The sequence below is a fragment of the Triturus cristatus genome, chromosome 3_2, assembly GCF_964204655.1.
Source record: "Triturus cristatus chromosome 3_2, aTriCri1.1, whole genome shotgun sequence".
Lineage (NCBI taxonomy): Eukaryota > Metazoa > Chordata > Amphibia > Caudata > Salamandridae > Triturus > Triturus cristatus.
The window spans coordinates 271,489,176-271,561,264 of NC_140584.1; positions in this window are offsets into that span (position 1 = coordinate 271,489,176).

Consider the following 72,089-nt stretch of genomic DNA (forward strand, 5'->3'; position numbering starts at 1 on the left):
GAAGATTTCTGTACCCACAGATTAGTGAATTCCATTTTGTAGCAAGTAAATAGTACTACTGGGGTACTACATTACATACCCCAAAATGCAATATGTGAAACAGTCCCTTAAATATTAATTAGAATTAAGACTCATAAAATATGTATAGATTTCATGTTAAAATCAGAATATCAGTGTTTTTTATTTCCTTTAAAACAATTAAAGTTGATTTATTATGCTCGTTTTAATATTGTATGCATAATTATGAGCGTGTTGTTTCTTCATAAGCTATTTCATCCTGTTTTCTGCTGCCGGACTGGATTATTTTTCTGAATCCATCAACGCCTTGAGCAGACACAGGAAATGAATAGAACTGAAGTACTAGGCACATGTACATTGTTTGAATGCAAATACTTGGATGCATATTCCAACACTCAGCCATGCTGTGATATAAATTGTACGTTTTATGTAATATATACCTAATAAATGAGGGTTATTGCTCTAAAAATTTAACTTTGTCTTTTTGTCAATCAACACTCCAAAATCCACATAGAATTAAAAGACGTGCTGCATGTGTACAGGCACAACTTTCAAGAAAGCGGTGCCGACTGTACAACATGGCATTTCTATCATTCTATTGAAATACTCAAATGCATTTTAAAAGAACTGTTTGCTCAGCTGTAACACATACATGACCTTAGCAATGCATTAAATGTACAATTTAAGTGAAACATATGCAGTCATAATTTTTATTTCAAAAATAGATCGTTATCATGCTATATTTAATACAATAACTAATGGTGTGTACTCTTTGCGCCCCTCGTGCCCTCGTCACCAGCAGACTCAACTACGACAACGCACTCTTCGCCGGAATAAACAAAAACCTCACCCACAAGCTACAAAACATCCAGAAGCAACTCATTACTGTAATTCATACTTTATTAGACTTACAGCCTTTATCGCCAAACCTTTTATAAAAACTTCTCTCTCCCATAACCATTTGTGTATTAATACTACACCGGCCATACAAAATTGGGTCTACATGGCCCAGTAAACCATATATCAAGGAGCCACTCCCCGCACCAGCTCTTAATACCCCCAGCCACACCCCCGCATCACCTCACTCATGACTTCTAGAAGGATCTTCCCGCATCAGGTGCATACGCGCCATACAGCGATGCGATGCCCAGGCAGTCCCAATTGGGACATCCGAATAAGCACTTGTGCTGCAGCTGTGCTTCAGTCACAGCCCTCAGCTGCCAGGCCCGTGGGACGCTATCACTAGGCAAGTTCAATGGCTTCCCAAGACGTAGCCTCCAGGCAATGGCCTGGACACCGGAAACAATTTAAGCAAGCAATTTAGCACGTGTTATGCTAAATTTGCCAATTAAATCAATTACAATGACCTATTTAAGGTTATGATCTCGCCCCTCTTCATTCAACATCTGGGAAGAGGAGTGAACACGGTTTTGTAAAATGTACTGTGTGTCTCATGTTTGCAGTGACACGTGTTTCACACCCACATACAATAATCACTATATATGCATGATATGTATGCTATTATTCTTCTGTGACCGGATATCGTTACGACATCATTCTGATGGCAATCTCTATTTTGCATTACAGGTTTAAGAAACATCGCTCAGTTAGAGGTTGACATAGGTCACCCTATATAGTGGTAATATCGGACCAACCTCGGTAAGATAGGAGCGCACAATCTTTTCCGTCCTGATGAATGCCACGGACCCTAAGGGCCACTTTGGCAGAAATATGTTGACGACTATAATCACAGTGGTGATGGGGTACTAACTCCCCCATTCCCCACACACACTTTTAATACCAAGTAATTGCCAAGCGAATGAATATATTTCCGCTTTTACATTGTTTTTTAAATCACCTATTGCATGGGCCCCAGGTGTAGGCCCGCTTTCTACCAAAAGCAGTTTATAGAGAGCGAGGACTGCCAATGATGAAGCATAACACCTGGTGGTGTTTGAGGACAGTCCTACACTTTTTTTGAGATGCCCGGTACTCCACGTAGTACCTTGTAAACTCCCATTCACATCTTTCCAGGGTAGCTTCTTTGTGTGTACACTGATTCAGCAACTGTCAATGGCACCCTTTTTGGCTTATATTTCATGGTCACTGAAGTAAAACATGTCTTGGCAGAACCAATACATCTGGCTACGTCCTATGTGTATGTGCTTCTTTGTTGATTGATAGCATATCATATTATGATATGTTTATGTGTGTGGCTGTGGGGAAAGTTAGTGGGAGGATGAAAGATTGAGACATTGGTTGAGTGGAGAAGTGAGCTAGTAACGGAGTGGCAAGTAACTGGATGAATACATGATGGATGATTGGATGGCTGAGTGAATGGATCAGTGGGTGAGTACATGCATGGCTTTGTGAGTGAGTGCAGGGATCAATAGTGGCAAGTTGTTTCAGTTGTACAGGCTGCAGCACCAGACAGCAATATTAACAATGTAATAAAAATGCTAAGAATTACAAAAATGATGCCAATTTGAGCATTACATACAATCTGGGCACTACTGTTCCACGATTGCCCACAAAATATGTAAAAAAAACTAGTCATCATCGGGCCGTCACTGCCCCTTTCTGTCTCATTCTTTTCCCCAGTCTCTCCCTCACTTGTGTCCCTCCCTTTCTTTGTAGCTTCTCTCTTGTCCTTTCTTTCCCTCTACCTCGCTTTATGACTCTCTCTTTTGATCTCTCAGTGTCTATGCTCCTTTTCTCACTGTAATCTCATTGATAGATCTTTCTGCCCCGTCAATCCGTTTTTGACCCCTCTCTTTTTCTCTGCCTCTCTCAATTGCTTTTCCTTGTGCAAGTCTCTTTTTTCAGTTTTTCATGTTTGCAAGTGCTGCGCCCTTTCAGTCTCCAGCACGTCATTTATGTTTGCTGGGGTGTTGGTCTACATTCTCTGTGACTTCATTTTCGTGTCAATCTTCCTCTTCTTCAATATCAAACTAAATTATAATTTGTAAATGTATTTTATTTGTGTAATTAATATCTTTGAAATACCTTTCTCTCAGACTCCTTCTTTTTCTTGCTCGCCGCCTCTCTACCTTAATATTTTATTCCGTCTGCTTCTCCCACTGTTCTCCATACTCTCTCCCTTCTTCAGTCTTCCTCTTTCACTTTTCTTCAGCTTTTCTCTTTGCCTCGGGTATTCGTATGCATGTGCCCTTACCCCCGCAGAGTGTTGCTATTGAAATACTGTTTGCACCGTCTATGGCGTTCGCAAATTCCATTCTTTGACCAGCCAGTGGGTGGCTGTGCTGGAGCAGAGTTTTCTGTTGAAAATCTATTGGGTTTTTAAGCTCTGGTTTGTCTATTTGTCGATAATTAAAAATATGAATTTGTAATTATTAATTATTTGTTTTGTGTAAATGTTCTGATTAATCAATACGAATTAACAAGAGAAAACTACACGTGGGGATGCATTCATGTTGCTTAATAATAATGTGCATGTTTTATTTAAAAAAATGTTGCTGAGTGCTGTTTGTTTTAAAGCACAAAACGCTTTTGAAATGTCGTGTACTAATGCTTTTCTGTGTTGCAAAGGCTAGATAATTACATACACATAAGGGTATTAGTGGGGTTAACACTGTTTAATCACTATGCTGTGGTAACGTTGTTTTTGTCTCTTTTAATTAAGATGGTACGTTTTGGCCTATTAAAAATGGCTGCCGTTTAAAGCCTGCATTCAAGTAGTCGAACTTTGATGAGAAGGCCTTGCTGAACATGGTCGAGAGTCATCTGACCACAGTCTTCGCCTGGTTTAAAAATTTCCGTGAGGACAGCAGCTTTGGGCGAATGTCCAAGTGTCCTTGGAGGACAAGGGAGCCACAATGAACTTTGTGATTGTAGCGCTGGTTCTGAGGAAATGTGAATGAAAAAGAAACATTTGTAAACCTAGAGTTTCCTTCTTCCGTCTTTTTATTTTTGTGATTTTTCTGAGCGGAGATTTTCCAAATGTAGCGATGCTACATCCTTTCCTGCTTGCTCTGCTCAGCGGCTCAACGGAAATTCAGGACATTTTATGTTGCTATTATTTTGTAATTTTCATTATAAATATACTAGACTAGAGAGGGTTTGTGTTCATTGCATTCGGGATTTTGAGGCCACTTCTTCCCAAACCTGCGTTGGTGAGGATCGATGCTGTAAGGACGGCGACTTGGGAGACTTCTACTGAGAGACCTGTCCTGACCCATTCTGACATTTAGCTAGAATAGGTAATTATGAGAATAATGATTTACTCTGATTGAATTTCTTTGACTAATTTTAGATAAAGTACCATAATTTTAAATACAGTGTTGGTGGTTATTTCTTGTCAATTATTGAGTACTCTATTTTGATTATTATTGTATAGATTGTTTAGATCATGACTCAGGACAGTAACAATTAGGTCTTATCGACCTCAGTGTAGATGCAGGGTGTTTAGGAGTTTTTTCTTCTACAGGTTTAGTGCTGATAGAGTATTCGAGTGTATGTTAGTAAAATGGGCCCAAGTGTATGATGAGTGTATGTGCGTGTAACTGTGAAATTACTCTATCCGTGGAAGTAGGAAGAATTTGTACACCCCGATCTGCAACAGCTGTGTCCATTGACTCTCTGAATGCCATACTGTGAAAGGACAATGACGGTTACTGCTGTACTGGTCTGCCGTGTGCCAGCTTCTGTCAGGAGGGCCTATGTCACATGCCATTCTAAGCAGGATTGCGCCTTACCTTAACATGTGCGATTCCACTCCAGTCACTATAAGGTTGTTCGTTCTGCCTGCAGGCAGCGCACAGCCAATGAACCTAACCAATCCTGCAGCTGCTCTCATGCTGGTTTGAGCATGAGGGAAGCGCCAGGATTGGCGGGAGCAGGCTAATTCAGTGCTCCTTTTGAGACATTTGGGCCTGTGTCTGTAATCTGCCCGGCTGTTTAGAACAGCTTTGATTAGTGCAGTCAGAAGTGCACATGTTGGGCTAGCCATGGCAAGAGACCTGGCAAGTCCAGCATGCGCACTTTAAGCTTTTAGGCAAGCCAAGTCATCCTTGATCGTGCTGTCAATCAGCAGGAATGGCCCCGCCACCTCCCTCACACTTAAGTTGAAACAGCGGGACAGTCTTCAATCATGGTAATGTCATCATGATCTGCATTTTATTAATTACCGTATGCTGCCTGCTGCACTCACAGCAGGTGGGGCAAAGCTCCTCAGCCCAAAAGGAGGAACCGCTGCTGGAAAATGCACCCTATGTACCCAGACATGCCATATTTTTGCTCTCCCCGATCACTGGCACACTTTATGCTGCCATGTACCAGTGCACACAACCATGTGCCATCATGCAAGAGTATCTGCGTTGCTAGGGAGGGAACCCTTTCAGTACATAAACTATCCTTTAAGACACTTTCCACTTTGTATGTGTGCTGTATAATGTAGCATACATGCAAAGTGGGAAAAATAAGAAGAAATTAAAACATTTCTCCTCATTATGCCTGCCTCAAGGAGGTGTACGTTTTTGGCTCAAACCCCTGTCTAACAATGCAGTAGATAGAGATGTGCGTCAAAGTCCATGAGTGGTTGATTGGCAACACGCATGGAAAGCCTTCTTGACGCAAAGTAGCTCAAAGTAGAGCATAGTGCAACTTTGAATTACTTTGGGATACTTTCCAACACAAATCCTGGTTTACGTTGGATAGTAAACACTTTGCTCTGGGATACACAAAGCGTTAGTAAATCTCGGCCTTGGTTTTGTCTGCATAGGCTACGTTATTGTGGAGACACAGTGTGAATTCATCAACATACCAAAACTAAAAGTACCTAATCAATGTTTATGTTATACATGGCTGCTATGTTTTCAAATAGAAATATTCATGTTTTTGAAACCTAATATTTAATCTGTTTCATTATGTATTATGTTACTAATATTTTACAATGTTGTCATATTTCTAATTATATTTTCATAATTTAATGCATTGTATGTTTTAATATTAACAAATTCTTCAATGTCATATTCAAAATGTCTAAAGAAAAACTCATTCTGGGAAAGACAAACATTTCATATCACGGTAAGTACAGATATTTTTGCATAAATCATTCGAAAGCACAGAAAACAAGCACTAGCAAAGGTATAGGTCAGGCAGTGTTGGCCAGCCTTTTGGCTTTGTCAATGCTTGTTTTGTCATGGCTTTTGCAAATCATTATTATTGAGTAAGCTGCGGGGCCACTGTCAATTTGAAAAAAACAATACCTAAAAGCAAAATTATATTTTGCTCTCTGACAACGCACATCTCCTTCGTAGTCCCTAGCACGGAAAGGAACTACTTTGTGTGTGGATATGCTCCTTGTGAAAGCACAGAATGCCACCACTCACAGTGAACTTAGCCAGTGGCTGAAATGGGCTGACCAATTGCTCCATGCTGTATGCTGTGGTGGATGGAAGAAAAATGTGAATGGCACCATAAAAGACCAATGAATGAAGAGCGCCGCAGGCTGAAAGCCCCTATTCGTATTTATATTGTAATTGTAAATTTTGTAAAATCAAAAGGCTTTGACCGACGCCAGCATTTAAAAAACGTGACTTTATTATTAATTAATTAAAAAAATCACAAGCATTTGTATTTTACATGTTATAGCTTTTTTTTGAGAATACTGTAATGGAGGATATGTGTGAAGATAGTCCACAGTTGCTTCCAGTCGAGGTGCAGACCTCAAAGTCTCCAGTAGCATGGGAAATGTTTAGCATCTCCTGGATAGGATGGCATTCCTGTCTGAAGATCCAAGTTCATATGATGACAATAGTTCTTCCCTTTGTTAGAGGTCGCTTTTCCTCTGGGTGGCATCAACTGAACCTAAAGAACAACACCCTCTGTAGTGACAGCTGAGGGGCAGAATATAGGACAGGAGGTTTGTTGTTAGGGGCTGCAATGTGTGACAGTGTTGTGCTCTTCAAGACTCTGTCACCCTGAGATGTTGTAAGGGAAGTGGTGTCAGAAGATGGTGTTTGGCCACAAATTGCAGATGCAAGATCCAGTACTACCCCAGTCAGTGCCTTGAAGCCATCAACAATGGCACACTGCTGCATCCTGAATGTGATGCTCCTTTCTTTAGGCTATTCTGTGTCTGTAGCAGTGTAATAATGTTGTCCCACGTTGCAACACCAAACGCGCCCTATGCCTCCCTCCCAACAGTAGGTCCTTTTCAGCAATTTGAGAAGTACCATATGACTTTCGAGTTGTGGCTCCATGTCTCCCTCGTCTTACTGACAACTATGTTGTGGTTTGCATTGTGCAACAAGGCACCCCAGGCATGGCCACGGTGTGGGGTGACCAGAATTTTAAAGCCAAAAACCGGGCCATTTCCCAAAAATAGAAGAAGGACTTCAATGTTCCTTCAACCCAGCGCACAGAGTGACAGTGCTCCTCAGCAGAGAATGACTGAAGAGGCAATAAGAACATACAAAAAATTCAATTTACAAAGCCAGTAGCATGCCTGTTAATCAAAGTGGTTTTTTTTTATAACAGTTGCTAAATATCCCTGCTTTGCAAAACATAAAAAAACACCTCCCACCGTTTTGAGCCGACCCTCTCTAAAAACCGGGACATGAGCTTAATTTCCTGAAATCTGCCGGGACAGCTGGCGGAAAACCGGGACTGTCCGGGCAAATCCAGGACGCCTGGTCACCCTACCACGTGCCCATGGTGATGGTCATAGCCATTGTTCCCCGTAAGCTGCACGTGCCAGCGCACATGGGTCTTTCCCAAGCGCAACTACACTCTCACAAAGCATGCACATCACTGCTTCACATGAGATTGAGCCCGTTCACCAGCCACAGCCATGAGTGCCATGAAAAGTACGGTCTTTTTCGTGGTGGTGAAGTGCATTGTGGGTTTACATTGCAGGGGAGCAGCAGTAACAATGATTGCTGGTAAGCACTTTTCGTACTACAGCTGTTCGCACTGTAGAATCCGAGCTGCTGTCCACTAGCATTTTAGAACGTGCACTGTACAGATGCCTTGAGTTAGACCAGTCCGAGCTCCATAGTGCAGGCCATGTTTTCTCTCTCCCCCGCCTCCTCCACCAACTAAACATTCATGTATGGAAGAACGGCCTCTGGTCCAAGCTGCTAAAAATAAAGTAATGAAACTGCTGTGTTTTATGATCGGACTGGGGTGGGGTAAATTTTGCCATTTTTGTATTGCTTTTTTTAAATGTTTTCTTTGTTTCAAATTATAACTTATGATGGATTTCTCTGATTTTATATGGCGTTGCTCCGTTGCTGTGTGTATTCAATCAGGGCTGGCTTTAGAACGTTGGTGCAGTCATACCTGGCGCTGACGTGGGGTGCTGTGTTAAAAATAACTTTTTGGGTAAAAAGTAGGTGCTACAGATTTCCTTGGGTGTCCAGCAGTCTTCAGGCAACAATAAATGTGTCAAGATAACTCTGGTGATAAATGCTTCTGCTGGAGAGAGAGCAGTTTTGTCTAGTGTCAGTTTCAGCTCATCCTTAACTAGTGCAAGCATGTGACTGACGCGTTCCATGCAGATCACAGAGCTCAGTGTGAGTTAACAATGAGTAGATCTATAAAAAGTGAAATGCATGTGAGATACTGATCAACACTTTTCCACTGTGTATCCTGTTTGTTCTTTATCACTTATGAAAGCATCTCTAAATACTTCCATTCAGAAAGTGCACTGTACAAAAAAAATATTGTATTTATTTAATAGAGTATAAAGTTTGCCAAGTAAATGTGGAGGTGGGGTGGCATAGACCTATGAGTTGTCGCTATCACTTCTGTCCCATCACCGTCCCTGTCGGGCACTCTAATTTTCCACAGGAGCTATGAAATATGCGGCTGTTGCTTAGGACTCCTAGCATAGACTTCTACTGCTCTACATATGTGGGCTTACTTCTCTTCCTTTTACACACTCTTAGGTAACACGTGAATCACTAGGCTAAACCGGTGCAGGATGGACTTGCACAAGCTCATGCCACAATGCAGCATCACAAGTGTAAGGTATTGCCAGGGCCACTGAAGTCATGCCATTCTGTTTCCACTGCTTCTTATTTTGCATAATTATGGATTTGCCACATAAGCCATCATCTGCCATATACTTTGCAGATTTTAAACAAAAAAAATTCTTTTCTAGCTGGAGCTAAACAAAAGTTACTAAAAACATTGTGTTAGCGTGCATGGAAAGCCCTTCGCGAAGGTTAGCGGGTCATCTTTCAGTCGCATATTTTTGTGTTTGATTGGTAAACTGGTACTAATCATGCGAAATCATTGTTAAAACAGGATTATCATGTGTAAAAGATTATAAAACAATGAAGCAACAAAATGAAAAAATGTGCTGTAGTATGCCACATAATTTGGCTATTCTTACTGCGTAATTTAGTCAACCCTGCGACATAATTTGGTGCTCTCACCCACCGCATAATTCCAGTGGCCCTGTGAATTGTTGTTCAGCATTTGTACAGCACATAATGTGCAATTACTATAATTCCATTAAATATATAGACACTAACAAACGTTCTCTCACACACTCTCTCACTCCCCTTCTCCTACTGTCTTGCTCCACATACACACATTTTCAGGCCATACACTCTGTCGCGCTCTCTTTGTCTCCTCTATGCCCCCCAACCAACCCAACTGATAAACCGTTCAGAACAGACCTCTGTATGAGGAAGCTAAAAATGAGCAAAACAATAAAAAATGCATTAGCAGAGAGGTTAGAAGCAAACAACAGATCAAGTGCCTTTTTTGCTTTTTTAGCTCTGGTATTATCCAAGACCTTTTGATTTTATGAAAGTTATGTGTGTTACATAGTAATAGGGCTTTTCAGTAAGGCGTCCTCCATTAGACTGTTGTTGTGTAATTCACATTTCTCTTCCACCCATTCCAGCGTGTATCATGGGGCAGTGAGTCAGTCCTCTTCAGCCAATAGCTGTCTTCACTGTAAGTTACAACAGGATGCCTTTTCAGAAGGAGTACAGCCACACAGTAAGTAGTTCTTTTTGGAGCTAGGAACTAGTAAGGTGTGTTTTTTGCAGACCAAGAAATAGTTTTGCATTTAACCAGTTTTTAAAATGTTTTTTAGATTGATGGGGGCACACCCGCTTACCCAACAAAACATTTTTGCAAAACCACAGCAGAAAACAAACTGAATTGCCAAAGCCAAAAGGCTTGCGGCTAGCACCAGGCCGCTTTGCTTTGCTAATGATTGATTATTTTTGTAGCACAAAGATCCCTGCTCAACCAAATTGTTCAATCCAATGAAAATACTTTATTTAGCTAAATCTCATTATTACATGAGAGCACCTTCAAACACGTGAGTGCAGAATATGCGCTGTACAGAAACCTTGGTGTTTTTTATTTAATAGTCTATAATATGTCTTGAGCTACAGCACAAATCAAGCCACCAACTAATGTATACATAATAATGGACTTGCTTCTTAGCTCAGTAGCATTCATTGTTATTAGGACAGGGCCAGGAATGTAAGGTGAAAAACTTCTGTGTGTTAAGGAAATACTTTCTCTTGGCTCCTCCACCTCTACTCTGATGTATTCCTTTTCCTGTATTGCTATATTCTGGGGTCAGTGCATTAGAAATTACTGGAATATGGAAGGTGAAGGTAATTGAGTATTTCTTATGTTGCTCTTTTGGTATCCTTCCACATTATTTTGTGGTTTTGTACAGGCCCCACTTGATGCATCTGTCTGTCACCAAAGCAGATATATAAGCTGCTAAATGTACAAAAGAACTACATTTAGGGGCATATTCTCTAGAACGTGTGATAACCATCGCAAAAGTAACTTAACACAACTTCCGACATCGCAGTCTATCTCGGGAAAATTACGCCGTGTCAATGAAGCATTCTCAACACGGCGGTACCATGCGATAGTCACCAGATAACGCATCAACTGACCGCGTTACAATCAACGCCACGCCCCATAAATGGGAAACGCGAATGCAATAAATCCTGTGATGAGGTCAACCGTGGTACAAAAAGCAACAAAAACCAGCAACCGGCCTGCAAATCCCACGCGTCTGGCGGGAAAATGCACCATAAAACCAGAGTAAATAAACGGTGAGATGACAACGTGAAAGCACAACTCCACAGCTGTGACGCAGAATAAATGACCATCGTCCAAATCAGATAGGCATTTCCACACAAACAGCCACAATGCACATCTACGTGCATTCAGTATGTAATCTGCGCCAATGCGGAAACAAACATGGTACACACTGTGAAACCGCATCTCCCCCTCACATTGCAGAGGGACAAACAACACCCCCTGCACACAAACGTGCCATGTCCATGACCAAACAAGAATAAAAAGCACGGACTAATGTAGGGGCAGTGACTCTCCCTTACGTACATGTTACCCATGTGGTGGGACCTGAGTCACAGGGTGCATCCCTACATCATGGCGGCACATATCAGAGCACAAACAAATCCCTGTTGTCACCTGTAGGTCACAAATGACAGCCAAAATGGAATGATTTGGGAGACATGTGAAACGCCGAAGAGTGGGATACCGTAACAACTGTGACACACAGAACTGGCAGTTTGAATACGTGACACCATAAACAGCCTCACTGCACAGAGGTGACATACCCACCATCCATCAACTAATCCCTCAATTGACAGCACAACATGTTGCACCCACACTTGTCTGAGAGAAGTGCCCATACAGATGAGTTACATGCACGCAGGGAAGGTGCATCGGAATGTTTTAATTAGCACATGCAGTGCCTGTGGTAGTCAACGTACTGTGCCATTACTGAGAAGGACCCACACAATTTGACATCAACCAGAGAAGACATTGTCAATGATGTAGTCCCTATAGGCTATTCCTGCTGTGGGCTGCAGTGGGGTGTGGTCCAGCTGCCTCATCTTCATCATCATCTTCCGGTGCATCTGGCACTCGTATCCATGGGGCTTTGCTGCGTACACATATGTTGTGCAACACGCAACATGCAACGATCATCTTGCACACGAGCTCTGGGCTGTACAGAAGCTTACAGGAGCTTACCACCTGTGACGTCCAGGCACCTGAAACGTTACTTCAACATGCCAAATGTGCGCTCCAAGATGCCCCTGGTGTGTTTGTGGGCCAAATCGTACTGACTCTGGACCTCCGGCTTGTGTACATGGCTAGCCCAGGTTACCACAGTAAGTTGTGCTGTCGTGTCTGGTAGGGGCGCATGTTGTTTGGCATGTTCTATGTGAGTTTGGGACGTGTGCATTGCGAGTTGCATGATTGTGGAGTTGAGGTGTGTGGTGTGTTCATTTGGTACTTACCAATGAGCAGAGCATTTCCGTAGGTGCCATCCTGGAAGCGCTGGTTGATGATAGACTGTCGGAAGATGTATGAATCATGCACACTGCCTGGGTAGTTGGCGACGTCATTAGTGAAGAGTCCCAGGTGGTCCACTATTGCCTGCACATTGATGGAATGCGTGTGCTTCCTGTTGTGGTAATTGTGTGCAGTGTTGGCAGGGGGCTCAAGTAGGACATGTGTGCAGTCGATTGCCCCAACACGTGCGGGAATGCATCTATGGCATAGAAGCCTTGCTTGGTCTCCAGCTGTTCCTGCACAGTGTGGGGAAATATAGGTACTGGGGTACCAAGCTGATGATGGCATCCAGGACAGGTGTGAGAAACTTTGATAGGGCTGGCTGTGAGACCCCTCCGACTCTGGCAGTTGTTGGTTGGAAGGTACCAGAGGCCAACAGGTGCAGCACAGCCAGAGGTGGGATGTTGGTTATCCGCTGTGCTGGTACCATCAACCTGTGGGCAATAATGTTCAGGATGCGGAGGATGGATGTACTTTTGAGCCTGTAGTGGGCAATGACATTCTCTGGTGTTAGGTCTGTGAGGCTAGTGCGTTTTCTGAAGGTCCGCGGTCTGTGTCTGTGCTGCCTCTGTGGTGGTCGGGGGGCCAGGGGGGATCCGGGGGGTGGTGACGGGCCAGGGGGTGGTGGCGGTGGGTGTTGTGGCCCTGTTGGAGCTCCGAGCTGCATGATCAGTAGCTCCATGGCATCTGTTGTTCTTCTGGTGTGGCTGTGGGCTGGGCTCCCTTTTCTGGTGCCGGCTGCCGTCTGACTTTACACCAGGTCAGAGCAGGTGTTAATTTCCTGCTGCTAACGCGCCTTATCGCATGTTTTGTGGTTGTATCGCCTGTCTGGCTAGTCTTTGAGAATCTTGCGAAGTGGTGTTGTCGCAGCTTTTTGCTCTGGAACGCCTACTCTGCATCTCATTAGCGATAGTTGCGGGGATCATCTGTGGCGATGTTTTTTGTGGCTGCTATCGCAGGTGAACTGGTGCAATGGGCTATTAGCACCAGCTTGTGAATGGGGCGATATATTTATCGCGACTTTGGCTGAGATAAAGTGCCGTTAACTAGTCGATTGCTCCTTGAGAATATGCCCCTCAATATTTCCTTTCTCAAGTTTGCTTAGTGCTATTGCCATATACCATCCTCTGTTCTTGAATGTCCAACTAATAGCATGATTTGTATTGTGCTGTGCGACTTGTCAACCATGTTCCCACATTTCAATCATTCAGTCATCAAGTACAGACTGTGAACAAGGATACAGTCTCATGAACTCTATCAAGCCTAACTCAAGAATGAGACTGGAGGAGAATCACTTGTTTATCCTGATGAGGACACAGGTCTTCCTCTTAAATGGCAAAGTGGATCTTGAGAGAGTTTATCAGCACTGGAAGAATGGCAAGGACCAGCGAGAGAAGCCAATGTGTCACACATCGAGCGATGGCACTTGCCTTGTCTGAACCACCCTTTCCCAAAGTCTATGTTTGGCCTGGATGGGCACATTTCACGTTCATCCTCTTAGCAGGGACATTAATCATTAGGTCATGCATCAAACTGTATCTTTGTTACATAATTGTCAACTTGCTAAATGTATATACTCTTGTATAGTCTTCCAACATTCCCCCACCAAATGAGCATTACTCCAATCACGAATATTCAGTAAAATCTTATAATGGTGCTCCAAAATAAGTTCTGTCTTTTTCTTAATCCGGGGCATAGGTGCAACAAGAATAAACAATTAAAGGCATGATGGCCTGTCTCCACATTGCAAAACTGTCCCAAGACCCTGTTAATCAGAGCTATATGATATAGCATTAGAGCTATGTGCCTAAATGCGCTTGTTTTCGATCTCATTGTAAACAAAGGTTTTGAGTGGTGATTGTCACAGAATTATATACTCGCTTGCTGCAATCACATGCTTGGTGCGCATACCCTTGGCTGCAGCACACAGAGATATTGCACTGCCGCACACAGAGGAAAACAATAAGAGGGTGCATTGGTCATAGCACAAGGAGGTGGCATTGTCCCAATGGGGGTGGTTGGAGCTGAAGATAGGAATTACTGGATTCTCTAGGGTTGAAGGCACCTGTGAAAGTGACTGGGGGAAGCCAGAAGTACATGATGGTCATGATTTTTCATCATGCCTGGGTGATGCAATAGGAGGGCTACTTCTCACAATGAAGGCATGTAAGGTTCCTTGTGTAGAAGGTGTGGACAGTGGTGTGGACTTGGTACCCTATTGCTTTGGTGTTTCTCTTACAATGACAAATGCATTGTACAATGGGGATTGTAAAGTAATTTCATTGTCATAACAGCCATTATTTTATATATATATAAAATAATAATAATAAATAATAATAAAACATTTATAAAGTGCACCGGGTTTCCCTGTGATGTCATCAGTGATGTCACTGCAAAACTGTTGAAAACCTCCCACTTGACCTATATTTCTTACCTGTAGGGCAAAAAAGCTCCAATGGGTTATGAACATTCAATCAGAGACATGATGCATGCAACAATAGCTACTTTATCAAAAATATATATAGGTTTTTTTATTTTATTTGTTTAACATGATTTATATCATTTTTTGTATCAAACAGGTAAAAAAATCATACATTGTGTTAATCTTTTTTTTTGTTTTTTACAGGTATGTAGTGCAATTCATAGGCATATTTGCACACAACTAATATTGTCTACGTCCAACCCCTACTAGTCCACCACACACTCGTAATATCATCTCTCATCCACTCTCATGCTCACTCATGCCATTCACACTGACATCCCACTGAAAAGCACATACACATAATGGTCATTCAGGGGAAAAAGATATTTGAATCTCCATGACCGTGTTTTGGGTTGGGTACACGCAAAAATAGGTTGGCGCACGTTTCGGTAGTATTAACCCAATTGCGACCACCTTCTTCAGGACCCTCAAAATTTGTAAGTGATGAGCGAGTAGTTGGAGTACAAAAACTACATGAGGCGGAACATCATGTAGAGTCACTGTGCAGTAAATCACAAGGACTAAGGCAGCATCAATATAGATGACGGTCTCTCTTCTAAACATGATGTATGAATTTGTCTTTAACGCTAAACAGATTGTTAGGATATACCAAGCATTGGCAACAGCGTTAAAAGTGCCTTTTAGGGGTGACTTGACAAAACAGCCTTGAAATACTAGATTAACTCTATTTCACACAGCATGCTCTCTAAATGTATGCAGTAGAAGCTGCACGGATCACTTTCTCCCCATTATACAGGGAAGTCAGGTATGAAGCTGTGTGTTCAAGTGCTTTTGTGAAGCCTGTCCAAGTAACATATCAGTACTTTTGGAACTGAATCTTGACCCAGCTGTGACAAAATGTGTACAGAGGTATGATAGACTGTACAGTTTTTAAGTTAGGGTCAACAGCTGCACCACACGTGTCAGACCAAACATTGAAGTACAGACATACCTAATACATGGTAGCAGTCAGACATTCAAATCTGACACAGTACACTTACAGTTTAAGAATACACCTCACTATATACAATCTACTTGCAGTATACTGTTGCAGAGACTTATATGGACTAGGATAAAGGTTAATACATCTAGCAAAATGTTTTAAAGCTCATTTTTTTCTATCAGGTTCATTAGACAGGCAGACATTAAAATGCAAGGCCTAACCCAAAATGGAAGGCCAATTCCTGTCATGCCACTGGGAGTGTCAGCATCTTTCTAGAGACCTCAATGAGTGTGTCAGTGCCTTTTTAAGGGCAAGTTGACACATGTAAAGAAAGCTATAGATACTAGATTACCTTTGTTTCACACCACATGCTCTTTAAATGTGTGTAGTAGGAGCTGCATGCATCACTTGCTGTTCAATATACACAGCAGCCATGTATAAAGCTGAGCGTTCAAGTGCTTCCATGACTCCTGCCAAGCTAAGAGAGCTGTACTTCTGAAACTGAATGCTGAAGTAGCTCTGACAAGATTTGTACAAGGGTATGAAAGACTGTACAGTTTTTAAGTTAGGGTAATCAGCTACACCACATGCCTGCCCCTTTTTAAAAAAATTTTACTTAAAAAATGGGAGGGGGCTGCGCCGCCCCCTCTCCCAGGCTGATTTCGTCCCCAGAGACACCATCTCCCGGGCCAGGCCTTTATATATATATTTTAAAGGAGAAGGGCCGCCCAAGGCCGATTTCGGTTCCCGGGGGCCCCCATCCCCTGGGGCCTGTCCATTTTTTTAAAAAACATGAGTGGGGATGAGTGGCCCCCCTCTTGGGCCAAATTTGGCCCTGGGACCCCATCCCCTGGGCAGGGTCTCCCTTCAGGGTGCCCTGGAGCCACCCAGAGCACCCACTTTCTGCACTAGGGGCCGCAGGGGGAGCCTGAGGCCACCGCGGTCCCTGCCATCTCCCCGCCTCCTTCAGGAGCCGGCATTGCTTTAATACAGAGGTAACTGCTAATATGCAGTTCCCTCTGTATCAAAGCACTTGTGCTTGTTTTCAACAAGCGAGACCATTTTGTATGCTCTCGCTGGTTGAAAACGAGAACAGTTTGCTATGGTTTGCCGGCAGCGGTGAAGCTGGGGGTCCCCAGGGCCATCTAGGGATCCTGGATGGGGAGCAATGCCCCCTCCTTTGATAACATTTGCCCCAGGGAGGTGGGAGTCCCCGGAGCAGGGGGGTCCGCGAGACCTCCCCACATAAATGTAATTAGCCCTAGGGAGTTGGTTGTCCCCGGGGTCAAGGCCCCGGGGGTTATTATAAAGCAAGCGCAGGAGCCCGCACTTGTTTTTGAAAAAAGAAAATGCTGTGAATTTGCAGCATTTGTTTTTTAATGGTTATGTGCCATGACGGGGCCCCAGGGGGACCCCCAAGACCATGGCTTGGAGGGTCAGGGTATTCCTACCCTGTCCCTTTTTCTTTATTTTCACTTTTCTTTTTGGGACTCGGCTTCAAGCCAAGTCCCAAGACGGCTGCCAACACTTCCTGGTTGAAGTGTTGGCAGCCAAACAGAGCAGTGCATTTCCCTGCACGAGCTCTCTTTGTTTACGAAGATTCAGTGGCCAGAGATATCACTATGATTTTAAAGTAAAATGTCTCAAAAGCTACTGAACAGATTTACACCAAATAGACAAAAGGCACTTCCTGGAACCAACATCTACTTCCCACCCAAATTCGGCCAATGAAGTTCATTCAGCGGTTCGGGCTGTAGCTGTGGCTAAAGGTTCCAAGGGAATTAACATTGCAAACGCAGCCTTATTTTGTGCACCAAATTCTCGGTCCCCACTGCACAGATCACCCCCAAACTTTGCATAGCGATAGTACCCACCGTGTCACTTTTATGGGGAAATTTCATGCAAATTGGTCAAATGACGCCAGAGTTATATCCAAGTCAAAAAATGCTTTTCCTATGCAAGCTAGGCCCTAACTTTAACTACCTACTGGTGAATATATATATATTGTGGAAAACCCACTAATTTCTTCTTCACAAGGAATGTTTAAATAGTATTTGGTTGTGTTTTAAATAGTATTTAATTTTCAGATGTTGTTGATGATATAGCTCCTATCGTAGATATTGGGGTCAGCCTTAACTTCAAATGTGAATTATGACCGATATACCATATTATTGGTGTAATACATTATTATGCAACTGAACTTCCTGTGGATACTACATATGCAACAAGAGTAATGGAGTAAACCTAAAATCAGTCTCTATATCTACATGCTGGTGCTGTTGTTGATGGCTTGGGTTCATGAATCTTAGAGATGGGTGTGGGAATTACAATCAATAATATGACTAGTATGTGTAGTATTTTGTTGAATTGTGCCTGTTTTTATAGAATATATTTAGATTTTAGAAAGACATTAATTTTACATCATCATTTAATGAGCACAGATTTTCATTGCAGAGTAGCTGACAGTATGTCACAGTGATATGTCCATCACACCATTATGGAAGTTAACTCTAGCTATGGAGGACGGTATTCTGCCACACCAATGATGACAGACATGGTGACTGACATACAACTGCTTACAGAGGAAGGATCCCCACCGACGGAGGAGGGAAAGACAACAGACAATCCTCTATATGCTTTGGCCACAGACCTGAGAGACAAAACACCATAGGCCACATGTATTAAACGTTGACGCAACTCAATGCAGCAAGGGAAGTTACTGCATTATGAGATGTCAAAGGGAGAGAGCAGAAATGCATCATATCTATTAATATATGGCACACTTCTACTCTCTCATAGCGCTGGAGCACTTCTGGCTGCCTAGAGCAAATGCAGGCACTTTTGTGCTACAACACAAGGAGGCTTGTGTTGTGGTCAGAATAGTTTTTGTGCAGGAAGGGTTCCTTCCTCCTCAAAAAATATTCTTAGAGACGTATTCCTCTTTGAATGTGTGCTGCAGAAAGCAGCTCACAAAGAGGAAGTAACACGGAGACATAAAGATATTTCTCCTCGTTACTCCAGCCTCTGCTGGACGCAATATTTTGGCACAAACCCCTTGTTAACTGACTTTAGTAGATATGGGTTTGCATCATAATCCATGGGAGGGTGTGTGGGAACGCCCATGCACGACCCATGTAATGCCTCCCCAATGCAAAATAATGCAAGGCAGCACTATGCACACGGATTGTGCATCAGGGCTACACCACAAAAGAGACACAATCCTGACACAAAATCGTAGTAATTCTGGGTCTTGATGCAGAGAATGGTGATGCACCAATCTGACTACAACATTCTGCCATGGCGGCGTAACAGTGGACCATCCGGCAAACTCTAAATAAGGTCCTCAGAACTCAGTAGCTGAAAAGATTTTCATTGAAACTGCAATCTACACATACAAAGAAACTCTTATTTTGTGTGAAGGAGAAATACTGCCAAGATACAGTTCTGTACTGAAATATTTATTAGTGAACATGGCTGGTTAGAAAATGGGTTTGTTCTTAAATTATTGGGGAAAATGGCACAAAAGGATAAAAACATCCAGGACAATTTTAAAAACATGGAATTTGATATTTTTATATCTTGTACATATGAATGTATGCCTATGTTTTTACATGCTCTGTTTCAGCTTTAAGCTTGTAAAATGTATGAAACACAACTTTGCGGAACGCTGATTATATTTATATTTCAAATTAATCTTATTTCTTAAAAAAAGGTTGCTGATGATAATGAAATGCCCTACTAACCTTTAAGCGACATTGCCTGTTGGGGAAACTCACAATGTCTCTAAAGACCAGCTCACTTCTGAATCAAGCTGGCCCCATAAAGCCCGGCTCAGCTAGAAAGAATAATATAAATGTGAGACAATTTTCAATAAAAATGAATACCCATATCTAAAGAGCGGATCTTGTTTAGCGAAAGCCAGTTACATGACAATATGTTGATTGCTGTCGCCCGAGAGAGTTTAGCTTGGCGACATTCGGTGGCAGCACAGAGGCTTGAGCAGCAAGAAATGATTGGTAGCCGTGTAAATCCACACCGTGCTGGAGCTGTCCATCAAATGCTCTCACACAATCCGCGCCCAGCGTCAGCTCCGCGGCCAGGGATTAAGAGCTGCTGGTTTTCTCCAGACCCAGAAGCAGGATTTGTCTCTGCCGCTCGCACTGTGTCGAATTATCCGCCTGGCCTCATCTCTTGATCCGGGATGTTCAGAGAAGCAAGGCTCCTCTTCAAGCCCCTGGAAATGGAATCTCACGCAGGAGCTACTGCGAGATCTTACAAGCTGTCAACTTTTTTATCTGCCGTAAAATATGAAGATGGAAAATGAGATGGGTGAAGAGCGTGAAATATTGACCCCCCTCACCCAAATCACATCTCTGCAAGCTGATCTTCAAGCAGCTTCAGAAATGTGTACTTTCTCGTTGCCTGTATTGTGCCCTTCAACATTAGGGCATGCCGGAGGGGCTGGGGATTCTGCCTCACATAAGGAAATTATATTTGGGTGCTGTTCTGAGCAAGGCTGCGAGCAGCCCTCTGGTCCGCCTACAGTTGGAGGTGAAATGGCGTTTCAGAACCGTGGACAGGGACCGGAATACCGCAGCCGATAGGGTGGCTCCCTAGGAAGATCACCGCCCTTACTATACGCCCCGAGCTTCACTGAAGCACCACACCGCTAGTCTCAAGGTTAATGACCGTGGAGATGGAAACTAGGATAAGGTCTGGTCTCGCATAGGGCGGTGGGGTCATGTTGTCTGGTGAAGTCAACAGAGGTTTCCCAATAACCGAGAATATTCTGGATAATGCTGGAAGTTTTTACACTTTGGGGAGAAAACCTAAGCTCCATGCATATTCCCTGAAACTATACCTTTAGCAAGTGGCGCCGAGAGTTCGCAGGAATGCTTCTATGTACCCTTGGAGGAGACAAGTAATGAGGAGGCTCTGAAGTCTGCAATTGCCAACTGGTCAAAAAGAAGCAATCAAGAGTTGTTCATATTGGTGATGGAGGGGGGCCAGAGAGAACCCACAACGAGCGGTGCAACTACCCGCCTAGAAAGTTGGGGGCATATTTACAAGGGCTTTATCTCCGCTTTTTTGGCTTTTAAAGCCAAAAAAAGCGGAGATAAAACTATCGCCCTACTAACAAGGGGGTGCTAACATGCATTAGCGCATGTTAGCACCCTTTTACCCAACGCCTCCCTTTGCATCTCTAATGAGATGCAAAGTGGGCGTCACTGGGCAGGACAATCTTGCAAATATCACTGATGTTCACATCGCGATATTTACAAGGCTGCCCCAGCATTTTAGAACACGTTAGGTTTTGGAGAAAAACGCAGTTTTCTCCAAAAACCAACGTCTGCTAAAATGCCGACTTACTTACCCCTAACATTGGGGTGGATTGTGCTGATACGACCCTGTGGGTCGTATCAGCAAGGTTATCGCTGTTTTGCAGGGAACATCGCTGGAAAACCAGCGATGTTCCCTGCAAAATGGCGATAACCTCGCTATCTCTAGAATTTTTATCGCCATGGAGAAACGCATTGTTAATAACGCACTACCAGGGCGATAAATTCCAGAGAAAGCCTGCGATAGCTAAATTATCGCTAAGCACAGCCAGCGATAATTATCGCTGGCCGTTGATAATATGCCCCTTGATTCCTTTGCTTCGGTGGATCTCGGAAGAGCGAGGCCTCAGGATAGCGTAGCGCACATTAACATGCCTTTACAGTTACCGGTGGACTCCTGCACACTGTGATGACTGCACGTTTATCGGTGGCTCAACACTGCTGCACCATATGACACTGTGATGACTGCACATTTATCAGTGGTTCAACATAGCTGCACCATATGACACTGTGATGACTGCACATTTATCGGTGGCTCAACACTGCTGCACCATATGACACTGTGATGACTGCACATTTATCGGTGGCTAAACACTGCTGCACCATATAAAATAGAATTGTTTGAAATCACTGTATGGCTAGGGGTGGTTTGGAGCAGTCGATCTTGAAATTCACCTATATCATTTCGGCAGCTAGGAAATATCTCATCAGCCGACGATCCACTTTGAAAGGCAATGGTGACCCCACATTTCCTCAGTAAACAGTTCTGACCCTATAGTCAAAGATCAAAGGTCACTGATATATTGGGGGCTGAATCTAGAGATCTGTTGTTCCTAGCACATAACAAAACCATACATAACATACTACTGGCTAATTTGCTTGGCAATCCTTGTGTTACCCTCAGAATCCAAGTTGACTTATTTGCCCATAAAAACTCATATGCATTGTTTGGTCTCGCCTTTGAGACAAAACACCCTAGCCACCAAAGCTTCTACAAGTGTGTTCCAGCGCGGGAACGGAGAGAGAAAAAGAAGAAGGAAATCATATAACTATCCTCCCTGCGTCGCAGACCCAACTTCACACTAGCTAATTCACACATGCAGTCATTGGTGGGGCCCATAACACCAACACTCACACGTCTCTGACTCACGAGTCTGCACACAGGAGGGATGATGTTCTCGTGCTGGACATGTGGGGGGGTACCTTATAACCTATAGGGAAGGAAAAGATATTTTACAGAATATACATTATCGTTCGTCACCTATAGATTTCTAATTCCCAAACATCAAGGTACTCCACCCACTGGGTCGACAGACCAATTAGTTGGATTGGTTGATGGTGATTTAGAACCAGCTAAAACACATTTTAAGACTCAGAATCCTTTATTCTCTTTACTGAAAAACTACAAACTCATATATTATGTTAATCAATATTTATCTAAAATGTAATTGTAATTAATATTAGCATTTGTTTCATCAAAAGTTTTAGAATTTTCTAGATCAATTAATTAAAATCGCCGGACATTATATTTACCTATTCTTGCTATCTGAATTTTCTATAATTCACTGGCTCTGCTTAACCGAATTAGCCATTAAATTGTCTAAATAAAGCAGGCCAAAGCTCAAAGTCCGAACGTTCTTTGCTCAGCACGTTACAGTCCCAAAGATCTCAATAGGACCAAAAATCGTGCAATCATCTGTCATCGCCAGCATAGACGCCAGGAAAAAGCCAGAACAAGAAGACAAAGAACAACGCCCCTCCCTATTCTACCACTCTTTTTATAATACATTTCGGGATAATGTGAAACAATTTTAGGCAGAGAAAGTCTGTGATTGGCTGAACGAAAACGTCCGATTTTTGTTCATTATGGTTTCTCATGGATTTTGCTGTTTCACTCCCGGAGATGACATAGTCCTTATGTTACATAGTCTTGGTTTTACTTGTATGATTTGATTGTTCATTTTAAAACGGTTTTTACTATCCATGCATTTGGCAGCCCACCAAGATCCTATCCTTGACCGAGGACATGGTGTACAGGGTTCGTTTGGGAGTTCACGGAGCCATCCGAGTCTGTGCAGTAGGTATCGCGCTCACGAGACGGTGGCCACTTCTGAACTCGATTTTCGACTCCATTTTGTGGTAGGCCCAAATGCTAATTGAAGCGAAACAAACACAAAGGAATAATTAATACAAAGAAATAATGATTCTAATGTTATACCCTCACTAATCCCTTTATGTATTAGTATTTTCCTAGCATATAGCGACATCTAAAGCGATAATATTTACCTTTAGGAACCCATTCAGGAATGCAAACATCACATAAGCAACATAGATCATGCGATATCTATTACCACATGTACTACTATTAATATGCATACATATTTTAATCATTCGAGTTATTTTGCCATGCAAATAGCAATTTCCCACGTGTAATTTGTGTATGCAAAGGTTGGGTTAGGATAACACACCGCACTGTTAGTAAAATTATAATCAGTAAGTTATATGCTTAGTCTTTTCATGCAAAAATAGAGGAGGTATACAAAATTTCGTTCTACCTGCTCCATCAAGTGCATAACAAACCAGACTCAGGGCATTGGAAGCACACTCCAGGGAAGGAAATCACACCCATATTGGGCACTGGGCTCTTCCTGTAAACACGCACGTTGGGTGCATTTCATTGGCGTTCAGTGACTATTTCTGTCCCCTCTAGGAGGATAACACAGTCTGTGAGTTTATGGACTCTGCTTGGTGGATTTATTTCCAGAAAGGTGCCTATTGCAAATGGAACAGTCTCTTGAAAAGTCACGTGTTGCTCAGCGTCAACAAAGCTACTTTTCTGCTCGAGGCTCTTTTTCTCTGTGTTTTTAAGGTACAGTCATTTCACACTTTCCACAGCAGACAATGAACACAATCCCTTGGAGACACTATACTTTTATCTCTTGTTTAGTTTCAAGCCTTGCTCAGGATATGTACCCCTAGCTAGGCCCTACACTCTCAACCTTGGCACAAGGTCAGTGCAGAGGCTCCTGGTTGCCTTGTGCCCAGACACCCCTACTGTACAGCGCTTGCTGTTGCTTTCACCTGCCCCATTGGCGAGGATAAATGTAATAATACACTGCTCACTGGTGCAAGAAGTTATTATAGTTTGGAATGGTGAAGGAAAGGCCAAACTCAGCTTCACAGTTCACTTACAAATCCTAATCATACAGCATACTGTGCGATGAAAGTCAAATTATGCTAAATTGGTGATTTGTATTACTTTTTACGACAATCTGCAGCCACCTAAAAGCGCTGGGGTGTAATAGAAGGAACAGAGTGACAAAGAGAAAGAAAAGGAAGGACAGGATGAAGTCAACTAGAAATTATGTAGCATACACTGTGGCAATATCTTCATATCATGACAATTAAACATACGTGCATATGGATAACATGCGTCAGAAAATATAGACATTTCTTACGGCAGAGAAAATACTCATTCACAAATACTATTCAAAATATTATTCATAAACGGTGCATGGTTTTGTCAATCATGGAAGCACAGGGCAGCACTACATTAATATCAATGTATCTTAAACCTTGGAATAAAATAGCTTGCATCAGCGGAGCACAGATTTACAGCCTCACACTTATCTTAATAAAAGGTGTCCTTTTAATCTTTGCTTTACAGCTCTGTTTTAATACTGTCGCACGGAGCTCGATGCCAGGTTTATTCTGTATTAGAGAATAGGATTTCGCCCTCTTGACGTTTGGAAACAGCCCTGCAGAACAGTGTTGCATCGTGTTATTGTTTCCTGCCTTTGTCAAAAACAAAACATCTCCTCTATTCAATAGCATTGGAATAAAGAGATAATAACACCAAAAATAACATTTTTAAGGACTAAATATAGCGAGCAACAGACGAAAAGTGACCACTTAATTTCAGCAAAGTGTAAAATTTCCATATACAGTGTTAATATTAAATTGTGATTAATTTAAGCTATGATTGCATTGTGAAATACAATATGCACTAGATGTTATGGTATTGTTTTTCGTATAGTGCGTACTATAGCCATGTACTGTCCATGTCTCAAACCCATAGTTATGTAGCATTCACGGTTCCAGTGGCCCTGTGTGTGTGTGACAGTAGAATGCATGCGCCTGAGGGCACTGTGCTCTCCATTGATAAGGTCTCACTTGTGATGGCGCTTGTGCCATTCAGGGCAAACACCGTAACCTATACATACACAATGAGGCTTTAGGCCATGTCTTTCCAGCCATTGAGTTGTAATATTGTCTGTCACATTTTGGATCAACCTACAGCTAGCCTATAAAATGGGCAATGGGTCAGTTTCTTTCAGCCATTGGCTCTACTGCTAATTCTTCACATTTTGGATCTGCCCACAGGAGACCAATTTGTGCTTGGTGTTTGAGACAATGAGATTATTGGCATTCTGCCACTTTACGGTACATCCACTCTGTGAGGGCGAGCATTAATTGGAGTAAGCAGTCCGCCTCGGGAGAAGTTTTCTGCAGTGCCACTTATTTACTATGCAGCACTCACGGCTGGGTAGCTTTCCTCCTTATGTGGCTGCATAGTGCCGCAGGATCCCAGCTGACTTTGGGTTGCTTCAATCTGCTTCTTCAAAACTGCCAGCTACTTTTCAGCTGTGCCCACCAATGGCCCCTTGAGTGGGGCGGGACTGGAAAACAAAATCAGCCCTGGCAAAAAAAAGTCCAAAACAGCCACTCACTACAGGACACCATGTCTAGACTAGGTCATGAGGACTGTGATGGTGAGATGATGGCAGTCAATCCAGCCAGTGGTGTAACAAAACTTGAGGGAGCGCCCCCCGCAAAGTGCATGGAGGGGTCCCCCCCATGCTCTGGACTCTCAGGCTGCCTGTGCATTACTACTCGTTAATGCCCTTTGTGAATACCGAAAGTCGTAAAGGTAGGCTTCTGTGTCAGTTTATCTTTATGAATCAGGCCCTGGACTTTTTAAATTTGACATTGTAATTCAAGCTGCAGTGAGGACAATTAGTTGTCCCCCCTCGCTTCGGGAGAGGCTATGCACTTCATTCTCAAGGAAGATGGCTGCCATCAAGTCCAGCTCGAGGAAAATGGCGATTTTTTTCCCATCTCAGGACAAAGGGTTGGTCAAGAATCTCCAGTTCCTGAGGTCATGCTTACAAATTACGGGACAAAGCCAAAAAAGCGGAGATAAAACCAGCGCCCTATTCACAAGAGGGTGCTAACATGCATAATCGCATGTTAGCACCCTTTTTCCCAACGCCTCCCTTTGCATCTCCAATGAGATACAAAGTGGGCGTTACTGGGCGTACCCCGGATGAACAACCTTGCAAATATCGCTGATTTTTACATCGCGATATTTACAAGGCAGCCCACATGATTTTAGCAGACGTTAGATTTTGGCGAAAATGGGAGTTTTCGCCAAAATCTAACGTCTGCTAAAATCCTGGCTTAGGGGGTGGATTATGCTGATACAACCCTGTGGGTCGTGTCAGCGAGGTTATCGCCCTTTTGCAGGGAACATCGCTGGTTAGCGATGTTCCCTGCAAAAGGGCGATAACCTCGCTATCTCTGGAATTTTTAACGCCCTGGAGAAACGAGTTGTTAATAACGCGCTACTAGGGCGATAAATTCCAGAGATAGCCTGCGATTATATTATTATCGCTAAGCACGGCCAGCGATAATTATCGGTGGCCGTTGATAATATGCCTCCACCTCTTCTGAATGAGTTGGATGTTAATAGCGAATACACGATAGGATGATACCAGAGGACAGAGAGAGAATATTTAACAGGATACAACTATAACACAATCTAGCATGCTCGGTGCTTGTGCTCTGCCTAACTAAGCTAAAAGATGCATCTTTTATACATCAGGTTCAGCAAAGGGCGCATGTTCATACATACACTTCTATTCCTATTTCCACAAGAAGGTATTTCACTTGCATAGACTCCTGTACCATCTGCAAGCGAAGGAGCGCAGAAGGGCTGGGGAAGTAGAGTGAAGAAAAAGCAGTCCAAGGCCTCGTTGCACGCATTAACATTCCTACAGGACAGTGAAGATTAAGCAATGTAGATGTTGCTTTGTGCCTTCTGACGCAGACAGGTCTCATTTAGTACAGCACATCTGAGGACGATCTGCATAAGCACATTCCAGAGCTGATGGAAAAGGAGTACATTGAGCTTCTTTCTGCACATATGACGCAGAATTTAGCAAAGATGAAATTGTGAAATATTTTAGTTAAACGTGTATGTTAAAGAAATCTAAAATGCTACAAATTATTCTATAGTTATATATTGGTATACAAAAAAAAGAAATTAAACCAATTTAAAAATCTAGCTAAATCCACACTCTCCGATCTGAGTGGAGTTACTAGTTCATGCATGTTTAACTGTGACGGCGTGATCTCTGTGAATGTTGGGTGGTCATGGTCTCGACCGGGTGGTTCAATTAAATGAGTCCACTTCAGGGGAAAATGTGTTTCTGTATGTAGCGCTATCTAAAACACTCATCATTATTAAATAGCAAAAATGATTGTTTTCAATTCAGAACAATACATATGCACAACGTTGAAAGGAATGTTACTTTTCTAGAATCCACCTTCCATTTGTTTTGCACATGTTTCTGCTACTAGAACTGTTTTGGAACTCTTTAGGAAGGGTGGTAAGTGTTTCAATGTTTTGACTGTCAGGGATTCATGCTCACTTAGATGCACTTATCGCTGCAGTGCCTGCGGTTTGAATGTCTTCAAATGGCGCCACTTAGATTAAAGAGATGGGCTTCCCATAGGTCGTGTTCAGAGATAGCCGGGGGAGGGAGGTCGGGCGGTCAGCTGACTGCCAGTGCCCCATCTCTTATGCTAGCAGAGACACACTCGCCAGAGTCCCAGTAGGGTAGGCATCCTGTGACAGTACCAGGGTCTGTCTGGGCGTACCCTGGAGTAGCCACAACGCACCACTAGCCCCACTTGGAGCAATATTCAGGATGTGAATGCTGGAAGCCTTTGGGGCTGCCTGCACCGTTTTCAACACAAGTGTGCAGCAGCCTAACCTCGGTGTGTGTGTTTCTTTGTGGGGGGCTTACACACATTTCTTTTTGCACTTCTCCACAGTCTCACAGCAGTATCAAGAGGAAACAATGAATGCATCACTAGTGCTGCTGAATAACAGCCCCATATATAGCACTCATGTACAAAGAGAGATAGACGAAGTCCCTGCCCAACGCAACACATTCTATCTTGGTGTCATGGGGATTTGGGTTCGTGAATTGGTGCTTATTTACTACCAGCCACTATTTAGCATTGTTCAAAATATAAATGTTCATCTATTTATATAGCACTTCACATGGGCAATTGCCCTGTTTTTAAGGACTGAGATTGAGAAGATGAAGCCATTAATGTTTCTATTAAAGATATTAAGTGTAGTAATTCTAGCAGCTTGCATTCTAATTCTTACCTTATTGGTCTACAGTCGGATATGGGCACTAGACCACATCTAGCGGAACTCAGATACCCAATAGTTTGAGAAATATTTGAAGGATAATTTGACAATGTTTAAATCAGACATTCGGCTGAAAGTTTATGGAGAAGAGCCAATTAAGTTGTTGGATTATTTTAGGGGAAGAGTGGGGGTTGAAAGTAGACTAACACCTGATAAATCTATGTATCCATTAAAGAGGATTTGAAAATAAGTTGATCTTACCGGAGGGATTTATCAGTGTATCTTGATCCCGATGAGGTACACTCTTTCAGATTGAGAGAGAGATTTGAAGCTTCCCAAATTCCAGTCAGAACATATAATTATGAAGAGGGCTCCATAGGAATTTTTAGGAAGGTCCAGGGTTGTATGAGAAACACTCTTCATTTTATAAAACTGAAAACAGTATTAAAACCTAAAGTAGGAAAAGTAAGACATGTTTGTGTATAGGTGAAGGAGGCCATGATGCAGGACATTAAGAAAGCTGAAAGAAAATGAAATTATTTAAGTGGAAGATAATGACTGACTTACCCCTGTATTGATGGCATGCAACACAAATGGCGAGGAAAGAATGCATATAGATCGCAGAGAGCTTAACAAGCATGTAGTAGTAGATCCTTATCCCCTGCCCAACATAACATAAATTTTCTGGTCATTGGGAGGAGCTAAGCACTTTTCTTCTCTGGATTTGACGTCTGCGTATCACTAAGTCAAGTTGCATCCCCAATCCAAGAAGTTAAAATTGGTTTTACACCATTTGGCACTTACAAGTTCATGGTTTGTTTTCAGCTTCATCAGTCTTCCAGAGGGCTATGGAGAATGTTTTGAAAGGAATTGATGGGATTAAAATTTAGCAGGATGAAGTTTTGGATTATGATAAGTGCTTGGAAGAACATGATGCAAGTTAGCACCAAGTACTGAAAAGGTTGAAGGGGAATGGTCTTAACCTTAAGTCAGAAAAGTGCAAATTGAATGTCTCTGAAACATAATATCTATAACACATGACACGTCAAGACCTAGAGAGTAGCTTGTACATATCATAGAAAGAATGCCTCGTCCTGAGAATGAGAATGAGTTATTAAAATTTTGGAGAATGGTGGAATATTACAAAAAATGTGTCCCATGTTTTGCTGAAAAAAGTAAGAGCATGAGAGATTTAAAGGTTAAAGAAGAGCACAGACTTTGTGAAGAGGAATTCAATGACATTAAGAAATGTTTGGACTAAATGTGAAGTATGCAGGCCTAGTGTGTGAAAGACTTTGTGATGCGAAGGGGTTAACTAGCTTAGGCAGTGTTGATGAGTAAAAATACATCTCTGTACCATGATGAGATAGCAGAGAATCATGTGACGCTTGTATTGCTCATTTTCCACTAGACATAATTAGATGTGCTGCCACAATGTTCTGGTTATGGTACCAGGCCGCATTAAGCTTGTGATGCCTGTTTTCCACATTCCATCGACGCAACTATCTGCCATGGCGATGTGTTTATGGAACCAAGCTTAGAAGTGTGGGCTGAGAGAGAAATACCAGGACGGTTGAACTGGCCTTGGGCCCACCAGGGAATAGCTGGAGGCCCTGGGAGACTGATTGATTGGTACCAGGGAAGGTACAATGCAGCTGGTATGAGTAAGGAGTAGCCGGGGTGAGCGAAAAACACTGATAATGCCGGAAGAGCAACAGGTGCGAGAATAAACATGATATTGCGTGAGACAATTTTTAATGTATAAAAGGAGGGGTGCTGATCCCTCAGGAAAGCTCACAGACAGAGCCTTGCAGAGCTGCCATCACCCGAAGCTTCTGCCCCAGCTATGCAATTCCAAGGGAGGGTGTAAAATAGATTGGAGCAGGCTGGTTAAAGGACCTAATCCTACTGCTCTATGTGGACTTATTTTTTTTATTATTACTGTATCCTTGATTAACTACATTGCAATTGATTCATGATTGTGTGTTTCATCACTCCGCTTGCATTGCACTGTATATATATATATATATATATATATATATATATATTTTTTACAGATACAGAATAGGAGTGTTTCTCATCTGTTTGCACTCTTCTCGTGCAAGATTGTTCGGATGAAGGGTCCTTAGGTGTTTCATCATACTTGCCGTGCCGTACGAGTATTTCTTGTTAGGATCCCCTTGTGACAGAAATCTTTTGCAAATCTTGCACGTGACCAAGGTGGCATTGGTCTTTGTTTGCCCCTTGGGAAAAGTAAAAAATTTCCTCACCACTGAAGAAAAACGTTGTGGGCGTGGTGCCTTCTGCAAAAAAAATTCCTCAGATTCGGGAACTATTTTAAAGCAGCAACATTTACAGTTTTTGTAACTTAAACTTATAAAATTTTGTTAGCTGTATGCATTTTATATATCTGTGATTTGTTTCTTGTGGTATTTTGTTGAGAATAGCAAGTTTTTTTTTTTTTTAACAATCTTTCTGATTTTCCAGGTCTGTCGTCGACATCCATGGTCCCCACAGGAGTGTTCCGCCTTGTTGTTTTGTATTATTGTTGATACATTTTTTTTATTAGTTTATCGTTCATATATATGTTAATAAAAAAATAAAGTTTGAAAATAGTTTATCGTTTACATATTGAAGATTATAAAAAATAAAGTTTGAAAAAAAAAATAATAATGTTTTTGGTTGTTTTCTTAACTGCTGTGTGACTCTTTCTTGTTCTTATTACTGTTATTTGATGGAGTCCACCATGGTGTTACATTTTGGGGCACTTATCACTGGAATACTGGTGATATCTGCAGTTTGCACCAACTTCTGAATAGTGTGTTAGATTTATCTCAACTTTACTTCCGTTAAAGTGCTGATAATGAAATGGAGACTAGCCGTTCTCGTGCAAAAAGACACGAGGTGCACCTTTCTGATTTATTCTAAATACTAAAATCCTGTATTGAATTGCACTGAGGTATTGGCTGCACTTACAGTGTACACACAAAATCTATTAAGAAATCTCATTGTATGCATATTGATTGGGAATAGTGTGTCAGGTGAGGGATCTTGACGAGATACACTGCTCGGTTCGTATATTGTTCTGCACACAAAAAAAATCACATCACAACTTTCACACCAATTGCAATGCGAAACAAATTCCGGCGATAAGACACGTTAGCACCAGGAATTTTACACCTGCTTTCTGCTGGTGTTAAGCAGGACAACTACCTGCACCATGAAAGGGAACACAGCCAAGAGCCACACCAGAACACCCACAGGTGCCATAGAGTCAATGAGCATGATACAGGGATACCCATGAGGGCCAGAAGACTCATCTCACCAACTCCAGGACCGCCAATGCCCCCCAAACCCACATCTTAGCAAGTATGTCCCTGTGGTCATTGTCTTAGCATGATAGGCACGAGCCCTGCAACATCACAGTATGCTGTCACCTCAGCGTTGGCAGTGAGCCTGGACATGTAGCTACGCACGCATCCTCCTGCATGCACAACTGGCGTGTGCTGGTCTGGGGTTCACAGGTCAGTGCAGGGGTGTGCCTATCCGGCAAGGGGATCGGGGTGTCTCGGACATGTACGTGTACAGGAAGTGCGGTAAGTGTGTCTCTGTGTTTTGGTGTGGCCTGCTGCAAGAGCCGCAGCAGTCGATGTTGAAAAAAGTGGCATGCACCACCTCCAAACGGCACTGTGATGGTGTAGTTGGAATGTAGCAGGACAGGTGCAAATAGGCATTACAATGGTGTGCCGTACGAGTGCACGAGATACAACAGCGCACCGTACAAAAGTGTTGGGGCTGGTGGGAGGGAGGAGCAGCCGTTTGGCAACATAACACACAGTGAACTCGACCATGTGCCACATGCTGGGCATCTCATCCATGATGACCACGGTTGCAGATATCCCACAACACCAACGACTGGCCTTTGTACACATCCTGTATGAATGCAGCGTGGTTTTCACTTCTATGCTCATTCAGTGGTGTGATGTTGGCGGGTTGTGTGACTTGTGCTCCTTGTTGGTGTGTTTCATTTTGGCCATTGTTAGTCTATATGTGTGTTGTACTTAATTGTGCATGTGTGCCATTCTGCCCATCTCCCCCCCCCTCCCCCCACTCCCAGCTTCTTCCTCTTCTTGGTGCTGTTGTGTCTATAATTGTGTTGCTCCACACATAAATACATGTAAAGAATAAATTAGAATAGTTCCTTGATTCTTTTAGGTTTCAAAACTTCTCTATTGGATTCTTTTAAATTTTCCATATGAACCGTTTTTTAAATATTCAACAACACATAGAAGTCAGAAGTGCAACGTATTCTATCAACACACTTTCTAGAACATTCTACAACACGTGCGGGTTAAAAGTTGATCAATTTTTTAAAACTTAACGATATTTTTTTGCAACATTTTCTTGAACATTTAACGATACATGCAGGTTAAAAGTTCACGATTCTTTTAAGTTCGAACAGTGCCTTCCAAATGCAAGTAGCAGGTGTGGTTGAGCTGAGCAAATTTTATCCTATGATATGTACTCCACGTTGAAACTGCTTTTTCTTAACCAATCACAAAGATGCTTTTCCACAAAACTAATGTGCACCCTACTTTTAAAAAAGAATGCTTTTCATGATATCTTTAGAGATAAGTTATAGATAGGAAATAGCATTTAAAAAACCTTTGAAATTCACTGAAAAAACCATAGGTTTAATGCACGTTATAGTTAGGTATTGGCATTTAAAAAACCTTTGAAATTCACTGAAAAAAACCATAGGTTTCAGGCACGTTATAGTTAGAAATTAGCATTTAAAAAACCTTCAAAATTCACTGAAAAAACCATAGGTTTCAGGGGCATTATAGTTAGCTGGACATTTCCCTCGTACAAAACCCTAGAAATTCCCCTGTTATAGTTAGTTCAGCTAACTATAACTAGCGCCCCCGCAATGCACTGCTGATGACGTCACATATTACATCACTCATGACATGATCAGTGACATCACTGATGACATCACTGATGACATCTCAAATGACATCACTGATGACATCACTGATGACATCATCCATTGAGTATGTGTTTCTGAACAGTTTTAATATGTTTAATATATATAGGGAAAGGCCTGTTGAAGAATAAGTGGGTGTACACATGTGTGAATGGATGATTTTCTAGGTGCGTAACTGACTCTATAAGTGAGTCATTAAATGTATCTTACTGCAGACTAGTGACTAAACTGTGTGAATGTCTGTATGTGTCTGTGTGTTGGTGTATAAGTGGCTGCATAGTTTTGTGAATAGCTATATGAGTGTCTATATGGGTTATTGATTGGTTGTCTGAGTATCTGTATGGGTGCCTGAGTGTTTGTGTGGGTAGGGTGTGTGTGACTCTGTGACTAGATGTGTGAGTGGGTGATTCAGTGGGTGCATGGTTTTAAGAGTGCATCTGTGATGGACTGTATGGTTGGGTGACTGTATGTAAGGGTGTGTTAGTGATTGAATGTATATCTCAGTTGTACATGTGTCAGTAACTACATATGTGAAACGCAGTGTATATGTGTGTAAGAGTATATAACTATCTATATGTGAGAGTGTGTGATTTTGGGAGTGGCTGTATGCGCCATAGTGCAAGGATATCTGTGTCATGTGCTGTTTGTTTTTCTGCAGGAAGACACAGAATTTGTTAGTATTTGTATGAGTAAGTGAACTTGAGTGTGTTTAACTGTATAGGTGAGTAAATTGGACTGTGACTAATTATTTGCATGACTGACTAGATTTGTCAGTACCTCAAGGGATGATTGGCGGTGTGTGAGTGTCTATATAGGTGTATAAATGCACAGAGTGACTGTAAGTATGAGTGACTGTACAGGTGAGTGAGTGGACATGTATGTAGGCCTAAAAGTCAATGAGTGGGTGTGTAGTTATTGGTATTGGAGTATCTATGGTTGTCAAAATGGCCGTTTGAAATTTTGAGTCGGTGTATCAAAGATTATATTAGGGTGTGAGAAGGTGCACTAATTTGTCACATGGATGACGTCATCAGTGATATCATCAGTGATGTAATTTGAGATGTCATCAGTGATGTCACTGACCATGTCATGAGTGATGTAATATGTGACATCATCAGCAGTGCATTGCGGGGGCGCGAGTTATAGTTAGCTGAACTAACTATAACAGGGGAATTTCTAGGGTTTTGTACGAGGGAAATGTCCAGCTAACTATAACGCCCCTGAAACCTATGTTTTTTTCAGTGAATATATTATATATATATATATATCTATATATATCCAAACAGACGATTTCTTCACCCAAAGCAAAGGAAACCAGTGGGACACAGTGGGGAGCCAGGGAGAGTTGTTTAATTCAGCAGAGAGGGCATGACGCGTTTTGGCTTCATTGCCTTATTCATATGCCATTGCCGGTCACTCACACCTGTCGCTTGATATATATATATCCAAACAGAAAAGTGCCGTCTCAAGAGCAAGGGGCGGACGCTCCGAAATGCGTAGGGTGACTTTGCTGCAAATAAATTTCATGCTTGAAGAAATTATTTGCCACGGCTTGTTGTCTTTGAAATCTTGAGATGGCACTTTTCTGTATGGAAATACTAGGGTTGGCGACCCTGCCACAGCCCTCCATTACAAGTGGCGCTGGTTCTATCGCTAGCAACTGTTATATATATGGAAAAACTGAGTATGAAATACGATATTCGCTGAAACAAACTGTTATGAATTTAATCATTGTTATCTAAGTATTAATGTTAAACTTTAATGGGGAAGCACCCGATTTGTTGCACCTAGATACTGATTGTTTTTGCACTTAGCACTTTATATCGAAAAAAATCAGAAAAAAATGAGTTAGTATACATTTGCGGATCTATGCAGTATACCTCTTAAATACAAAAAAAAGTGTTTTTTTTAAAAAAACTGTTCTAAAAGAATGGTTAAAAAATTGGTTAATCTATAATGAATCAAATCACAGAACAATTGTTCTTTGAGTTTATTTTACTTTTACAAAGATATAATTTTGGAAAATCATGTATAAAATTAAGAAAAATCAAAAAGTAAATACTGGTATATGATTATACATGCTCCCTTTTGGGTATAAACAAATATATAAATGTTAAATATTGGGCACTTGCCCACTAAAATCCAAATGCTATTACATTTATATTTGTTTTGATTCATGAATATGAATACTCATGCTCCCTTTTGGGTACAAACAAATATACAAATGCTAAATAATGGGCACTTGCCCACTATGACCCAAATGCAATTATATCTATATTTATAATTGTTTGGATTCACACGTTTTCCTTAATTGCAAAAAATATATGTTGGTTCAAATGTGTGCACGTAACAGCGACCATGGAATGAGAAATTTCTAGAGTCTTAAGTCTGTTGTTTATATTTACTCATGGGAGGAGCCGGTTTTCAACCATACCTGTATTTAAACACGTGGGTGGTCGGGGCATGTCATGTGATCAATACCGGGTTCCCCGGTCGAAACGCGTCATGCTGGCTGAAAGTATGGAATAAAGCACTCGAGATTGAAACAAGACTTGTTTGTGTGGTGGTCCGTTCCTGCTCATGTGTCTCGATGGATTAATGCTGGATCGTGCTGGATATATATATATATATATATATATATATATATATATATATATATATATATATGTATATATATGTATATATATATATATATATATATATATATATATATATATATATATATATTGATGTGACTAATTTTCTGTTGTTAGCTGAAAGGTTTTATTCTCCTGTGCTACAGACTTACTTTCGTGCTTTTGATTTACTGCTTTGTGAGTGATTTTGACCTGTTTCTGGCATTACATTATAAGAAGACATGCAACTAATTTGCTAATGTATAATTATCATTGATGAAGCTTAGTGCACTTAACATTTTATTAAATATGACTTGGATTCACTACCTGTGTGTGTTGCTCCTTACTGTGTGTCCTTATTGATCTGTACTTTCACCATAGCAATTGATGGGAGCATGACTATAAAGGGCATGATAATTTATCGCCCACCTGGACCTATGGCCAGTTTTAAAAGAAACCTCCTAGAGTGGGTCACAGAAACAGCGATCAGGAGGGACAAGTTTTTGCTGTTGGGAGATTTAAATATACACCTGCAAGACGCACTAGACAAAGGAGCAGTGGAGTTCCGGGAAGAACTTCACACCCTACAGCTAGAGCTAAAAGGTCAGCTGCCAACACACAACCGTGGGCACCTGCTCGACCCAATATTCGCCAATTGGGAGGGTGTTTTAGCCGCTCCCCCAGTGCCCTTGCCCTGGACAGATCATTTTCTCGTTCCGTTTACTATTTACTTGTCTAAGCATATAGCTAGCGCTCCCACCCCTCTTAACTACCCTCGACGTAGGTGGGCAAGATTCTCCCTGCGAGAGTTTAATAAGGCTCTTACCGTGGAAGGGCCCCCAGGAGGAAATGACGTGACAGCGGCAAATAAATTGCTGAATGACCGTATCACGGCTGCTCTGGACCACACAGCCCCATTGGGATGGTCTAATAAAGCTGTCCACAGACAAAGAACTGCTCCCTGGTTCAGCGAGGCGCTGCGCTGTGCCAAAAGGGACTGCAAACGAGCAGAAAGACAATGGAGAATGGCTTATGATGATCGGATGAAAGAGGCTTACCTCACAAAACGACGATCCTATCATAATAAAATCCGTATAGAAAAAGCCACCTACTATGCAGATAAAATTCACGAGGCTGAAAACTCGGCTAGGGAATTGTTTAGCATATATAAATCCCTTTCCACCCCAATAACCGTTACTCGAGATGAAGATCACTCAGTAACAGCATGCAATCGCATTGCTAACTACTTCGGAGACAAAGTGCGCAAGATTTACTCTGCTTTTCCCGACACGCCACCCTTAGCGGAAGAACCTGCAGATTTAGCAGGAGCTGAAGCTGACTCAGATCTGCTACTTCATTTTACCACTCCTCTATCGGAGGATCTCGTTAAAATCTGCAGATCCGTCAGATCTGGCTCCCCACGCGATCCTGCTTCCCCAAAAAGGCTGAGTGACAGCATAGAGACACTGGAACCTTACATCAGGCATTTGCTAGATGTCTCCTTTCAATCCAGTTCTCTACCTGTGGACTGGAAACAGGCTGTGGTGCTTCCCCTCCGCAAGAAGCCTAACATTGGCCTCGATAAGCTGGATAACTTACGCCCCATCTCTCTCCTGCCATATTTTTCGAAGGTAGCAGAGAAGGTGGTAAATAAGCAGCTAATGAAATATGTGGAGGACAGTAACCTTCTTCATCCGACTCAATTCGGGTTCCGGCCACGCCACTCCACCGAGTCTGCCCTTCTTAGGGCCTCCGAAACTCTCAGGCAGGGTGCTGACGAGGGTCAAACCATGGCTCTCATCCTTTTAGACCTTAGCGCGGCGTTCGACACTGTGGCACATTCCATCTTGCTACAGTGTCTGAGCAAAGGTGGGGTGAGAGGGGCAGCGTTGAAATGGATTTATTCATTTCTCGCAGGCCGAGGCTTCCAAGTGAGGCAGGGTGACTATTACTCTGAGCGAATTGCTCTGGACCAGGGGGTGCCGCAGGGCTCGTCCCTGAGCCCAACACTTTTTAATCTCTACGTAGCCCCGATTGCCTCCTTGGTAGAGAGCTACGGCCTCCGAATGGTTTCCTATGCCGACGACACGCAGTTGGTGATCTCCCTGTCGCGCGCACCCGATCTTTCGGCGGACATCTTCAGAGCCTGTATGCAAGACCTAGCTGCCTGGATGTCCGCAAACTGCCTTAAGCTTAACGGAAATAAGACCGAGGTGCTTGTCGTAGGGGGAGACCGATCGGCGTGGACGTCGGCATGGTGGCCTCCATGCCTTGGCTCAACACCTATCCCATGCCTGAAAGCAAAGAACTTGGGCATTTGGTTCGACTCCGACCTGACCTTCGGCCCTCAGATCAACCGGTGGTCGGATCATGCTTTGGGACCCTCAAAAGTCTCAGGAAGGCATTGAAGTTTTTACCTGTAAAGGCCCGTCAAACCCTTGTGCATGCACTAGTCACCTCAAAGATGGACTATGGCAACCTCCTCTATCTAGGGACTCCGAAGAAGAATCTGAGCCGTTTACAGGTCCTACAGAATGCCGCTGCTAGGCTAGTACTTAGACTACCCAGAAGAGCCGCATCCTCGGTGGCCCTTCGGTCCTTGCACTGGCTCCCGATCAGAAGTAGGGTTGATTTCAAAGCACTCTGCATGTGCCATCGGATCATCAACGGGAGGTCTCCTCTCCCTTTGAAAGGACTGCTGACACCTTATGAACCGTCCCGCTCCCTCAGATCTTCTGGCTCGGGACGCCTTGTTGTCCCCAAGGTGTCCAGAGCACGGATGGGCGGAAGATCCTTTAGGTACCTTGCAGCCGTCAGATGGAACACATTACCCTTAATATTGCGTCTCGAACCATCTGAACTAATCTTTAGAGCCAAGCTCAAAACTACACTATTCGAACAGTAAAGTATTCCACTTCTGTAGGTTCCAGTTAGCAGCCGCTCCTTAGCGCGGGGACACGCCGCTGTGCGTCACCAAGCGCTTTACAAAACTCCCTAAATAGAAATAGAAATAGAAATACTTGATTTACATTGCTTGGGCAGCAGCCAGTCCAACATACTAAGCCTCTAGTTTGAGCAGTTTTTAACCACAGGAAAGACTTCCTCAGGGTTGAGTTAGAATTTTGATAACCGAGCTCTGATGAAGTTTTAGCGGTAGTAGGAGGCAAAACATGTGTTGAATAGTTGGTGTAAAGAAAGAAGGATAATAAAGAAACTCATCTTTGATACAATGTGCACAACTCAATGTATGCCATTATTGACTGATAACAGAATACAACTCACATCTAAAGTCATGGAGGAGTTTTTGACTGTAAGAGAAATTAGACACAAAGAGACAGCTCTGTATTATCCAGAGGCCAATGGTATGATAGAACGCTTCAACAAAGTATTAAAGGAATCTATGCAATATTCCTTGGTTTGTGGTTTGAGCTGGATGGATGAGTTCAAGAAGAATGTAATGGTATATAGATTGACTCCAATTTCCACCACGAATATGCCACCTTCTAAATTGTTTTAAAAGAGAACAGCTAATTGTGTCAGGTGTCAGAGTTGGGTGAATGAAAAAAGCTTGTATAGAGGGAAAATGATGTCCATAACTCAAGGCTGGAAGAAGAGAGAGAGAAAGAGAAAATGATGGACAGGAAGAAGGATTATGACAAATGTAAGGCTGTCATAGGTATGAACATGTATATAGGTGATTGGGTTAAAATCAAAAGTCCAAGAAAGGAGGGTATGGTCTAAAAAGTTAGTCAGCCTTTGAAAGTAATCAAGTTGTTTGAAAATGCTGTCAAGATTGATGATTACAGGATCTGAAAATTTAAATGGGTTGCACAATTTTGCCCGGCAGTGTCTAGATCCAGGATATTGGTGGGGGGGGGGGGGGGGAGGTGGAGAGGGATTAATTTTTGTGGTCACTCTTGGGACAAGCAGGGGTGTAGCGGAAAGAGTCAACCTTGCAAGGAAATCTGCATAACTACATCCCTATGTACAATTTCCATGTTATATAACTTAACTCAAGAAAGGAGCTTGTACAATTTAATGTCTGTAGATATGTTTGGTAAATAAGGGGAAGAATGTGAGTGGTATTCTAAGAATTCTAGGTTGTTAAGGATGTACAGTAACTAGTGATCTTGAATGTTTAGATTCAACCTGAGGCTGGTGGTTGGAGCAGCAGATGCTTCCTGATGAATAGGCTTATTTGGTACTGACTTTTAATAAAGTATTGGATTTGCAATTTGGACTCCCTGCTTATTTGAACATCCTTGTTGCTCTTGTTAGACTTAAATAATTTGTGAATGGTACTTTGCTCTAATATTTAAAATGTGCCATTACAAGCAGTTAGCTGACTGTTGGGAAAAAGTGCCATTTTTAATAAAGTATTGTTTTTTTGCAGGGAGAAATGAATTTCACACTGGTTCTTTCTTTTGTTCTCTTCCGAAGCCCTTTCAGAGGCTACGCTGTTTTTGTAAAACCAAGTGAAAAGTGTTAGGTAAAGTGCAAATTTAAAAAGCTGTTCTCGTGAGAACTACGACAAGGCCATCCCCTTAAGGAGGGCAGCTACCTCACTGCATTTTAAGTTGGATATTATAGCTGGCTCTCAGTGATCGCCAGCTCTTCCTGCGGGGCAAGAGTCGGAAAGGTGCATTGTGGTCGTCCTTACTATTTCGCCTGCGCCCCCTCTGAACAGCAGCTGAATTGCAGGGGGATTAAACCAATGTCTGAATCACACTCCCAGATGGGACCTACAGATCCCATTCCAATGAGAATTGGCCAAGTTGCTAGGAGAAAGGGAAGGCTCAAATGGCAAACTTTTATTTGGCCTGAAAATCTGTGCTCCAGGGTTGCAGAAGTCGTACGAATCTTGGAAAACAGGGAGACATAATAAGCAGCTTTACTGTATTTCAAAAAGATTTCATGTAAGTGCCCAGTTTCTGTGGTACTTTTCGAGAATGTAAAAGTTTATGAGTTGTCGTTTTTTGGTATGTTTAATGAAACGAATTGGAATATTTCTGTTGAAAATAATATAAGAAGAATCATCGAGGGAATCTTCAGCGAACTCAGTGGTCCGTTTTACATTGAAAATTGTTTACCTTTTAATTCTATGCATAAGGCATATGACCTTTGGCCTCTGTTCCTTTGCATGTTTTTCTTCCTTTATGAAAATTAGCAATCAATAACGTTTATGCGCTTGGACAGTTTTACACATATGTTATGTTATTGTGTTTTGGCTTAGCAATATTTATTATAGTTCATTCTGGGAAATATAGTTTCCATTGCTAATTTTGCACCTTAAGCATCTGATACTGTCATGTATTGTACTCATGAACATATTGGAAAAGAAGAAATTCTGTTCTCACGTGTTTTTGTTAGTGCTGTCTCTTCTTCCCAATTTTTCAAATATTATATGAACAGTGGGAAGCTATTACCTAGAAAGATGAATTGTTATTCTGGGATGTTCTGAAGGCGGAAAGAAGATAGGATTTCTTAGCCATTGAATTTAGCAACAATGCGGGTGAGGGATTATTTTATGATGGCGAGTGCTCGAGACGGTCATGTATGGAGGACATCTATCTTCTGGGAGGAGGGGTCAATAGTCAGACGTTATACTCTAAGGAAATCTCTACGTGGTTACCATAGTTGGGAAGGAACTACATCATGGGTCTCCCCAAACCATTTAATCCTGAAGGAAGCTGGAGTGTGCACTAATACAACCCAACGGTGCTGTCTGCCTGGTCTCCTACAGTAGTTGAGGCTAACAGAGACCTGCTTCATCTCCCGTCTTCCGGTCAGCAGATTTAGTGGCAAGGAGATTTCCTTTTCTCCTAAAAGCAGCACTGTCCTGAGGAACTTACCATTCCTGGCAAGATGAAAGGATGATTACAAATAATAAGAGTATTTAGAGCCCTTTGGAAGCTGCCTCCTCGCCACCCCACAGTTTTGCATAAAAAGATATGTTTTGGGCTTGGGGCAGAGAGAGGCCCAAACCTCGACTAACCCTTGCTAGAAGACACTAATGCATGCATTCTGGGGCAGGCAGGTGCATTATCCGGCTCTAGTCCTCGATTATTTGAGGAAAAGTGACTGTCACCTATTTTATGCAAATTAGGTGTTCTTGCACTTGCATGTGCAATATGGGAGCACAGGAGGAACGGTGGACAGAAACCCATGGAGCACAGCTGCGCATTTTCACATCTGCCTTCAGACGGGAGGTCAGCATGTGAGGTTTTGCAATCAGCATCGGTGCCCGGAAACTCAGTCTGCACTGAGACCTGGCTTATAGTTTCAGAGCCCCGGGAGAGGGGGGATTTAATATCTTTTCATTTCATTTAGTTTGCTGTTCCGAAAGGAGTGGAGATTTGTATCTCAGGGGAATTGGGGGGAGAGCAGCTCCCAGTACTTTATTGACCTCTCCCCAAGTTTTTAATTTTGGTCTCTAAAATCTGCAATGAATTCAGAAAAGCTGAAGTAAAATCTTCACAAAAATAGCACACCAGGAGTGGATACTTCTCTCAGAAACAAAAAAAATGCGGAACAGAATTACACCAATTTTTAAGAAAGCTAGAAATTGGTCCAGAAAGCAAGTTTTTGTGATTTGGTGTAAATTCGTTCAGTCGTTTTGGAGATATTAAGCTACAAAAATATTTGTATATCTTGACAGTTGGGTTTGAGGGAAACCCAGTTTTTAAAAATAGAGCTTTTTGATTGGCCCAGGGTATTTTTTACCCTTGGGCTACGTTGCTCCCAAGGCTCCGGTGGAAGCAAGCTCTGACTGGTTGCCAGCAACATAAAGAAAAATGTTGCTGACATCCATTACAGGACTCAGGGATTTAGTCTCCTGTCCTAATGTTAAAAAGTAAAAAGAAGCATAAGGGGGTGTGGTAGGGATACCCTGCTCCACTCACCCCTGTGGGGGACCCAAAAGGACCATCCCTGGGCCGAAAATTAAAAAAAGAATCTGTTTTTGCTGTGATCCTGTGAGACTTTTGAGGGATTACTGCAAAAAATAAAAATAAAATGGAGGCCTACCATTTTTTTTATATTTGGGGAGGGGGAATGAGTAGGGGCCCTCTCCAAGCCTTTTTAGGCACCCAGAACCCCGTGCCCAAAGGTCAGAGGTTAGAGGAGAGGGTGTCCATGCGGCCTCCCATTCCGAGCCTTAAAGGATCCCAATGACCCACTCTCTGGAACAGAATTGTGCAAAATAGGGGAGAAGGGCCACACAAACTCCCTACCGGAGCTTTTGAAGGCCCCAGGGACCCCTTCAACCCCGGCCCAAAATGTAATTTAAAGGGAGCGGCACCACATGGCCTTTCTCCTTGAGCCTTAAAAGGTCCTGAGGATCCCATCCCCTGGGGCCAACTCAATTACTCTGCCCCGGGGAGCCCATCCTGTAGTTTCCCTGCCTGCTCTAGCGTGGGCAGGGAAACATATGTTTGCTCACGCCTGGTGGGAACATTTATAAATCTCCAGTCAGGCGGGAACATACATGACTTCCCTGCCTGCAGCAGCACAGACTGGAAAAGCAAGTCTTCTACTAGCCGTTGGGAGATTTACAAATGCTCCCGTCTAGTGGGAGCACACTTCTGTTTCTCTACCCACTCTCCTGCGTGCAGGGAAACAGATATAGTTCCCACCAGGAGAGAGCATGCAAAGAAAGCATGCACAGTGTGCCTGTGTACAACATGCACTTGACCCGATATCAAGAGTCTCATGATTCTGTGATGTCAGGTTGCATGCCCTCAATCATTCACGAGCAGCACATTGTAACCCCACCCTTTCACAGTTCGTAACTGGATGGGGTCAGTGATGCTTGCTGACTCCACTTCACCCTGTGACAAATTAGGAAAGTGTGTTCATCCTATGAAATGATTGATAAGGAGCCCTTGAAAATAGAGGAATGATGCCTTACATACCCAGGCCGCTTTAAAATGTGATACTCCTGTGCATCATAAGTGGTATTTCTCCTAGCATGCAAGTTAAAAAAAAAAAAACAACAGAAAAGCATTTTGGCACATGTGCACTAGCTCATGTGCCTCTCTTGATAGTGCCTGGCTGCCCAATTCTCATGTTAGTGAGGACGGAGGGAGCCAGGCACTGAGAACGACACCTAACATTGGCTTCCTTTAAAGCCTTTATTTTATTTTTATGAAGAAAATGCATGGTATGTGAATGATAAGGAATCGGGCAATAAGCTGTGTAGCCTGCACAAGTAATGTGCCCACATTTGCCCTTCACCGGGAACCAAACACCCCATTGTAGCGCTTGACTCTCTCAGGGTAGTGGAGAAGAGCAGTCCAAGGCCTACTCAGGCGAGATGGTGTGAGCTAGTACTCACTATTCGCTGGAATGCAATAATGACACACCGCACTACGGGAGTCTCACATGCGCAACCCTTGCATGTGTGCACATGCATGTGCCCATGTGTTCCAGGCTAACCGGCCAAGTGCCCCTTACCCTTGCTGCATTGCAGTGGCCTTATCTTAAAAATCAGTCACTGGCGGTAAACATGCGCAGTCCATTTCACATGAGTTTACTGTGGGTGAGTTACGGATTATGAGGCTCCCCCACAGCAAAAGATTGAAAACAAGATGATTCTCACATGGACAAAATATCCACTATGCATGGGTATTATTTCCCTAGTCAGCATTTCTAAGTGACGAAGGGTTCTGAACAGAGACAATTCTTGCCTGTTGTCTGCTAACCTAGATAAAGATAAGTTACGCTGGCTGTCTGCCACTAAGACCACCTACGTCACCCAGCCTCTGGCCACCTCTTCCTACACGGAACCCAGACTGCACTATGAACCCTCCTGGATCTAGGTTGGATGCATCTAGGACGCCAATCACCTACATGAACTGAGCAGAACTTGGACTACCCTTTCCCGGGGTTGCGCAATGCTGTGTCCACCTACTCTCTTTGGCAAGAGTTCAGTGCCTCGGCAATGATGCCTCCAGCACAATAGACAGGTCTAGAACCTATTCCCTGGTCAGTAGTTGGTCTCCCTCTGGAGATTACTTCACCTACTACCCTCTGTCATCTGGTTCTCTACATCTTGGAGATGCAGACTCCTTTGACCCTCACCCATAGTATGAATGCTGGTGTCTGTAGCTGCCACCACCTTTGCGGGATGACTATCCTTCCTAAAGGAGAACAGCTCACTCACAACACTTGGTGCCCCACTTGTGGAGAAGCACGCTTGGAACCTTGGCCTGGCTCACCACCACACCAGCAGTGTCAGGGAGGGCTGATTTCACCTCATGAGACAATCCTGCAGCACACTCTGCCTAGTAGCCTCTACACTGAAACCACCCCAGTAACCTTGAACCAGATCTTTGTTCTCCGCTGTGAGAACAGGCACTGTGCACCCTTCTTCCCCCAGTAATTAGCTCTATCCGGTGGGGTGCTTAGGAGAGCCCGTAGGATCTAGGTCAGTTTTACCCAGGCCCACTTTCTCTGGGCACTGCTCAGCCTTCCAGCAGAGGGTTGGGAGACCATCTAGGGACCCTAAAGATCCCTTCCTTGGAAGTTGACAGGTGACCATGTATGTCCAGGCAGTCATCCTCCACTTTAGGTCCTATTCTTGGTACACCCAAAGTGCACCCTTCAGAAGTGTGCTGGACAAAGTTTTCTGCAGCCTGCTCCACTGCAACTATGCCTTTCAGAGGGAACGCTCAATCCAGCTGCCTTAATAAAGGGCCTGAAGGAGGCACCCCAAGGCTGGTACAACTAAAGTGCACCAGGCAGGAGTCCAATAAGATAGAGCCTCTTGAGCCTTTCTCTCAATGACAGCTCAGAGTACAATCTCTAACAGATGTGACTTTCTGCCTCCTCTGTCCTGGGGTCAGAACCCATAGGAACAACCTAATTGATCACTTGGCCAGTTACTCACCTCAGGTTCAAAATAACACTGTTTTTAGATGATATCCTTTCTACTCCTTGGGCAGTCTCCGACCCTACCCTGACACCGCAGCATCCACTACCAACCCTCATACTGGAATATAGATAGTCTACCACCCCCACTAAGGTCTAGTGTGTAGTGTTGGGATTTAAAGGCACAGTATGGTATGGAACAATCTCATAGGAATATCATTTGAAAGCCCCTCCCCGCCATCACATCATTTGTAAATGTAAGCCAGTCATAACCAAACAGTTTAAATGTGAAACCTCCATATCTTCACATGAATGCAGGGGCTTTTGTTTTCTCATACCTTTAGTTCACATGACCAAACCTTTGAACCCCTCTCAGACACATGGGCTCTAATATTTGCTCATTAATGCATACGTAATGTGTGGCAAAACTGGACTGGTCAAATGCGATCAATGCGTACCGGAATGGGATACTATATTTCCTGCAGCTAAACACCAATGTAAGGAGACACACCATTCGTTGTGAGGCCTGCAGAAGTAATGGGTCCACCACAAACCTTCAAGAAAATTCTTCTAACAACCTCTGCTACCACACCAGTAAGAAAAATCATCAAAAATTCTTTAACTACAGGAATATTTCCAGAAGAACTAAAAAATTCATGAATACGCCCATTACCAAAGAAAATAAACCTGGACAAGCTGAACCCCGAAAACTACAAACAAATGGACCTTTCCTGGGCAAACTGATAGAAAGAGCAGCATTCACTTATAAGTCACAATTAATTGAAGATAATACCATACTTTCAGACTGCGAAACAGGATTCTGTCCAGGAACAGAATCTGCCCTCGTTGCCATCTGGGATGACGTTAAGGACACAGTTGACTGGAAAGGGGTTGCTGCACTACTTTTCTTGGACCTCTCAGCTACCTTTGACACAGTTGACCATGACACTCTGACACAAAGACTCTACGAAGCCAGCATAGAGGGGACTGCTCTCGACTGGCTCACATCCTAATTAAACAACAGAACTAATGTCATCCATACCCCTCCTTTCTCTTCCAAACCGTACTTCACAAAAGCAGGGTCCACTCAATGCTCTATCATCCACTCATGCTTTTCAACATCTACAAGAAGTCATTACCAGCGCTGATGAATCAATTTCACCTCACGTGCTATAACTATGCAGATGACACAAATACTCCTTCAATTGAAATGCCTCAAAGACATTGGAAACTCATCAATTTTCAGCTGTCTCAGAGCCGTGGATCAATGGATGACATGTAGCCATCTCAACTTGAGTGCTTCGAAAACAGAAATACTCACGTGTACTGATTGAAAAATGATGACCCAGTCGCAGCATGGCCTGATGATCTGGTAGCACTGACTAAAGTATAAAAGGACGTAAGAAACCTCAGAATGACCATGGACTCCAAGCCTTCAATGAATGCCCATGTGGAAAAACTAGCAAGATCCAGCTTTGTTACTATAAAAACTCTACGACTCATCTTCCCCTACCTGGGATTCCCACACAAGGTCCAGGCTACCATCGTCTTGTTCTGTCCAAACTCATTTACGCCACTAGCCTCCACCACGGATCACATTTAACAACCATGAAAAGACTATAACGGATTTATAACTCTGATGCCAGACTACAATTACATATAAAACCGCAAGTCCACATCTCCCCTGCCTTGAAAGCCCTACTTTGGTTACCAGTTGCAAGAAGATCCACATTCAAGCTGCTTTATATCACCCACAAAGCAATACATGGAACAGGACCACTCTTCATCAAGAATAAAATCACAAAATATATTCAACAAAGGAACCTCCGCTCTAGAGTGGCACCTCGCCTCAAAATCCCACAGTACAAGATAAAAACTATGGTTGGCACATCCTTCTCTGTTCAAGCAGCCAAACTATGGAGCTCTTTACCTCCAAACATAAGAGCCACGGATAACCACCTAATCTTCAGAAGGCTACTCAAGAATCCACACATAATCACCACACTCAAACATAAATATACACCATATATCTCTATAAATAGGCATTTATTTGAACTATAGACGCGTACCTCCATATGTGTATTGCTTTGCATAAACGTGTATAATAATTATGATTTTAAAGATATAGATATTCATTATTTTTGCTTAACAAATGTACATATTACTTATAGTTACATTATTCTGTATTTAACATGTGTATAAGTGACTGCATAAATAAGTAAATCATTTATCATAACAATCTACATTTGCTTCACTATTAAATTAAAACAAAAATAATTTAAAGTACAGCAATACTTGAAAGTCTGAGTTTAATAAATGCTACTTTAAACTCCATATATTACCTTCCTTATACATATATCCTTTCCATGTTCTTATGATATACCTTCCATGTACTTATGTATTGTTATATTTATTACTGTGCTTCTAATTCAGCATATCCGATGCACTACCCTATATCTCACCCTATACCACTGTCAATATATCCTCTACCTCAACTCTCCGACTCATCTCAAACCTCATTCTACTACTCTTTCAAATGCACTAATATATTTCTCACCCTATACCTCTCTCAATATATACTCTACCTCTAATCTCTCATTCATCCTAAACCCCATACCACTACATTGATCCCCAAATAGCCCTTTCTAGACTCGTCCCTCCTCTACCCCTTTTTGCATCATCTCATACCTCTTTTAATATTCAGATCTCCCAAACAAGCCTTTCTAAACCCTTCCCTATTACTTCTGCCACCTACGCCTCCCCTTTACTCATCCCAAACCGCATCCTACTGCTATGAACTCCAGGAAAACTTTCTAGACACTTCCTTCTTCTATCCCTCCACTATTCCTTTAACATTACAAATAATAGACTAACATGTCCGCTGCTCAAATCAAATCAATTTCATATTTCCCTACACAAACTCACAACTAATCCTTTTAGAGTTCCAGAGTAGCATGCTACTCTCCAAAAAACACTATAATACCTCATAAGGGGAGCAAGCACTATATAAATGCAAACCTTTTCCTCTTCCATCCCTTCACTATCATTTTCAATCCAAATGACAGACTAACATGTCCACCGCTCAAATTAATGTAATATTTTCCTAGACTAATTCACCACAAACCCTTTTCTGGTTCCAGAGTAGCGTGCGTGCTACTCGCCGAAAAGCTCTTTAACACCTCATCAGGGGTAGCAAATGCAATATATAAATGCAAACCCTGTCTTCCTCTTCTATCACTCCACTATCCTTCTCAATCCAAATAACAGACTAACATATCCACCACTCAAATTAATTGCATATTTCACTATACTAATTCACCACTAACTCTTTTTGGGTTCCGGAGTAGCGTGCTACTCGCCAAAAAAGCACTTTGGCGCCTCGTCAGGTGTAGTAAGCGCTATATAAATGCAATTACAATACAATACAATACAATACATTTTTCCTCCACTAGCAACCAAAGGCCCCATTGTAGCACCTGACTCTCTCAGGGTAGTGGAGCAGAGCAATTGCATGGCCTACTTAAGGGAGGTGATGTGGGCTAGTAATCACCATTTACTGGCACACAATATTAAACCTCAAAGAATGATTGTCCTGTCTGTGCTTTTGCTTTTGAAAAAGTAAAAGTACATTTATTACATGCACACTATTCAATACTTTGCAGTCATTTACAAATATACATAATGCTGATGTAAATTCCTTCTGCGGACATTTTTGGATCACCTCTGACCCCCTAAAGGGATCAAGTTCAACAAACCAAATGTAAAATAAATCATCACCATATGCTGGCCGAAAGACTCCTACACATCGGTATCCAAGGAGATGCACTCAGATGGATCACCTCCTTCCTCACAGGTAGAACACAGCGACCCACCTAGCACCTTTTACATCCGAACCCAATGAAATCATCTGCGGTATCCACCAAGTATCATCCTGCAGCCCTACGCTATTCAACACATACATGACCCCACTGGTCAACATGGTCAGACCTCACGGCCTCAACCAAATATCCTACAGAAACAACACCCAACACATCCTTTCCCGCACCAACAACCCTACCACCACCAGGACCAACATCCATAGATGAATGACAAGCATAGCCAAATGGATGAAGAACAACTGCCTGAAGCTGAACATAGACAAGATGTAAATTCTGATCTTCGGCAACAGCGGCAACCCCCGGAAAGACTCCTGTTGGTCATCAGACCTGGATCCCGCACCCATAGCTGCCAACCACCCCAGAAACATAAGAATCATCATCGATAACAAGTTCACCATGAAATCACAAATCAAAGCTGTCTCCTTCGCCTATTTCCTCACCTTACTTATGCTACGGAAGATCTCCAAGTGGCTATCCCTGCACACAAGACACACAGTGACACATGCCCTCAACACTAGCTGGCAGTGCCCTCTACGTAGGAATCGCCACACACCCCCTACAGAGACTTCAAACCATACAGGCCATCACAGCCAGACTCATCCTCGACCTCCCCCGACAAAACCACATCACGCCACACCTCAGGCAACTCCACTGGCTACCCATTCAGAGGAGATGCCAATTCAAGCTGCTGACCCACGCACACAAGGCTCTACACAACCAAGGCCCTTCCTACACTAATCACCACCTGAACTTCCCCCAGGCATCGAAAACACTTATGCTCTGCCACCCCCTCACTTGTTCACATTCCCCGCATCCACCAAAGCAGAAGTGCCGGGCACTTCGTCTCCAAAGTCCCAGCAAAGACCAGGAACAACCTCCCCACGCAGATCAGGACAATCACCTCACTCCTAGAATTCCAAAAGGCCCTAATGACCTGGCTGTTCAAACAAGCCTTCCAGTAACCGGCAAGCACCTGGATACCTTATCGAGAGATTAGCAGCACTATATAAATCATGATTGATTGATTTATTGAAATGCGGTAATCAAAAATACCCATGTGTGAATGCACTTATTAATGATAATAAAGCATATGTACTTTAATCACTAGTTACTGTCAACATCATTATTTCAATTAAGCATTTACACACAAAAAAGGAATTTTTCATGGGTCTGCATGCTTTTTATATACTTGGATAATTGAAAACGCAATTATAAAAATAGCCCCTTGAGGGCACCACAATATAATCACACAACACTATAATCAGGGCCACTAAAATTAGGCGATTGTGCGGCCACTGTGATTTTTGCATAACTATAGATTTGCCACGTTTCCCACATAATCCATCATCTGCTGCATAATCTGTAGATTTGAACGAGAAACTAAATTTGTTATTAGCTCAAATGGTTCAAAAGTTACTAAAAATGCAGTGGCACGTGTTGCTGCGCTGTAGAAGGCCTTATGCAAACTGAACTGCTAAGATTTTTCATTGCTTATTTCTATATTTGGGTGTTAAACTGGTACTAATGAGGTGCAGCCAATGATCAGAAAGTGTTACAAAGTTTAAAAAAGGCAAACAATGAAGTCATACTGTTATGAAATGTGCCGCATTATGTTGCATAGTATGCCTTTTCTTGCTGTATAATTTACTTAACCCTGCTGCTTAATTTGGCCTTCTCATGACGCATAATTCCAGTGGCCCTGTCTATAATCATAGACTTCATGCACTCTGTTAAATACAGTTAGGCCACTCTAACTGTGACCATAAACTTAGCCCTTAGGGCATCGTACTCAAACGTAAAGGAAATCCTGGGTTGGTCATCCCTTCTGGGTCCCACTAAACTTAGGGTCAGTGCTTTGTTCATATCCTTTGGGGGAGGCTGCGCCACACCTGCAGCTCAACCGCACTCTCTCCTACTCGTTGGTGGTGGCTTGCCATCCTGGGCCACCACAAGGAGACAAAAAGTTGCAAAATTGGAGAGCCCTACAGGTCATTATGGGGCGCCTCTCCAGATCAGTGAATATTGAATAAGCTTCTCTACCATTGTGCCGGATAGAGACGCTGCCTTTTGTTTTCTCGAGGCTGCGCATTGTGTACTTTCTTTTTTTTTCTTTAGCAGGGGTGTGGAGGGTGCCCGGTGCCACACAGCACCCCAAAGGCAGCGCTTAATCGGGGTAATCCTGGGAGCCCACTCTGGACTGCCCAAGTCGGCTCCCTGCACAGTCCACACTCCATTGTGCGGCCCTGGGACGCGGTAGGCAGGAGTCTTTTCTTCCCTGTCTGCTCCTGTGGGCAGGGTGTAGGTGTGGTGATTGCCCACACCACCCTGATATGGGGAGCAGGGGCAGGCCCGGTACAAATGGGGGAGTGCAGGAGCATCACTGCGGTGAAGGGGACAGATGCAGGTGATTTCAATGACACCCATAATACTTTACTGGTCTGGCCCCAGAGTTGGAGTTCCCGGGTCCCTGGGTGACTCCTCAGGGTGGGCGCAATCATACTCTCTCTATCTTTGTGTTGGTAGAGAGCCCGGAGTTGGGGATCCCAGCCCCCCATTGCGAAAATCCTGCCCGGGGGTTGGGGAGGGGGCTCAATGGACTCCCTTTTTCCAGGAACAATTGGTACTTTCCGCCCTGGGGCAACCCCTCGGCCCTGGCTCACCCTAGGAGTAAAGGATCGCCCAGCGGTGGAGCTTCAAGTGCTCTGAGGTCATGCTGAGGAGTCAAAGGTCAAATCCTTCTCCCATCTTGGGTCCCCTAGGGCTGTTTCCATGTTCTTGGGCTTGTTTTACTCCTGGGGGCAAGCCCGAACCACCTGCAGCACTTTCCTTATGCCTCCTGGCTTCTAAGGTAAAGCAAGGCAAACCTTGCAGACAGGGGTTCCACTGGCTCCCTGCGACAGCCTCTTCCTTGGTTTCTTCTGGGGCTTCACTCCTCTTGGCACAGAAGCCCAGTCTTGCCCCAAACTAGTCCTCAGGGGACTAAGGGGACCAGCGTCACTGGTCCCAGGGAAAGCCCCACTGGTATTGGGGGCAACTGTAGTCAGGGTCCAGGGTCTTGATGGATGTCAGGGAGTTCCTCCTTCCAGTTGTCCATGGTCTGTCGTCTACATTCCCAATGTCCAGCAGAAAATCACAACCAAGAGACAGCAAGACCTTTTAACTCTGGGCAGTAGGTTCCATAAGTGAGGCACCTAAGGCCTATCCTGGGGTGCTACCTCACCTCTCCATCCCTGTCCCACCCTTCCTGCACAGCCTTCTGGGAAATTTAAAAATAGCGTCACCCAAGAGTCACTTCTCACATCTGCTCTGAGGGCCTCAGCTATGCCCCTCGCTGATATCACTGCTAAGGCCTTTCTCACCAATTCTTCAAAGTGAGCCGCCTCCTGTATAGGCTCCCGAGGTCTGGGCTCCCTCCTTTGTTTAGTGGGCTTGGAAAGGCATATCCCTGGTATAGTGTGACAGCTGATTGAGTCCCCTCTGGGCCAGGCTACATGTTTGCAATTGCCGGGCTGCGCACAACAGGAGTTTCCCACACGCAGCCCTTGTACGTGTTCTCATGTAACCAGCCAAGTGCCCCTTACCCTTGCTGTGTCGCAGCGGCCTTATCTTAAAACGCGGACCATGGCGGTAAACACAGGCAGCCCATTTATTATGAGTTTACCGTTGGTGAGCCTCAAGTTATGATGTTCCCCTACAGTAAAGGTCGAAAACTAGGTGATCAAAATAAAAAAAAATGGTGGATTAGATGAGCAGAACTCATTGTCTCACAGACGGTAATTGATTTAGCAATCACTATTCGCGTAACCAGGAAATGAGGGTGGGTGGAATACCAACACGTTGTAGTAGGAGCAGCCCTGCATTTGCATTTGCTTTAAGTTAGTTCAAGTACAGAATTATTGATTGTGAAATCTGCTTTCTTACTGGATAAAACAATGTAATAATAGGGGCATGGTAATTACCAGATGCTGCATTACTGCACCATTACAAGTTTTCCATTTGGAATGAGGAATAAATGTGGCAATCGGTGTTTGCATGATGGTGAATCTCCAGTGCATACATGTTTTAAAAGGGCGAGATCTTTCCAGGGAAAAGCCCAAAGGTGTGGGGCTTTTAATACACATTTCGTAATATCTTGTCTGTAATATACGAAGCCTGAGGCCATAGTCTTTCAGAGAACATACTTCAGTTCATATTGTGAGTGATGGTCCCTTGCCGACGGCTGAGAATAGTCACCACTGATACTCATTTTTCTATCTGCCCCCGATTTGCACAGCTGGACTATATACTCATCAACTGAATTCTGATATGTCTGAAGTTATACTTTATCCATTGGTGCTGGCTTACTGGGCTGAATTATCTATTGCACTAAACAACACTTTCAGCACAGCAGAGGTTCACCACTGGTGCCATAGTTAGTTTCTCAATCACAGTACTTTGTAGGGGCACAAAATCATTATTTCAATCTGGGAATTTGTCATACGTTTATGGCTGCAGTTGATGCCCAATTGCCTCATCTTCAACCAAGTTGAATAGATGTTGGCAGGGCAAAATCAAGTTTGTGTCAAAACCAGTGCTTAATTGGAGACGGTGGTTTCCTGTGCTCATCACCGGCACTTAATCCTTAAAACCGGCTCCTATGACAGACTGCCACATGGTGGAACTGTGTGTCTAATTTAGAGATGAGCGCAACAACAGTTGTTAATTAATTCAGAGTACATTAACAATGACAAATACATGCAACCCAAGCCATTCTTATAGATTTAAGGACGTGTAATGATCTGAATTGTCACAATTGTAGGAGTGTGATGGTTAGAAGTTGCGTTGGTGCGGTTATTGGCAGTGCTGGCAGGGGCAATTGGGTGATGTAGATTGCAGTGGCCTCCTGGCAAGGGCACTGGCACCTATTTTCTACAAATGATGCATTGGTCAAAATGTCTCCACCAAGAAACAACTGAAAGCCAACGTATTATGGGTGTCGTTGAAATCATCTGCATCTGGCCCCTTCACCGCAGTGATGGTCATGTGATGAATTTTGAACAGCATCTTGAACCTTCCACTGGATGAATGTCCTTGACCATTAGAAATTCTCCTTTGGAAGTTGTCAGAGATTTAGCAGTTCATGCCATCACTGCCTTCAAGTTACATTTATTTAATGAGTGCCTAGTAGCCAGTAAGTCCCAAGGATAGTCCGGAATTGTGCCAACCCCTGGACAAGTCATAAGGGCCACTGCCCATGCACCCATGGTTGAGGAGTGAATCCAAATTCCCACAATACCTGGTACAGTGGCAATTCTGAGAATCTCTTGCTTAGTTGCAATTGCCATCAGCTCTTAAGGGTAGGCAAGTACTTCTCAACATTACAAGTGTACTGGAGCCTGCTGGTTGTAAATCTGTGATGGTGAATTGGAGACACAGCTGAAATTCAGTACCTTACTATATGGGTTGTGTCTATATTTAGTTATATGATAATGTCATACGTGGGCAATGTAATGTCCAACTTGACGAGCACTGGGACTGTGGAGGTAGTGTTCAGCAACTAAACTGCAGTGTAGTGGATTCATTCATCCATGCCAACCAGTAGCCAGTGCCCATCAAGGGAGCTGCAGAAACCATGGGCCAGATGTATGAACTTTTCATTGTGCTAGTCTCTAATTGCAATTTTTTGTGACTTGCAATTAGAGACCCACAAAATGAAATGTAGTAATGTGTCTCAGACACATTAGCGATTCCCAAATGGGTAGCAAGGGACCTGCCTCCTCAATATTCATGAGGCAGGTTGGAATTTGCGACCCATTTGGAATGGGCACTAACATAGGAATGGTGGCCTGCTGGGGACAACAGACCACCATGTCTGTGCTTTTTAAATAAAGGCACTTTTTCTTCAACTGCAGCCCATTTTCCTTAAAGGAAAAAGGGGTGCATTTAAAAGAAAAACAAAAGTTTTCGTTTCATTTTTTAATGGGCAGGCAGTGTTCCATGGGACCACTGCCTGCTCTGAAAAAAATGTTGGTGCCCCTAGTCATAGGTCCCCTTCCTGTTTGCAAATGGCTTACAACCAACTTGAAGTTGGTGGTAACTGCAAATGTTTTGCGACTGCATTCTCGGTTGCAAAACATTCCTACATACCAATGCAACTCGCTATAAGAAGGGACAGCCTTACCACGCCCCTTCCTATGAGCTGCTTGCAAACCCTATTTTGCGAGTCGGTAATAGTTTACCGACTCACCATATAGGGTTTGTACCTGCAAAAAAAACATTTTACCTGTCGCAAACGGTCCGATGGGCTGTTTGCAACCGGTAATATGCTTCGTGCATCTGGCCTCTTGTATCTTCTGAGGTACACTCATAAACTAATCTGCTGAGAACACATAGCTAAAGAACTCGAGGCTCAATTTCAGAAGTTCTCTCTTCTATGATGGAGGCCAAAGCCATTATGTTGATGGGGCTGGAAGGCAGCATAAAGAATCATGTGGTGTTTCCTTTCCATCTGGGTGTAGATTAGTACGTCATCACTAACAATTGGGAACCCACAGGGTGGTGTTCTGAAATACTTATGCGGCTGAGGTAACCCCAAAACTCGTTCACTTCTACCTGCAGAATCGAAGGATTGTGAAAAAGATGATCATTTTTTGCACGTCTTCAGTCATCAATGGCAGATGTCAGTTATATTTCAGTCTGGATGGTTTGATTCAGTAAGTGGGTGTAAACACAGATGCACACTGGTCCAGACCGTGTGGCCTCTTATAACTGCGCACAAGGATTACAAAGGGGTTGACCCCTTGTGGTCTTGATGAACTTCTTGTCTTTCAATGTCTTTGGTTCTTGTTGCATACTTGTTTTCTTCAGTTTGTTTGTAAATAATATTTAATTAAGCTGCGAATAAGCTATCATTATGAAAGAGGTTATTCAAACAAAAGAAAGACATATTTTAAGTAAAGATAATAATGTCAAGCATGACAACTTACTTTCATAACAGCTTCCAACCCTGTACCAAAACTTTAAAGACATATCTATACACTCTGCATATCTATACTTGGCTATAAGCATTAACCTCCACAATATTTTGGTCCTCGATATTTAGGTCTTGATATTTTAGACCCACAATATTTTTTTGTCATTATGCTGTAGGAATATTGTATAGTCTGAAAAGCAATTTTTATCATATAGTCATCAAATTAGAGTCCAATTTTATTTTAGCCTATTCAGAATCTCATAGAGAGATAGAGTAAACCAATTTAAGTTGGAACCTTGGCTTAGATCACACTAACTCACTTTGGATGACTTAAACCATCATCATAATATTTCCACACTCTGACACTTCATCTTCTCCTCAACATCAGTCACGTGTTGGAATTAAGACCAATATTTCTGCGAAATTGGGGTTCAGTTATTTCTAACTGGAAGCATTTCCTAGGTTTGAAAATATCCAAATAAAGAAGGAACAGCGCTAAATGTGAACCAGCGTTTGCAGAGGCTCTTCGGTACTCCTTTTTGGGGACTTGCCCTTATTTTTCCTCATCAGACTTTGACCCAGAGCAAGAGTGATAAAAAAAAAAAAAAAGGTAGTAAGAAGGAGGAAGAAAAAAGTAGAAAGGCCAAGACAAAGTGAGAAAGCAGGAATGAAAAAGAACTAGCAAGAGTGAGATAAGGGAGCTGAGTGTGTCTGGTGGTGGATTCAAGGGGCATGATGTATAATTATGACGATGCAGCATTGGTATTCAGTAGCACCAGTCGCGGGCTTCTGAGCAGAGCTTTGGGTCCTGGTACTTATTCTTTCATAAATTTAGCACTGACTGCATTCAAGCTTTCAGCAGGGCAACAACGTTTTGGTCTTTTGTGTATCAAATTGTCATATCCTCATGGGATTCCAAACCAAGGGGCCCAAAGTTTTAAGAATCAGGGCACAAAAAGTGGTCGCCCCTTGGGCATAGACTTTTAACAAGCTCTCTCTGATTTTGAAATGAGATCCATGTCTTAATAAATGTTTCCCGTTTAGCAGTATATTGGGAACAAGACTACTGCATGCTATCCTCTGAGGTAGCAGGACAGCTTTTATAAAGGGGAAGTGTGTCCGTGGGACACCTTCACCTTTGTAAATCTGTTGCCACTTCCTGTGAAGTATCATAACTGAACAATGGTTTGTTACACACTTGTCGTTGCAAACAATTAACTTAAAGTTAGGAAGGCCACTTTTTCCCTCCTCCATATAAATGATTTGCAATAGATCCCAAGAATCAGTGTTGTAAGTGTGACAGGCTTATCAGCCTTGGAAAATGGGTTTAGTAATTGGGAAATCTCAATTTTGTGTTTGCAAATGTCATGATTTTGTGGTCCGAAAGGTTTGCGATTGAAGTATGGCCTTGTACATCAGACATCTGAGCCAAATGTACGACCATTCCATTTTGCGAGTTGCAAATTGCAACGTTTTGTGACTCGCAATTTGTGACTAACAAAATGGAATCTACAACAGTATCTGAGACACTGGTTGCGATTCTCAAATGGGTCGCAGGGGCCTGCCTCATTAATATTCATGAGGCAAGTCGCAATTTGCAATCCACTGGGAATGTCCTGCAGACACAGGGATGGTGGCCTGCCAGGGACAGCAGACCCCCATGTCTGTGTTTGATTTTGTAAGAAAGCAACTTTTTTTTCAAATGCGGCCCGTTTTCCACAAAGGAAAACATGATGCGTTTAAAAAAAATGAAAAATGTTCTTTTCAGTTTATAAGGGCAGACAGTGGTCGCTGGGACCAGTACCTGCTCTTAAAAAATATTTTTGCACCCATTCGCAAAGTATCTTACCACCTACTTGAAGTAGGTGGTAATCTGCAAGTGTTTTGTGACCGCAAATGTGGTCAAAAAACAATGGTGCATACCATTCTGGCTCGCTATTAGGAAGGGATGCCCTTGGCACTCCCCTTCCTAATTGTGATTCACAAACACAATTTTGCGAGCCACTGACCCTGCAAAATAGCGTTTATACATACCACCACCCTTTTTTTTGCAGGTGCAAACGGGCGATAACCCGTTTGCGAACGCAAAAAATGGTCGTACAACCGGCCCCCTAGTTTTGTTTGATCTGTTTATGAAAATTGTTTAAATTATACATTCGAGAGGCACATACATTTTCAATAGAACCAGTGGGCAATCTTCTAATCAAATTTTTCAAAAACATTATAGCAGTGGTAAAAAAATATAACATATATCAACTTATATCTATGTCACAAATCACCTTACAACTTAATAAAGCAAATAAATTATGTCAATCCGAATTTGTTACTTTTTCCTTATGGAAGCGCATTGCAATTGTATTATACAAATGCATATTAATTCTGTGTATACATCTCAGAGGACTCCTCTCAGCTATGCCACTTCGACCAAGCATGCGATCAAACGACCTTACATGTAACACTTGAATTTTAAAACAACCGATTGAGGAAAAGTGGAGGAGAGCTGGGGAGCCTGAGTGGGGGGGGCGGGGAGGTGATCAAAATCTGTTACGATATTACCGATTACACATTTATACATATACATGCTGTAACACCAGATAGTTATTGCTTGTTGGCCTGAGGTTCGTGATGCATATTACATTTCCCATACCACATTTTTGTCAGAAAATATTACAGCACAGATGTTGACTAGTGTTAGTCAGCACTAGGAATGTCAGGGGGGTAATCCGGAGTTGCCATCACTTGAAGCGTGCTCAATATTGTGTTCCAGGCTGATGAGATGGGATATTTACACAACCTTAATGTATCCCCTCTTACCAATGAGACAGCTCCAACCTTGGCCCAGTTTAGCATAGATTGAGACCATGCCTTTAGTGATGGGTGGTCTCCTGCCTTCCAGCGGCGAGTGATAAGTCTTTTCACCACCACCAACCCCAGATCTAGAAATTTAGAGGAGGCTTTGTGTTCCTTACTTCTAGGGAATATCCCTGTTATGCTGGCTTCCCACGATTTCGGCAACACTCTGTACAGGTAGACAAAGATTGGAGCACCCTGTGCCAATAGGGCTGCAGTTTGGGGCATGACTGTAACATATGCAGGAGATCGGCATCTACCAGTTTGCAACGAGGGCAACATGTGTCTGGAACATCTGGCACCCTAGTGCTTAATTTTTGTCTGGCTTTGTGGTGCTTTTGGTTTAGGGGCTGAAGCTGAGCACATGCTTCCGTCTTCTCTAGCCTCTGAGAGTCCCATCTCAACCGGAGCGCTATTACAGGAGGCTTGAAGCAATATATGCATCCCATTCTTAGATGGGAGACAGCAGAGCTCATTCTTAACCTTTGGAGCAGTAATTCATGTAGGAATTCGTTGCATGTGCATTCAGCTCAAGAGCAATGGAGTTAATGAATTGGCAGTCCTTCGTCTATTTCTATGCAACACAATGGAAAGGGGTTATTACACTCGCTACCAGACGTACAGAAACCTGTGTGGCAGAGCGCCTATGTGCGCAGAAGAGTGGAACACATAATCTCTCTCTATTTTCTACATGGTTTAGTGAATGATGCTTTAAAACCATTCAGACAGCATGCCACTCTGGCTTCAGTCCATCAGTACATCATGTGTAAAAGAGCCAATAAATTGAATGAGAAGCAAAAAGTGCAAGGCTAGTGCTACATTAAGTTCATCATAGACGCTTGCGTTATGTCAGGATCAGAAATGGCCACAAAAGAATGTCAAATTGCAACATATACTCTAAATATTGCTCTTGTTGCTAAGGGAAAAGGAGGGTCCAAATTGCAAAATATCACTTATAGAGAGGCTTGAAAAATCTGTGCAAGGAACAAATTTGAATTTTATTACCCATTTCAAGCCCACATAATGCCAAACAATACTACATTATATGTTAAAAATTGTAATAAACTCACAAAGAAACAGTTGAAATAGGTCTTGCTCTGTTTGCCGAAAATCCATAAGATTATACTAGTTCTAAGAGACAGAGCTGCAGGTAAGGGTAGGAAGAAAGGGGGAGAGGTTCAGAAGTAGATATAGAATAGACAGAGACCAAACAGAGCGAAAGTTCAATTTCCAGGGGCCCTTGGAAGATGGGCGCCCTGAGCAATAGCCCACTTTACCCATGCCTTAAAACGTCTACGGTCAGGGTCAGACAAAATAAGCTTTTTGTCTGAATTCAAATGAATTGCTGGCAGTACCTAACCAGTTTATGTGCTTCTTTTTTAGGCTATCTAAAACAATTGCCGTGTAGTTTCATGGTACATTGAATTACAGAAATGTGACATTTCTGATTCAATGCCCACGTCCTTATGGGAACTCTCATCTGATGGAATCTTGTCTGAGAAACGGAGGATAATGTTTTCCCTTTCCTGTATGTGATGCTGGGTCGGCCCTTAATAAAGGGTTGGAGAGACTTATCTGCCACCAGTAAAGACCAATGTTTATTGAATATATTACAAATCTTATGGGAGGAAGAGTGATAATTAGTGATCAGACGTACAAGTCCCATCTTATCTCTGGTCTTACCCTTATTCTTCCTCGTGTCCTCAAGCTTAGGGCATTGAGCTCTATTTCCTGCTCGTGCAACCACATACTTGCTGTATCCACGATTAAGAAATCAATGTCTTATATCAGTCAAATACTGATCAAACTCCCCGTCCACACTGCACTTTCCAGTTGCTCTCAACTTCACAACAAAAGAAATTGAGTTTATTTGGCTTTTAGAATGTGAACTATTAGCATGGGACTGTAATGTATTGAGAACAACAATTTAGCATGATTTATGAATGTACAGGTGAGCTGGTATGATTACATCTAGACACTAAGGGGTATATTCACAAGAACGTGTGATAACTACCGCAAGAGTAGCATAACGCAACTTATAACCCCGTGTCAACGTGGAATTCACAACACGGCGGTACCATGCAATAGCCACCAATTAACGCGTCAAATATCAGCGTCAAAATCAACGCCACGCCGCAAAAATGCGAAATGCGAAAAATCATGCGATGAGGCCAATCCCGGTACCCAAATCAGCAAAGACCAGCCACAGGCCTGCAAATCCCACGCGTCTGGCGGGAAAAAGCACCATAAAAGCAAGAACAAAAAAGCCCAAAAACAATTCAAACTGCGTAGCAACATGAATGCTCCAGGACCGAGTGCAGAGGACAAGTCGGATACCACAAGCCCCACGGAGGACCAGCCAGGAACCCAGCATTCGGGGAAGGGCAAGGACAAGAGGAAGAGGAAGAGGGGGTTCAGTCCACAGGAAGACCGGATCCTCGTCACGGAGGTGACCAAACACCATCAACAACTGTTCGGCACCTCCACTGCGGCACTGGCAACCCAAACCGAAATATGGCAGGCCATCGTTACCAACGTCAATGCAGTCGGAGTGTCGAAGAGGTCACTGGAGGACGTCCAGAGGCGCTGGCATGACCTGAAAAGGCAGACGAAACATAAGCTCGCCGCCAACAGAGAGGCAGCAACGGCGACTGGAGGTGGGCATCCTGCGACACAGGAGGAGCTGGATGAGTCGGAGCAAATGGTGGCCAGTGAGAAGACGGTGGCAGGATTGGGGGGCTTGGACACAGCATGATACGACCTGACCCAACTTCAACAGGGTGAGTAACAACCAGGGACGTGTGGGATGGGGGAGATGGGCACAATGGCACACATGCACAAGTATGTGTAGCACACTGCACACCCACAATGACCGTGGAACATGTCCCTGATTGCCTTGGCACACTGCAGCACACATGGAAACACCAAGTAGGCCCCCGTCCACAATGTGCACAGAGGGCCCCCCCTATCACCAATATCACAACTGACTCATGCACATGTGCTGAATCCAGCAAAGCAGCGGCTCTGTGACCCACACTGACTATGCAAGTAACACTGCATGTCCGATAGCATGGCAGCAGCCCAAAAAAATGATATGGCCCACGAATCGACATGGAGGTAGACCAGTGCGGATCACATCCATAAAGGAGCAGGTCACACTCTGACATGTCCACGTGCATCCACAACCCATGCCATCCAATACACGCAGCAGACGAACAATGCACCAGGCCACAAAATCTGTCCGAGAGCACATATGACCCAAGTCAAATGAAAATCAGGCCCGAAAAGAACACAATTCAAAGGCACTCCGCCTCAAAGGGAGAAGGCCACATGAAATCAGAGCTGCAGGGGCAACTCCCCCACAATGCAGCAAACACACATAGCAATCACAGGACATCAGCAACTACGGCAATGTGGTACAATGTGCAACACCAGCACCACAGAACAGAGCTCACAACAGGTTCTGCTCATGAGTAGTAACTGTCTACTCACATCTGGCATTGCCTGACACAGTGTGATGATAATGAACGGGTACTACCACACATCCGTCATGTATTTGGAAAATACACTGACTGCCATCAAATAGCCAGCTCCCCCAAAACCATCACAATGTACATTGGCATGCAGTCTGAATGTAAACATCTTCAAATCAACAACATACATGTGAAACTCTGTTAACCTGCATCTCCCCTTAACATTTCAGAGTGACAATCAACACTTACTGCAGAGCAGACCACAATCCCCATCATTGATGATGTAGAGGACAACCTGCACCTATGTCAAGATACCCTCCAACGGATACTGGACAGCCTCTGCACCCCACCCCCAGGAGCAGGGCAGGCCAGCTGCCTCGAGGTGACCCCACCACCTGCACAGACCTCACAGCAGGAAACACACACCACCACGGCTGTCTCCCAGGACCCCCCGACCAATACATGGAGCACATGCAATGTGTGTGGTCTTCGCAGGTGGTGTTGGCTGAAGAGCTGCGGGTGGGTTTCGAGCTCATGGCAGCCAAACTCGATGCCATACATGGGTGTCTGAGTCCCATCAAGGACCACGTACAGTCCCTATTGGACACCCCCTGTCCACACCATGCTCCGCCACAGACCTTGGCTGACCTCGCTGGTGCCATGAATCGTCCACAAGAACTGTGTGAGCAGACAGGCACCAGCCATGACAGCACAGAGTTGGCACAGATGCGGAGTTCAACGGAGACCATGGACCAGATGCAGACTGAAAGGATATCTGACATGGATGGACACCAACGAGTAGTAGCTGGAGACTTCAATGCTCTGCAGTACTTCATATTGCTGTTGCTGCCACTGAGCTGTTCCCAGATAACTGCTGCGGAAACATCGACACACACAGCTCCGACCCCTGATGTGTCCGTGCCACACAGTGATGCTGCCCCATCACCTTCGCAGTCTGATGTGTCAATGACACACAGTGATGCAGCCATCATCCCGCCACACCCACCGGACACACCGGACACAGAACCTGCATCAGGGAAGTAAGAAGGGGATGTGAACTACTGTGTGAGGAAGGAGGCAGTAGCAGCCATCACCGCCGTATGGCCTGTCCCTGCCTGGTTATGACCTATGCATACCTATGCATACCTCCTAGTGACCCCCGGAACACTCTGCGACTTTCACCCGGACCCCGACATGGACTGCCATTTCTTCACCGCTGGCCAATTACAAAGCTATCCTTTTGCGGACTGCACTCTCCCTCTTCCCAATCACTGTGCAATCCCCAAAGGACTCTGGTTGGCACATCACTGGGATCCATGTGATGTTGGCTTGGATGGCCATGTACAGCCCCAGCTCAGTCAATCAACTGAATGTGAATAAAACATTCTAAATCACACAGATGTATCATCAATATGTTCACTCACGTATGGAGGTATGGCTGGATATAGGAACAATGATTGCACATAAAGGTACACCCTGTTAACTGACATCTATGCGCATGTGTATCCCTGAGACACATGGCCAATTGGATGACTGTGAAGGTGAGTACTAGCTGTGTCCCCATTGCACATCAACAACAATCTCACATCCCCCAACGTAGGCACACGTCCATGTATTGAATAGGGCTGTGTGTAGAACTGACCCAAACAAAAGCAGGCCAGGAGTGGTGCCTTACAGCACATGTGACACCAGAAGTTCACGTCGCATACCTACTCACACACATCTGTGTGGACACATTCTGTTGTGATATATGACATTGCTCCACATGATCAGAGGTTGGACACCATACTCACATTGCTGTAGCCACATAAGTGCACATGTCGTCCAGCACCTATCCAAAAACAATGTCTGGCTCACAGAGGTGGAGCTTGCCAAAGGGGCACACCCCCACTGCACATGCATCAGTCAGTTCCTCCCTGTGTAGGGACGATGCTCATTGTGGCACACGAGTGGACAATCCAAACAACACACCTCACAGTTAGACACCAGTGGAGTTGCATAGACTTTATTGGCATGTGCGTGTCAGTACGGACGAGGCAACGGCCACAACAGGCAGGGACATGCTTAAGACACTTAAACACAGCATAGGTACATGTCGAGGTTCAGAAAATGTTGGGGCTAAAATGGGCAACATTCATCATGGATGGCAACGCTCGCAGTCCACCGTGCCTTGCTGGATGAGTCATGTGTTGTTTTGCGTCTGCCCATTGCCCCTTGTGAGGGGGCACAACTCACTGCCCATGGGATCTGCATAGTGCTCTGCCTCCGGATTGCGCCAATTGTCTGCTCTGCTGACAGTGATTAGGTGTGAGGGCCCGACAGGTTTACATGTCGTGCTGCATTGCCATGTGTGTGCTCTCCCCCAGCAATGTGTCCGAATAGGCAACAATGCCAAGCGACGCTGTGTTGCACCGAGCATGGACCTGCATCACCTTGGACAGGTGTGTGTACACTCGCGTTGCTCCATGCACATGCATCCAGAGCCCAGACGAAGGCAGACGTATCCTCTGTTGTGGTGGGATATGTGAGCAATCCCCACGATGCAACAAGTTGTTGGGACATGTGCTGTGGCTGACAATCGGGTGTGGCTGCAGGAACGCAGTTACTCATCCATGAATGTCTGTGCAGCTTCATGTGCAATGTGTTCCAATAGTACGTCATTGTCGTGTTCAAGGAACCCCAGGGTGAGCCAATCCATTAAGTGGCCTGGGCAGGTATGCTCAGTCCACGCCGTTTCACCAATCCGCAACACAGCCCAATAGGGGAGGGCCTCGATGTGGTCACTGCACACGAGGAATTGTGCAATCTCCCATGCACAACTACCAATACATATGCAGTATGTCAGGGCATCCCATGCACAGCTGTCTCGGTTACACTCCTGTTCGTGATCCAACAGGGGGCGCAGACACAAGTCATAGTCCAATTCATCAACAGTTGTGTTGGATAGACAGACATCCATGGGACACTCAAATTTGAATGTTCGGCAGTGGAACCAGGGCTGGACGCAGGTGACGTAGGCAATGCGGAAGCTGAACCGGTACCTGATCCGCAGCACTGCCAGTAGCACTGCGCCCATTAAATGCAGCATACGTGCACGGTACTGTTCCACGTGACTGGGGTTGTGCATGTGCCCGGTATGGCCTGCAATTGCGTTGGTGCGTCTCGTGGAACCGGCACTCTTCTGAACTGCGGCAGTTGTGTGGAGGATATGCCACATCTCTGAGCAACTATTCAAATGTGTGGTTGTTAGATTTGGGGGTCTCTAGTTGGCAGAGGTAGGTACCTTTGACAAATAGGGACCCTTGTGTCTAGTCAGGGTAAGGGGGTACAGTCCTAAAATAACCCCTGCTCACCCCCTTGGTAGCTTGGCAAGAGCAGACAGGCTTATCTCAGAGGCAGGGTGTAAAGCATTTGTGAACACCTACAGTAACCAAGTGACAACACTACAGATGGACACCACACAAGTTATCAAAAATAAGTATTCTTTAAATAGATTTAACACAAGACCACAAATGACAAAAATCCACAATACTGTACTTAAAAAATGGTAGAATTAGCTTAGTTCTCTTTAGATGTTAAAATGCGACACTTTGAGTCAATGTACCTTTGGATGCGTAACGCTATACAACGAAAATGTTGCAGGGAAGGTGATGCGTCGGTTCCTTACATGCAGGAACAGTGATGCGTCGGTTTCGTACTGCGCTTCCGTGGTGATGCGGCCCGCAACGCCGTGATGCGATGAAGATCCGGTGCGATAAAACAAAGATGGCGTCTTCTTCTTGATGCGACACAATGCATGCACGCCCAACGGCCGTGTGGCGACTCAATGATTCTTCTGAGCCGCGACAGACTCTGCGACACGCTTCTCCGATGATGCGAGACGTCTCGACTCACTGCGACAGCTGCAGCGGTGACACCCTTGTTCAGTGATGCCACGACAGCGGTTGCAGCGGCAACAACCTTCTCCGGTGATGCGAGACGCTTCTGTGATGCGACAGCTACAGCGGCGACACCCTTCTTGAGTGATGCGACGACAGCGGCTGCGGCTGCGGCAGCGATACGCTTCTTCGGTGTTGTGAGACGCTTCTGCGATGCGATGCGACAGCTACAGCGGCGACACCCTTGTTCAGTGATGCGACGTCAGCGGCTGCGGCGGAGACACGCTTCTTCGTGAGGTGCGCTTCCAGCTCCTTGTGACATGCAGTCCTTCAGAAAGCCCAACACAACTGCAGGCACTTCCAAAGAACTCTTGGGGTGCTGGTGGTTGAGGTCTGTTGTCCCTGAGACTGCAGCAGGAGGCAAGCTCTTTCTCCAGCCCTTGGAGATCCTTCACAAGTTGAATAAAGTACACACAATGTTCCTTTCTTCTCTCTTTGGCAGTCAGGCAACCACTACAGGCCAATCCCTCAAGCTCAGGGATAGTCTCTCCTCAGTCTCTATGGTTCCCCTCCTCAGCAAAGGTTTCTTCTAAAGATCTTGGGTTTGGGTCCCAATATTTATACCCAGTTTCTCTTTGTTCTCTGAGGGCAGAGAGGACTTTGCCTAGTCCAAACCAGTTCTGGTCAGTCCTAGATCACTCTGTTTACATGACGCCTTCTTTCCTTTCAAAGTGCAGGGCAGAGACATCAGACGCACCACAGGAGGTGGAGCCAGCATTGTGGAGGGAAGGCACAGCCCTATTCAGGTCCCAGGTGCAACTCCTCCCACCCATCTAGATGCAGATCTCTCTCTTCAGCCCTGTGCTGACTCACCCTGCCTCCTGGAATCCCCCAGCCCCTGTCACTCAAACTCCAGACAAGGAATAAACAACCTAGCAGAGGCAGGTTTGGATGGTTAGACAAGAAAATACCTACTTTCTAAAAGTGGTATTTTAAAACACTGAATGTTAAAACCATCTTCACTAAAAGATGTATTTTATCATTCTGAGTTCAGGCATACTAAACTCGAATTTCTACCATGTTCCCTGAGTCAGTTAGGATTATAAGATGTAATAATCAGACTGCCCATTCTTGCCTATGGGGAACAGCTGGCCTTGCAATAGTGAAAAACGAAAATGGCTGTAATTCACCATTAGGACATGCCACACACACCAGGGCTTTTCCTACCTCATACTTACATTGGGCCTGTCATAGAGGTGTCTGCTATGAAGAAAAGGGAAGGTTTATGGATTGACAAGTAGGTGCACCTGCCCAGTCAACATGGCAGTACCAGACTGCACACAGGCTCTGCAATGGCAGAACTGAGACACACATTTACAGGCTGCTTCTGTGGATGGCACAACCAGTGCTGCAAGCCCACCAGCAGCGTTTGGGATACCAGCCCTGGGCACTCCTTGTGCACGGTACTAGGGTCTGACAAGTAAACCAAACCAGCCAATTATGGAATCACTAATGCACACATCAATTTACAATAGGGAGAGCATATGCACTTTAGCACTGATCAGCAGTGGTAAAGTGCCCAGAGTCACAGAACCAACAAAAACAGGTCAGACAAAATACAGGAGGAAGGCAAAAAGTCAAGGGATGACCCTGCAAAAAGGGCCAAGTCAAACAGTGGGAAACGTTGGGGAGAGTGGGTTGCTGTTTGCGTGAGTGTCAAGGGCATCCCATGCGGGGGTACCACAGGCAGGGGCTTCTGTGTGTGGGGTGTGGATGAGATGGATAGTTCATTTGCAGAATGCGTGGTGTGGGCGTCGTCCCCGTCTGCCATGGCATCTCTCTCAGGATGTTCCAGGTGCGTTCTGGACCAAGGTCAGAGGTGCAGGTGTCCTTCCAACTTCTGCATTGGAACAATGGAGCTTTCATTGCTGATGTTTGTCTGACTACTACTTGCATTTTCGGAATGTGATGTGGCTTTGGCACTGAGATTGGGACAGGGCCTTGGGCTCATGGTGTACGGATGGCAATATACACACACACATGTTGGCATGTGGAGCCAGGTGCATGAGAGGCCTTGCGCTGCTTGTGCAATCTCACTCCATCTCTATCCCTCTCTCTCGCCCTCTCTTTCCTTTGTTGGGCGCATGGCACACCTTCTTCCCTTGGATTTGGTCTTCCAGGCTGTGTGCTGTGGATTGTCCAGTGAGGGGCCGCTGGGACTCATCCTAAGGGTTGTCTCAGCTTTTGTTTTTATGGTGTTTTGTGTTGGTGATTGCATTGCTGTTTGACTGAGTCTCTATTTTCTGGCCTCGCATGTCTGTTAATTTTCCTGCTTGTGGTACATCAGGCAAAATGTTTGTATTGGGATTCGTGGTGTTGGTGTGCAGTTCTTAGTCTGGGGTTGGGGGTGGTCACGGTGGGGGGGGGTGTTGCGGGCCTGGGTGTGTTGTCGGTGGGTGTTGTGGCCTTCTTGGGTGGGTGTCCGGGTCTCATGATCGATGGCTCCATGGCTTCAGTTGCCCTTCCGGTGTGGCCCTGGGCTGGTCTCCCTTTTGTGGTGCAGTCTGCAGTCCGACTTTACACCAGGTTAGAGCAGGTGTAGATTTCCTAGTGCTGAAGCGCCTTATCGCCTGTTTTGTGTTTTTATTGCCGATGTCGCTGGTCGTTGAGAATGTTGTGGTGTGATGTTGTCGCGGATTTTGGCACGGGAACGCCCCCTCTGCATCTCTGCAATAGTTGCGTGGGTCCTCAGTGGCGATGTTTTTATCACGGGTAAACTGCTGCTGTGGGCTGTTTAAACCAGCTTGTGAATGGGGAGGTATTTTTATCACGAGTTTGGCTGCAATAAAGTGCCGTTGGTTTGGCGATAGCTCCTTGTGAATATGCCCCTAAGATAAATATAAGGGTTATAAGTTAACACTGGAGTGTTTCAGATGACACAGCATGTTTATTGCCTTGCCATATGTGGTTAATGTTTACCTCGCGGATTTTGTGGACTAACTGGTAACACTAAAATAGCATGTCTAAGTTCACACGTTGAGTGCTTGTTCTTCTGTTTCTAATTGCATCCATTATATAATGAGCCTTGGGAGCAGATAGTTGCTACAACATAGAAGAGTACACGATCTAACTGATTAACCTACCAGAGGTAATTACTTATATTATAGAATCTTGCAACTGGGAATTATGTCATGTGTAGTCATGTTTTGAATTGCAATTAGAGCTTTGTGTTTTATTTTTGTAGCTCTGTTGAAGTCAGAGGTTTATGAACCTGTTGGGATCTGCTGTACATTCCTACATGGAATCTCCCCTTGGTCATGTTCCCTGCATGGAACACAGAATGTGGGGAGTCTGGCAGTTGCTGCCTGTGAGCTGCCAAGACAGGGCACTATAAACGGAGTACTTACGGATCTTGAGGTGTACTTCTTTTCATTGGTGACGAGTGTCCTGTCCTGTCTTTGGCCTCCCCTTCTTCGTGTGTGTCTTCTTCCTTCCAGTTTGGAGCCCGGTGTGGTGTTTTTCTGCTCCACGGTGTTTCCTTTCAGTTTCGCCATCCTTGAGGACTCCTGCCTTGGTCCGGCTGCAATCCTGTTTATCCTGATGTAATTTTGGCTATTCCTAGCCATTAAAAGGTACTTTTGCTGTACTTTAAGTGCGCGCCACGGTAACCAAGCAATTTGCCATTGCTCCTCGCACTCCTGTGACGTAGTTCTAGCACCGACGTGTTGCGTGTCTCTGCCTGACTTGCCTGACGTTCTCCATGTGACGTCCCTACATTGCATGCGCCCATTTTGTGCCAATGTTCATCAATTGCGCATAACCTTGGCAATGACAATGTTGCTTTCACGCTGGCACGCACAGCTGTTCTTTCCGATTTCAAGTTCCTTTCGTCAGCACTCCTTCTGGCATTCATCGTGTGCGTGCAGCACTCCAACTCAGCTATCTGTGCATTGCTTTTACCACTGATGCGCACACCTTTCTGGAATTCATTGTACGCGTGCAGCGCTCCAGCTCAGCAATCAGTGTACTGCTCTTACCACTGATGTGCACAGCTTCCTAGCATTAATGTATGTGTGCACTTATGGAATAATTGCTGACGTGCACAGCATACTTTCTCATCTTTGTTAGCTGCTGAAATTTGTGATACATTTACATTGTATTTAATAAAGAGTATTATTTTATTCTTGCAATATTCACAATTGTGTGGGCAGCAACCCACCCACGCACAGTCCAGGCATGGATCACGTAGTAGCTCCGCCACCCTTCTTACAATCTTCTGGTTCTCCTCTTATGTTATGGCAACAGTGGAAGGATACATATGAAAGTTATTTGGAAGCCATCGAAGGTGATACGTTCACTACTAAAAAGAAGAATGAACTTCTTATGTATTATCTGGGTGCAGAGGGTAGAAGCATTGCAAAAAATCTAACCCTTGAGGTCGTCAGCACTCGTGTGTGTGTAGTGGTGATGATGGTAATTCCTTACTCATTGATGACTATGCATCTTTGATTAAACTTTAGACAAAAGGTTCAACCCTAAGAAGAATGTAGTACTGGAGCGCCACAAGTTTCTGCAACGTGCCCAGATTTCTGATGAATCTATCGATGATTTTCTTTCTGCACTCAGAACCCTATCTGTCACATGCAATTACAGAGATTTTAGGGACGAAATTATACGTGATCAACTAATCGAACGCACTTGCAACAAGAAAATTCAAGAGAAACTTTTGTCTTCTGACGACCCCGATCTTGGGACAGCCATCACGCTTGTGAAAAGCATTCAACATTCTCAATTTTGCATGAAGGAAATGAGCAAGCCTTCTCAACCCACTAAAGTTAAACTACTGTCATCAAAGCATAATGTTAAGCCCACCAAAGTTCCCATTGACTACACAACGTGGAATTCATCTTCTTTACCCTCAACCAAGATAAAATCTGAGAAAGAACAACTCTTTTGTTTTCGTTGTGGGAGCAAAATCCCTTTGGGCAACGCTAAGTACTGTTATGCTTTGAACCAGA